The 72089-nt window shown below is 40.0% G+C and overlaps 1 long non-coding RNA gene across 1 annotated transcript; it reads left to right on the top strand.

Annotated features, from left to right (window-relative positions):
• The first annotated feature begins 28575 nt into the window (after positions 1-28575).
• Positions 28576-42150, top strand: LOC122679673. Its single transcript, XR_006336475.1, has 3 exons — positions 28576-28711; positions 32359-32363; positions 42137-42150. It is a non-coding gene; the product is annotated as an uncharacterized LOC122679673 (long non-coding RNA).
• The last annotated feature ends 29939 nt before the right edge of the window (positions 42151-72089 follow it).

Raw genomic sequence — 72089 nt, 5'->3', positions numbered from 1 at the left:
CTGGTCATAGACAAATGTTTCTGTGTACATCTTCTAAGGCCAATGTGCCATGCTGTATTAATTGCCTGTCTGTCTGTGTCTATGCTTAGTCGCTCAGTCATGTCCAACTCTTTGCAACCCCATGGACTGTAGCCTGCCAGGCTCCTCTGTCCACAGGATTTTTTTCCAGGCAAGAATACTGGAGTGGGTTGTCATTTCCTTCCCCAAGCAACGTTCCTGACCCAGGGATTGAAACTGCCTCTCTTGCATATCCCGCAGTGGCAGGCAGATTCTTTAATGCTGTGTCTTTGGGGAAGCCCCTGTAACTGGGGCAAAAAAAAGTTGCCACAAACTAGGTGGTATAGAACACCTTTATTCTCTTGCAGTTCTGGAAACCAGAAATCCTAAATCAAGGTGTGAGCTGGGCCACATCTCTCTAGAGGTTCTAGGAAGAGAATGCATTTCATGTTTCTCTCCTAACTTCTTCATGGCTTCTGGTAATCCCTGGTACTCTTTGGCATATAGCTGCATCACTCCAGTCTCTGCATCCATCTTCACATTGCTTCCTTCTCTGCGTCTTCTCCTTTGTATCTTCTAAGGACATGTGTATTAGGACTTAGGCTTACCTGGATAATCCAAGAGGATCATATCTCAAGATCCTTAATTATATCTTTGGAAATTATATCTTAATTATATATTTGGGAAATATATATAGATATTTATATATATAAATGGGAAATATATATATATATATGGGAAATTATATATATATATAGTAAGATATATAAATATATAAAGTTATATATTTTCCCAAATAAGGTCATGTTCACCCGCTCCAGGCATTTGGATATGGACATAACTTTTAGGGAGTCACCATGTAACCCACTACACATGCCATCTTCCTACCATGCTTGGAATTTTGAGATAAAGCCCATGTTCAGAAGAGGACAGAAAGGTAATTCTGGGATGACTGAACATTACTTAGCATTGCCAGAATAAGAGGATAAAGAAAATGGGAAGGATTGAAGATTCATGAGGCGAAACACTGTGTGTGTTATTCACTCTTATTCCACAGTGCCCGGCATACAGGAGATTTTTTATGGATGCTTATTAGTTCTAAGAATGAATAGATAACTCATGAACTGGTCTTTGTTGTAACTTGGTGTCCTGGAAGAATCCAATGTGGCCTCTCTTAATTACTGACATTTTGGTAAGGTCCCCAAGCAAACAGACTACAGCCAGAACACCTGAAGCTGAGTCCTGGAGTCCTAAGCGGCAGAACTGCTCCCGGGAACCCAAGTGGGTTGTGTTTGATCGGGACAGTGAATCTCGTGGTGAGAGGACAGCTGTAGGGGCCAGAAGACACATCAGGCTTCATTCTGGGTTCTGGGAAGATGCGTCTCCCTTTCCCAGTTGTCAGAAATACATCTCTCCCATGAGCTCCAGTAGTTCCTTTTCTTCCATGAGTTTCAGTAGTTCCTTTTATACTAAAGGTCGCAGTGGAGAATGAGAGATTATGTCCTTTTCGAAGCTTCTAATGACCATAACTTTAAAAACAACAACAACAAAACTAAACTAACAACAAAAACTAAGGGACTTTGAGGAGCATTCATTCTTCAAGCTCTGGTTCCCTGGGTTTGCCCAGAGACTCTGATTAGCAGGCTTTCATCAGGAGATATGAGCTACAGTGAAACCTAGTGAATGGGGTAAACAGGTAACAGTGGAAGAATTCTCTGAGTGACACTCTTTATGGCCTTACAAGAGACACTTGACCACTTTGCATTTCAGTTATTGGCAAATCGGGGTCAGTGGTAGCATTGCTTACTTACCCTACAGGGATGCTATAAGAGCCAATTAGCTGTGGGCAGTGTCACTGGAGATTGAAGGATGAGTGCCGTTATGTAGTTACAAAGCATTATTACTGCAGCGTGAGTGGAGAATGGAAAGTGGAGGGTTAGCAAGGAAATTCATGGTCTGCCTTGCGGCAGTTTCCTGATAAATTGCCAATAGAGTCTTCCTAATTTATCTCATTCTGCCTGCACGGTGACTTGTATCTAACAGTCTGCCAGAGAGGAAGAACAAGGAAGGCAAGTCAGGTACAAAACATTGACAACATGAAATCAGGCGCTGCCAAAGAGGTTCCTTCTGAAGCTAAACTGTCATCATCTTTTGGCATTATATCAAGAACGTGGATTGAGCAAAGTCTATAGGAGGAATCTGGCATGAAGCTGGAGAGGAAGGGATAAATTTGGAAGATGCCTTTCACCTACAATCACTTGGTAGTGACCTTTGGGGTTTAAACTGGTGTTCATCAACTTGATTTCAGATCCCCAATTTAAAAAAATGGGAAACACAGCCCTGAGCTTCGAGACCAAACAATGTAGGCTAATGGCTCTGTATGAGCATTTTAATAGCGTTTGAAGCCCTTTTGCGCTATACTGAAAGGTTACCTTAAGAACTGAAATAAAAATACCCAAGCAATGACAGAGCTGCAGGGTCAGTAGTTGAGTGAGAGGCCTGGGAAAATTAAAGACTATCATCAAATCCAAACCAGTATGCCAGACTCCACCAGGGAACCTTGGCCCGATGCCAGCACTGATGTGCTCCCCGGGGGTGGGCGGAAGAGAAAAAAAATCTACTTGCCTAAGAAAAGAAAGAGAGGTTCTCAAGCACTGAAAGAACTTAGACTACTGGGACAAAAAACACCTGCTCAGCAGAAATCGGATTCTGCCAGTTGCCCAAGGAGATTTAGGGATTTAGGAGAAAATCCAAAAATATGCAATAGCTCAGAGTTCTGGAAAATGTTGAAGATTACTGGAGATTGAAAAACCATTTGGGCAACGGAGAATAGGGATACAGGGTGTGAGAGGTGATAATCCTCACCGTTGTTCTGATATCATTCATTCCCTCTGCCTTTATAATTGTTACGGTTACTGAGCTCTTAGACACTGTGCTAAAAGGCTTAGATACATTATCATACTTTCGTGTTGCAACAGATCTATGTTAGAGACTAAAATTATTCCCATTTGAGACATGGGCAAGCTGAGGCTCAGAAGAGTTAGGAAATTTTCTGACAATCACAGAGTTAAGGGTGGTCAATCTGGTACTCAGACCCTGAGATTTTTACCCAAAAGTCCTTGTTTAAGTACTAATATTGTTCTCTTTCTTGAAGCACCTTTCTGGGCAAGAAAGCAATTTATGAAGCAAACAGAACTTAAACTCCTACCCAGACTTACTGCTCAGATTAAACAAGAGAATTGCCCTAAACACGCTCTTAAGAAGACACTATGGGATTTTATTGAAAGAAATGGTAAATTCTATTGGGATGAAGGAAATGGATGAGGCAAAACACAAGAGAGGAGAGGTTGCCTGGAGGAAGAGTGAACTTTCTTCTGGTCTTTTCAGCACAAAGTAATTGCCATCTCATAAGTGTCAGTAAAGTGGGACTTGTGCCATGTCTAGGGTTTCCACAGGAAGAAAAGGAAAGATATTTGAGGTGAGAGAGATAGTGAGCTTGAAGATGCAGAAGGGGGAAAGTGCAGAGTGTCTCTGGAAAACTATATAGTCTCTCTAATTTTGATGAAAGGGCTTACCTTGGGGGTGTCTCAGTGGTAAAGAATTCATTTGCTAATGCAGGAGATTCTGGTTCAATCCCTGGTCAGAAAGATCCCCGAGAGGAAGGCATGGCAACCCACTCCAGTATTCTTGCCTGGAGAATCCCACGGATAGAGGGGTCTGGTGGTTTACAGTCCATGGGGTCACAAAAGTGCTGGACATAACTTAGAAATTAATCAACAACAACAATTTAGATAAATGTGAAGGGTCAGAAGAGGCTGGAAAAGAAGGGCTTTTTTCATCTTTATTTTAATCTCTGTTCTGCATTTCTTGATTTCTTTGGGACCATTTGAATATTTTACTAGAATCTCATTTCAGTTTTTCTACTAGATTATTAGTTATGCCTCTTTGTAATTTTTAAAAAGTCGATACTCTGTGAATGCAATATACATCCTTAACTTTTCAGCATCTGAGTTACTATCGTCCCCTTCTTGTAAAATGTGAAAAGCTTAAAATTGTGTAGACCCATCACCCACTCCTGATAGCCCACCCTGATAGCTCAGCTGGTAAAGAATCTGCCTGCAACACAGGAGATCCGAGCTTGATTCCTGGGTCAGGAAGATCTGTTGGAGAAGGGACAGGCTACCTACTCCAGTATTCTTGGGCTTCCCTTGTGGCTCAGCTGGTAAAGAACCTGCCTGAAATGCAGGAGAGCTGGGTTTAATCCCTGGGTTGTGAAGATCCCCTGGAGAAGGGAAAGGCTACCCACTCCAGTATTCTGGCCTGGAGAATTTCATGGACTGCATAGTCCATGGGGTCACAAAGAGTCGGACATGACTGAGTGACTTTCACTTTCATCGCCCACTCCACTCTATTCTTTATGCTATAGATATCATCTGTATTACCTATGTTCCTATTCTCAAAACTGATAATAAAACTTTGCTTTCAATAATAAAATCTAATTTTAAAAATTTATTAAGAAAAAAATGTAGAATATTTATGCTTTTTGCTTGTTATAAAAGTTCTGAGTTTCCTCCAGGTATCATTTTCCTACAGCCTGGAGAATGTTTTTTCACATTCCCTGCAGTCTGTGTCTGCTGTCAGTGAATACTCTTAGTCTTATCTCATCCAAAAATGTCTTTATTTTGCCTTTATTTCTGAAGGTAGATTTCTGGATTGATGATTTTGTTTTTCTTTCAAGTTTTAAAGATGTCTTCCTCCTGTCTTCTTAGTTTCTGATGAAAATCCATTCTTTGACTTGCTGCTTTCCTGAACATTGTGAATTATTTTTTTTCTAGCTGTGTTTTTTAGATTTATTTCCATCTTTGGTTCTCAATAGTTTGAATATGATTCTCAGGTATGGTTTACTTCATAATTATTCTCCTAAGGGTTGATTGGACTTCTTGAATGATCATATTCAAGTTTTTGACAAAATTGGGAAAATGTCTACCATCTATTCTTCAAATTTATATCAAGGCAAAATTCACGTAATGCTAAATATTTTAAAGTGTACCCTTTGATGGCATTTAGTCTGTTCTCAGTGTTTTGCAGCCATCACCTCTATCTAGTTCCAAAATATTTTCATCACCCCAAAGGAGATCCTGTTCCCATTATGCAACCTGTCCCCAGACTTCCCTCTACCCAACCCCTGACAACCACTAACCTGGTTTCTGTCTCTATGGATTAGATTATTTATTCTGGATATGTCATAAATATGAAATTATACAACAACTGACCTTTTTGTTTGGATTCTTTCACTAAGCATAATATGCTTTTGAGGTTCATTCATATTGTAGCATGCATCAGTACTTTGTCATTTTTATGGCTAAATATTGCATTAGACAGCTATACCACATTTTGTTTATCCATGTATTCATTGGTGGACATTTAGTTTAATTCCACCATTTTCCTATTGTAACTAGGGCTTCTATGAGCATTCATGTACCAGAACTGGTTGGGATACCTCTTCCTTTAATATATTTTCACAGTAGCTGCACTATTAGACATTTCCATCAGCAATGTACTTGGGTTCCAATTTTTCCATATCCTCACCAACACGTATTTTCTATTTTTATAGCCATCCTCTTGGGTATGAAAGGTTATTATAATTTTGATTTGCAATTCTCTAATAACAAAATATATTGAACATCTTTCTATGTGCTTTTTGGCCATTTGTATATCTTCTTTTGTGGACTTTCCAGGTGGTACAGTTCCGCCTGCAATGCAGGAGACACAGGAGATGTGGGTTCAGTTCCTGGGTTGGGAAGATCCCCTGGAGGAGGAAATGGTAACCTACTCCAGTATTCTTGTCTGGAAAATTCCAGGGATATAGGAGCCTGGTGGGCTACAGTCCATGGGGTCACAAAGAGTTGGACATGACTGAGTGCACACACACACACACACACAAACACACACCTTCTTTGGAGAACTATTTAAGTTCTTTGTTCATTTTAAAATTGGGTTATTTGTCTTCCTGTTGTGAGTTATAAGAGTTATTTATATATTCTGGATATTAGACCCTTATCAAATATATGATTTGCGACCTATATATTTTCTCCCATCCTATAAGCTATCTCTTCACTTTCTTGACAGTTTCCTTTGATGTACAAGTTTTTAATTTTGATATAGTTTATTTTATCTTTTCGTTTGCTCTTTTGTGTCTTCAATTTTTTTTTGATTCCTTGTATCTTTCTTATCCTCTGCAATTCCAGTTATGCATGAATTAGACTTTTGGCATTGTCCCTCAGGCCTCAAGGCACTCTTTTTTGCAGACTGTTTCCTTTGTATTCTCCATTTTGTTGTGAAGCCTACACAGGATTTTAAAAATTTTCCTCTATATCATTATACATAGCTGATTTGCTGTCATATAGATACAGACTTCCTGAGATGAAACACACAGAGAGAGAGAGTGAGACAAACTTGATGGGATAGTTTAACTCCAGAATTTTATCTTGGTCACCAAGTTATGAGTAATGAATAAACATGAGAAAAGGGTTTGAGTAGGGTTTCTGACCTCACATCTGTAATACTGAACTCTCTATACCTAGCATAGTAGAGGCGCCTACAAAAGATAGATAGCAAATGCTTAGATGATCAATGAATCATTGATGATAGGTAGATTACACATTATTACTGAACAAGAGTGGGCACTGAGTGAGCATGGCATAGGCACCTAAGAATATCAAACGGGTCACTGACAGGGAAATCAAACTAACAAGCTTATCTTTCAGTATTGTTCAGAGCTGACCTAATCCTGATTGGGAACTGATTGGGAAACCAAATCACCTTTTTCACCTCTGCCAGCCTCTAGCCTGTGATGAAACAGACACTCAATGTTTATGGATAGCCTTGTTGTGAATTTGCTCACCTTCAATAGTGAAAACAAAGTGGTGATGTGTGTGTTTGTTTATGTTTTATTGCTGCTTCTAAATGTTCCATTTAGAGAAGAAAGCAATTTGCCAGTGTTTCTGCCCTCTTTCCTAGCACCTTCACCTTGGCATGTTTCACTCTCCCTGTCAGGCCCGTGAGAGGATGGTTGTTGCTGAGTGATGTGTTGTTCACAGTGTGGGAAGCCTCACGCACAGGGGTTGTCTTCAGTGGCACTTACAACACAGGGAGCATCAGAGCCAACTGAGCTTGTGAAAGCTCTTTTCTTACATCTTGCCAAGAACTCAATCTGTTTCTGGTTCCTGCAGACTAACAAAAGCTGTTGCTATGTTATCACTCTAAAAGATGAAGCCACATAGTCATACATAGGTTTCCCTTTAAATGGTAAAATGTCACCCACTGATAGACCAAGAACTTATAAAACTACATCTGAATGGTTAACATGTCTGTCAGCATCATGTTGACAATCTTCAGAACAGGTTGAATGTCTGATTGATCCCTAACCTATATCCTTCCACTGATATCAGCAAAAACTTTGTGGACATTTCAACTGCTTTGATCAATCCAAGACGCAGATCTAATATAGCAGAAAAATTTTAAGGGAAATAAAAATTGGGTTTAAATCGCAACTATAGTAGGATGAACAAATGCTTCTAATATAAAAGGAGCACATAAAAATTAGTAAGAACAATCCACTAAGGACTTAAGAAGAAGAGTATTTAAACAACTTGAAGATAAAAATTCTAGAAGAGGAAAAGAGAAATGGCATCTACATGAAAAATGTGCAACAAGCAAAGTAATAGAAATTAGGAGATACAATTTACTTACCCATCACATTAGTAAGGATGTGAAAATGTTATTGACAGGATTAGAGTGAGATAAACATTTTATTTAGGGCTTCCCAGGAGGCAACAGTGGTAAAGAATCCATCTGCCAATGCCGCAGACTCAAGAGACTGCTGATCTCTGGGTTGGGAAGATTCCCCCGGAGTAGGAAATGGCAACCCACTCCAGTATTTTTGCCTGGAAAATTCCATGGACAGAGAAGCCTGGCAGGCTACAGTCCATAGGGTTGCACAGTCGGACATGGCTGAGCACACTCGCACCACAAACATTTTATCATATTAGGTGTGTACTCAAATACATAACCTTTCTGGAAAAACATGGCAATGTTCTGTTTTCTGTATACTCATACACTAATTTGTTCCAGAAAAAAAAGTTCAAGTTGATTTAAAGAATATACAAATATAAAAGGGGGAGGAGAAGGAGAAGAAGGAGGAGGAAGAGGATGAAGAGGAAGAGGATGACAGGGAGGAAGAATAGGAAAGGAAGGGAGGAGAAGAAGAGGAAAAGGAGAAGATGGCAGTGACAGCATTGGGGATGATAAGCAGCTAAGAATAAATCTAAAAATGAATGCCCGGAAGAGCTTCACCAAGCACCAAGTGTTTAAACTTATCTACAAGTCAATGGGCAAGGGAAATCATTGTGAAGAACTGTTTTCTTTCCCAGCACAGTTCACTGGATCCCTTTCTTGAAATTGTATGCAGGTGCCTCAGCACAACCTGATGGAAATTACTGGCTTGCTTTTCAGAACTTCAGAGGTGAATACCGTGACCATCTCTCAGAGATGTACACAGTAACTGTTGGAACTTTGCATCTCCTCACTTTATTGAGAGGAGGGGAGCATCTTGTTTGTATAAAGAGAGAGTTGCATCTTCTTCCATGGAAGCATAAAGCTGTTTTATTATTGTACTGAAATCTAACTATGTACTCAAGGGTGTATACATAGATTGCAAATGGCTAAAGGGGCAGAGTTTGTTATTATTATTGGAGAGTGTTGATTAGTGAGAGCTGTCTCTCAGCTGCTCCTCTCTTCCCTGAGGCTGGACTTAGAACTGTAAGAGCCACAGGTCTCCTCTGCAGGCTGGATCTCCATCGTGCTCTCCACCTGGGGATGCCAGAGGGCAGACCCGCAGACAGGAAGAGGAAGCAGCACCTACTCCTTCCCGCGGTGTTTCCTGTTCCTGTCTCGTCCCTGCAGCAACGGCGCCTCAGTAACAGTCTGTGCAGCAGCATTGCTGCCAGGATGTGGTTCTCCCGGCTCCTAGAATCAGCTGAGCACATTTTTCAAGACTATAATGCAAATACAAGCCGAAACAGCATCCCCTTACAGATGTCTGCTCTTGGATTCATGAGGCCCTTCCTTCAAACTCTTTAGTTTAAATAATTCCAACTTTTTCCATTCTCCTCTAAGGTTAGCCTTAGAGGTACACTTACTGTGATAAATCAGTGTTACTTTTTTTGTCACTTGTATTAAAATTTCTGTTTCTCCATCAAAATAAGTAACTCTACTGACTGAATCCAGACTGAGATAATGGGGACAACAGTAATACTCGTAGAATTGTTTGTGTATGTGTGTAAAATACATATGCTCTAAATTTATATGCTCCAAACACTTCTCTATATAATTATGTTTTATATATATATCACCATATAAATATATTTTTATATAAAGTGCTTAGAATAGTATATGGCATATAGTATATGTTCAATAAATATTGGCTATTTTTATTAACAGTGATACTATTAATAGCACTGCTCAGAACTGGCATCTTGATGTAGAAAAGTTTTGGCTGACTATGGCTAACAAGTACATCCGAATTGCAAATTGCAAGGCACCAAAAAAGTGAGAGCTATATAAGGAAAGCTCTTATAAGCTCTATATAAGGAATTAAATCTACCTACATTTTCTGAAATGAGAAATATCAAAGACTTAAATTTTTTTTCAAAATAGTTTTTCATTGTTGTTTTGGGTTCACGTCACTCATTATTAGAGAAATGCAAATCAAAACCACGATGAGGTACCATTACACGCCAGTCAGGATGGCTGCTATCCAAAAGTCTACAAGCAATAAGTGCTGGAGAGGGTGTGGAGAAAAGGGAACCCTCTTACACTGTTGGTGGGAATGCAAGCTAGTACAGCCGCTATGGAAAACAGTGTGGAGATTTCTTAAAAAACTGGAAATAGAACTGCCATATGACCCAGCAATCCCACTTCTGGGCATACACACTGAGGAAACCAGATCTGAAAGAGACACGTGCACCCCAATGTTCATTGTAGCACTGTTTATAATAGCCAGGACATGGAAGCAACCTAGATGCCCATCAGCAGATGAATGGATAAGGAAACTGTGGTACATATACACCATGGAACATTACTCAGCCGTTAAAAAGAATTCATTTGAACCAGTCCTAATGAGATGGATGAAACTGGAGCCCATTATACAGAGTGAAGTAAGCCAGAAAGATAAAGAACATTACAGCATACTAACGCATATATATGGAATTTAGAAAGATGGTAACGATAACCCTAAATGCAAAACAGAAAAAGAGACACAGAAATACAGAACAGACTATTGAACTTTGTGGGAGAATGTGAGGGTGGGATATTTCAAAAGAACAGCATGTATACTATCTATGGTGAAACAGATCCCCAGCCCAGGTGGGATGCATGAGACAAGTGCTCGGGCCTGGTGCACTGGGAAGACCCAGAGGAATCGGGTGGAGAGGGAGGTGGGAGGGGGAATTGGGATGGGGAATACGTGTAAATCTATGGCTGATTCATATCAATGTATGACAAAACCCACTGAAATGTTGTGAAGTAATTAGCCTCCAACTAATAAAAAATTAAAAAAATAAATAAATTAAAAAAAAATAGTTTTTCAAAGACCTTTTTCAAACTGAACAATCATTCGTAATCATCCTCTTTAGACTGTATAGAATATGGAGGTCCAGGATCTTTATATGCCAGGAGAGAGAGGAAATCAAGAGACGAGAAACTACTATGTGTTGACTTCTTACCACATTATCAGGTAACTTCCAATGTTGCTCCATGCACCCCTACCATTGTCTAGGGAGTTAGGTATTATTATTCCCATTTTATAGATGGAAAAACAGAGACTCGGAGGTTAAACTGCTTATCTTGGATTACTTAAGTCAGCAAAGGCAGAGATAGAATGCAAAACAAGATTGTTTCCACAAAAATACAAACATCATTAGAAAGCAAACTGCAGGGTGCATATGTGTGTAGGAGATAGCAAGAAACATAAGGACTCAGGAGTTAAAGCTCACACTGTGTTAAGGACTTTACAGTTCAATAAGAAAATCTCTATGCAGCTCAAGGAAGAAAGAAACTGACCAAGGTCACATAGCAACACTGTGCTAGAATCAGTCCTATAACCTGCAACTGAGAAGTAGGCCACTGTTCTTCCCTCTAAGCCATGCTATATCCATCCATACCATTCACTTGAAAGAGTGACCCAACTCTAGTCATGAAATCCACTGACATATAAATTGTGAATTCCATAAGATTTTTAAAAATCACTTTCATCTACAAAAATAATGCAACACAAGATTTACTAAGGATGTTTGTGGCAAGTGGACACATAATGACTTTTTCAAACGAAGCAAGAAGAAAAAAGATTAAATTTTGGACAGCATGGAATGAAGCTGCCAGAGAGATATAGTCAGGAGGACTGTTAATGGTCTTTGTGTGCAACGAAAATATTACTGTCTGTTCCTAAAAGAAGGTTTACCCCCAAAGGTTTCTAATTCTAAGGATAATGTCATTGGGATTGGCATATATACACTACGTATAAAAGAGATGACTAATGAGAAACCACTGTTTAGCACAGGGAACTCCACTCAATGCTCTGTGGTAACCTAAGTGGGAAGGAAATTCAAAAAAGAGGGGATACATGTAAATATGTGGCTGATTCACTTTGCCACACAGCAGGAACTAACACAGTGTTGTAAAGAAACTCTACTCCAACACATAAAACAATACAAAACAAAGTAAAGAAGCTCTCTGCAGGCGAATGTTACCGGAAATATGCTATATAATGCTGATGGACTTGCTGGTGAGGTTGTCAGGGAAACATGCTGATGCTAAGTATGAGGAAATACTCCTGTGTGGGACCAGGTTGGGAGCCCATTAACACAGGCACTTCCCACTCTAGAGGTCCAGGGAAATATTTACTCTGTCTTAGATTTCGTGGAACACTGTATTAGGTTGTTAGGTTGTTCTGTGACAGCAGATAAACCTATGATTCCAGAAGCGAAGGACATCAAGCTTTTATTTCCGGCTCATGCAAAGTCTCCTCCAGATTTCTCAGTTTCCCAGGCATCTTAACCTCGTGGCACTGTCATAAGTATCTCTGCCCAGGAAAAGGCAGATGGGAAAGACTGGCAGCAGCAATTAAGTATTTCTCCCTAGAAGTGACACACATTATTTACACTCATATTTCACTGTCCATTTTCACATAACTGCTCCTAGTTTCAAGGGCCTGGGCAAGTGACAAATTTCCTTCTGCCTAGAAATAGAAAACCAGATAATAGTGGAGAGTAGCCATGCCTACCTGAAGCCTTCTACTTACAATTCTTATTTTAACTTTCCACCACTCTGTGAAGCAAGCACCATATCACTTTCATTTTACAAATAAAGAACTTCAGTCTTAGTCATTAAACAAATTTCCCAGTGATACATACCTACAAAAGTGGCAGAGCTAAGATTCAAACACAGGTCCCCAAACATATGCTTCTAATCACAACACCATTCTACCTCCTTAGATGTGCATAGGCATCTGAATGGATATCTCCATTCCTCCAAGACTGTGTCTCTCAGGAAATATTCCCCAAGAATAAAGACTCAGAAAAGTCTAAGGTAACTTTGAATTTCTAACTTTAGCATGCATGCTAAGTCGCTTCAATCAGGTCCGACTCTTTGCAATCCTATGGACTGTAGCCTTCCAGGCTCCTCTGTCCATGGGATTCCTCAGGCAAGAATACTGGAGTGGGATGCCATGTCCTCCTCCAGGGGATCTTCCTGACACAGAAATCAAATCCGGGCCTGCCTCCTTTGTCTCCTGCATTGCAGGCACATGCTTTACCACTGAGCCACCAGGGAAGCCCCTTAACTTTAGCATGGGAGAAGAACAACCAACCCATCAGAGATTGCACTAAAACATACACAACAGACTACTTAAGCTTTTTATTTTCTTCATATTTTGTTTTATATCCCCTGTATTCTCCAAAATAAGGACCTTTACAGGGAAAAGATACTACGAACCTATCTTTGGGTGCAACAAAGAGGATAATGTCATTGGGATTGTCTCATATACACTACTATGTATAAAATAGGCTGATGAGAACCAACTGTATAGCACAGGTAACTCCACTCAGTGCTCTGTGGTGCCCTGAATGGTAAGGAAACCCCCAAAAAAGAGGGGATACATGTATACATGTGACTGATTCACTTCGCTGTAGTAAAAACTAGCACATCATTGTAAAACAATTATACTCCAGCACATAAGACAACACAAAACAAAAACAGAGGATAATGTCTAGGGAGATGACCTCTTTCTTGTGAAATAAGAACCCCAAAGGATAAAATGCGTGGTGGGAGCATTAAAGAAAAGGGAGCAGATTGTGCTCCTTGTGTGCTGCGGGGAAGAGAAACAGCCCCTCCTGGACTGAGAAAAGTGAAAGTGTTAGTCACTCAGTTGTGTCCAACTCTTTGCAATCCCAAGGACTGTAGCCCACCAGGTTCCTCTGTCCATGGAATTCTCCAGGCAAGAATACTGGAGTGGGTAGCCATTCCCTTCTCCAGGGGATTTTTTCAACCCGGGGCTCAAACCTGGGACTTCTGCATTGCAGGCAGACTTTTACCATCTGAGTCACCAGGGAAAGCCCCCTGAACAAGAACAAGAACTTGCTGCCCTGGCCCATCACACATTAGGACTTGGCTTTGTTTTCTTGGCATTGACATGGGAGGGTGAGGTTACTTGCTGCTGTCCCACTGTCTGTGTGATTCAACTGCTGAACACAAACCAGGATCTTCAACATCGAGTCATTAGATACCAACTCTGCCTAAGGGTCAGCACTGGCTTTAAAGACTTTATAACCTAGTAAAGCAGATCAGATGGGAACACAAATAAGGACAGACCACCATTTCAAGAGAGGTCCAAGCAAAGTCAAAGAGAAGTTGATTTCAACATAGGAAAAAAAGACTTGTAAGAATTTATAGAAAGCATCTATACTTAAGGAGTGTTTGTAGACAAGGAGAGGAATCATACTGATAGAGATAATAAAGAAAAAACATATAAAATAGAGCAAAAGACATTAAAAATGGATATGAAAATCCTACGACAGATTTGAGAAAAAGTCAGTAATCCACTTTGGAACCATCCCATTCATAAAAGATTTACAAGATAAGGTTGGAAAGCTATGTTGAGACTAAGGCAGACAGATCTCTGAAAATTTTTCCCATTGAGAATCTAACTGATGCCTTGAGTGAGCACATTAAGTCCTAGATCCCTGCAGTGAAAATACACAAAATACTTGGTTGCCAAAGAAGATTAAGAAATTATGTTGTGGGGTCAGATAACCTGGGTTTGAATGATAAGTCTACCACTTAATCACTATATCACTGTGAGAAAATTATTTAAATTCTCTGCTCTTCATTTTCTCACATTTAAAATGGGGGTTATGTTAATTAGAGGTCATTGAGGATTCAGCTGTATAAGACATGCAAAGAGTTTGAAACAGTATCTAGTATAATGGAATCAAAATCAGTCAATTATGTAAAGCAATTATCCTCCAATTAAAAATAAATTTTAAAAAATCAGTCAATTAATGCTAATTATTATTAACTGCTTTTATGCTATGACACATACTACCTTCTTCTGTGTTAGGGATGTGGCAGTATCTGGCACAATATTAATTTTTCTACAGGAAGGGTTGGTATTCAGCAGAAACATTAAGTTCACCAACAATTCCCTAAATTATCATGCTGTCTCAAATCTGCCGAAGATATAGAAATCATCTAAAGGCTAGAAATGAGCAAAGCTGGTCAGCAAGAAATCAATATGAGGACTTGAAACACAACTCTGTTCACCGAAGCGCTGTATCTCTGAGTGATTTTATTCTTATTTCACAACGTCCTAACAGATAATGATAAACTGCTTCTACAGTGCTGGTGGCTGCCTGGAGCATCTTTGAGGTAGAATAAGGCATTAAATAATTATTGTTGTCACAGGTGTTTTGATTGGGTGAAAGGGCTGGCTTTAGATTTTGACACTCACGTGTGGACATGCACACATGCACACACACCGGCACATTCTCTCCTCCCCTTTCATTATAAGCCAGAGTCTAGGAATATCATCTTTTTTTCTGGGTTTATCTCATAATATACTTTTATAGATCCTCAGTGACCCCAGTTTAGGAGAAGGCATGAAAAGGTACTTAAATTATTTGAATGTAAATTTAGATGTTTTATTGTTGTTATTTAGAAAAAAAGATGGTTTGTTCAGTTTTCCTAAATGCTGCACCCTTAGCCAACGCTAATCTACTTGAAATGTAGCGACTTGGGCAATTTATTTAATTTCAATTTTGGCTCCAAAAAATTCAGTTGTCTAAAGGCTGAAAACTGTCTTAAATTTTTTTTTTTTTTTGATTATGAAATTTCACAGCAATGAGGGAAAAAAAAGTGGCTCAGGATAGAATAGAATAATAAGAGTAGTGGAAACCTGGAAGAATATCTAAAAGGAATTATTTAGTTAAAGGGGAGAAGGCTGAGAGACAACATAGTGATCATTCCTAGTATTTTTTTCTTTTTATGACAAAGTACCATTTTTTGGACTTTATAATAATATTTATTAAGTGGAAAATTCAGGAAGAAATTATCCACAGCTATAATTACAACTGCATAAAAACATATACACAGAGGCTAGAAAAGAATATGTAAATTGGAAATAGTTTTCAGATTGGCAGTAGGATGGGTAACACCCACTTCCCACCCCATTTCTAGAGTTTCTTACAGCTGTTATAGGAGAAGGGCCATAAGCCAAGTGAGAAAGTAACACTTATTGAGTTTCTAATATATTTTATGTACAGTAACCTGGGCGTTACATATATTCTTTCATGTTATCATCATAAGAACCATAGTTAACAAAAGAGGCGGGACTTCCTTGGTGGCCCAGTGGCTAAGGCTCCACATTCCCAATGCAGGGGGCCCAGATTCGATCCCTGGTCAGGGAACTAGATCCCACATGCCACAACTAAGAGTTCGCATGCCACAGCTAAAAAAAAAATCCCACATGCCACAACTAAAAGATTCTGCATGCCCTGCAACAAGGATCTAAGATCCTTCATGCTGCAACTAAGACCTGGCGAGGCCAAATGATAAATAAATAAATATCTTATATAAAACAAAAACAAAGGAAGGAATGGAGGTTTGGAGAAGTTAAATCACTTACCCGAATTAGTCACTTAGAAGATGGCAAATACAGAACTTGGTTGATTAAATGGGTTATCATAAGAGAAAATACATTTGATTAAAAAATGATACTACAAAAAATTGGTTGCTCCTTGTATTTATTTGTAAAAGTATCTAACATTTATAAAACCAAACAGAATGAAAAACTTCTTTTATCATGACATTTAAATTAACCATAAATATATCACGAGGTAACATGAAGTCTGGAAAATATTTTTAAAATATCATCTCATGATATAAAGCTATATTTGTGGGACAAGAATCTCAAGCCCTGAAATAACACAGGGGGCAAACAACTGTTATTAAGATTGTTCCCCACTTGATGCTTGAAGAGATATTTCCATTGAAATGTCAAAATCACTGTTGTCTGGGCCACCCTCTGTTTTGAATCTTTTCAATTCTATATTTACGAGGCAAACACATCACTTCAAACCAAAACAGTAAAAATCCATTCTCCATGTGTTTGTGAAATTTAATTTCTTCTGTTCCCACCACCACATTCCCTCCTCCAGGGGATCTTCCCGACCCAGGATTGAACCTACATCTCTTACATCTGCCTGCATTGGCAAGCAGGCTCTTTCACCACTAGTACCATTCGTATGGTCATTCTTTCTTATGTGTTTCTTAAGATTAGTTTTGAACTCTGACCAATAGTCACAACCATTGTTCACTTGTTCATCTGTCCTTCCTGGTCATGAAGGCAAACTCTGTCTTAGAAGCATTTCAATGTAACACACACTTGTAGAGAACCTTCTACATGCCAGGTGCTATGCTAGACACTGAGGACAGTGAGGAACAAGAAATAGACCTTCTGCTCAAAGAGCTTACAGTCTCTCAGTAGGAAAACAAATCATTATGGTACCTGGTGATATATGTAACAAGAGAAAGTAGTCTAGAAAGAGGAGAAAAGCTGGCATCTTGGGAGATGGATCTGGAGACTGAGGGATTTTTAAAAAAAGAAATCATATTATGGGATTAATAGCAGAGGAAGCAATTTGCTAATCTTAAGAAGAAAGGCTCAAATGTCCACCTTTAGGGAAGACTTAGCTTGTAAGGTCTGTAGAATCCTATTCTGGGAAAAATTTTAAACCTCCAAATGAGATTTATGACTAATTAAATCATAACTTGAGGCAGCAGCAACAGAAGACATATTTTAACTTATAAAATGTTTCTCTAGACATTGATTTGGTGAAAGTGTGAAAAATCAGACAGATTTTCAACTTATAAAAGGAACAGCCCTTTGTATGTGTTATTTTAATAGTGTGATTTGGCATGCATACCTGCGATACCAGATGGACCTTATAGAAGAGAGCAAGGCTCATGGAAACATTCTTCCCTTTCTTTTTCAAAAAAAAAAAAAAACAAAATCCCAGCTTCCAAATAAATATTAATACATTCTAAAAGGACCACCTGGCCATCAACAAGATCCTCCTTCTCTTGCCCTTGGCTGGAGGACCCTGTACCGAACTCATTCATTTTCTCCAGTTATAATTAAGCAGCTACATTTCTTTAGGAACTTCAGGTCCAGCTTTCTAATTATGTTTATGCCTCAAGATCTTCCTTTCAATGGGGTGGAGTTGGGCTGTCTTCTAAAGGAGGAAATCAGGAAGCAGAGGAGAACAAGGAGGAAATGTGATAGAAATGCTCTAAACCACGAAGTCACTCTGGGGTTGAGGTCAGCCTCAACTGGGAGTGAGGTTCCCTGAGTATGAATCCACCTTTATCATTTATTGCTTAGTTGATCATGTATCACTTCTCTCTCATCTGAGTGGTCCTAATTATAAGATAACACCTACCCTATGGGGCCTCCTAGGTGGCGCCTAGTGGTCAGGAAACTGCCCACCAATGCAGGAGATAGAAAAGATTCAGGTTCGATCCCTGGGTAAGGAAGATCCCCTGGAGTAGGAAATGGCAACCCACTCCGGTATTCTTGCCTGAGAAATCCCAAGGACAGAGGAGCCTGGCAGGCTGCAATCCATGGGCTTCAAAGAGTCAGACACGACTGAGCAGCTGAGCACACAGAACACACCTACCCTACAGAGGTGTCATGAAAAACAAATGAGAAAAACAGCACCATAAAACTTAGTGCAGGGCCTGGCATAAAGTAAATGCTAAGTGCTAATTTTTCTTTTCTTATTTCAAAATAGCCCAGTGTTCATACTAAATGTCTTTGGATGAATAAATCTCTCTCTTCAAAGCAGAAGGACTGGTGAAGTTTCTTCACACCTTTAGCATATGCAAGCTTCTTCCCCAACCTGCCAACATTCCTGTTTTCATCTCGTGTAATGGTTCATTCTTTAATGACTATTTTTTTATGTTTAATTTGGATTTATTTAGAAAACACATGTGCTCAGTTGCTCAGTCGTGTCCGACTCCTTGTGACCCCAAGGATTGTAGCCCACCAGGCTCCTCTGTCCATGGAATTTTCCAGGCAAAAATACTAGAATGGGCTGCCATTTCCTCCTCCAGGGGGTCTTCTCAACCCAGGGATCAAACCCATGACTCCTGTATCGCAGGCAGATTTTTCACCATGAAACCACCTGAGGAGCCTTTGGAAAACACAGGTTTTGTTAGAGAGGGGGGCACCATTTTTCTGAGATTAAAGTAGTGAAAATTGCCAAGGAAAAAAATTAAAAAAAAAACTATTCCTAGAGTCTTTGTAGATTGATGCAGGGCACTAGGCTATTTATCAAAGATACCGTTTACATATGTAAATCTGGAAAAGCAGAAATATTCCTAGCGCAGGATATATGGCTTAAGCAAAAGTGTCGAGGTGCAATTGTAGAATTTCAGGCTTTGAAGTAATCTTAAAGAGTACCAAGTCCAATGTCTTCATTTCTGAGTCCAGAAAGCTAAAATTCAGAAAGTTCAGTAACTCTTAAGGATACAAAGTCAGTTAATGGGCCACAGGACTCTCACACAAATCCTCTGATGTGCAGTGGAGGGGACCTTCTGCTGTCCCTTGAATGCACTAATAAAATTTCAAATAGTCCCAGCATCTTAGACAAAACAGAATCATAGAGGGATAAGGGAAGTGTTTCTGAGGCCCAGAAATAGAAACCTCTGAAACAATGGAGAGTTTGGGACTGGGCTACCATCCCCTCATTCCAAGTGGTGCTGGCTCAACTGTAATCTGAATGCATAGACTTGGAGATCCAAATCTGTTCACAGTGAACAGTCCAAGAACACAGGATCCATTAGGGACCAATTAAATTTGGGACAGACTGCCTCTCTTTCCTCAATAACATGAGCAACAGTGATGTCTGCCTGGGGGATTGCCTACGGAAAAATTTTCCTTCACACAGAGAGAGTCTCTCCATAGGAGAGAGAAAGAAGCCAACAGGCTTAAAGGGAAAAAATTAGTAAGCAGAGCTAGAAGATGGTAACACTATACCGACTGATGAAGTTTAACACCTGGATTTCACCGCACCGGAAGCCCATGTGACCTTGGACTTTCCAGCCCCTAAACTAATAAATTACCTTTCAACTTAAAATATGTCTGTGTGTGCTAAGTCACTTCAGTCATGTCCAACTCTGTGATACTATGGACTGTAGGGCCTGACAGGCTCCTCTATCCATGGGATTCTCCCAGCAAGAATACCAGAGAGGGTTGCCATGCCCTCCTCCAGTGGATCTCCCCAACCCAGGGATCAAACCTGCATCTCTTAGTCTCCTGCATTAGCAGGAAGGTTCTTTAACACTAGTACCACCTGGGAAGCCCAAATAGATCTAAAGTAGCTTATTTATATTTGCAAAAAAAAAAAAAAATGGTACCAATGTAAATACTTATGAGTCTGTTTCATCACTATTTTCTTAAATATCTGAATCCAACACTAAATTAATAGTGTCTTAACGTCAAAGCTACGAATTTTACATAGGAAAGGCTCATATTATAGGTAAATGAAACTGTAAGTAGATTTTTAAATCATTTAAAAGGAGAAATTATAAGATGATACATTTTATAAATGTAAAAAAACATATATTTGTTTTCCCATCTTTTGATGTAGAAGGCCTGATTTTTGAGGACAGGTTTAACTATTGGTCATTCTGCTTTCCCTGAACTTATGTGCAGCAATAGTATGCATTAAGTAAGAATTGCATTCAGCTGCCAGAAATGCAAAGACCAAAAATAACAGTGTTTAAACAAATTAAGTATTTATTCTCTCATATGACTTGAGGCCCCAGAGTTTAGCCCCAGGATATGCATAGTCATGCATGAAATTTCAGAAGCCAAGCCCTTCTTCTATTAATACTTTCTGCTTTATTATCCTAGAGCATACTTTCCAATTTCAAAGCTACCTCATGAATCAAGTCGGCTGCTAGAGCTCCAAGCATCAGAACCAAATTCCATATTGCAGGGAGGAGACAGGTGAATTAAATGGGCATATTTGCAAATGAGTTAGCTTTTCGAAACCTTATCTACCTTCATGCAACTTTTTTGTTTCCATGTCATGGTCACACTTAGCAAAAAAATGCATAGGCTGGGAAATGTTTTCTTTCAGCCAGAATCATTGACACTGAAATAAAACTTGGATTCTGTTACTAAGGAAAAGAAGCTAAAGGAATTTGAGGGCCCACCAACTCCTTTCTCACACAGAAAGATACTAGCTAAATTACATGAAACACCAAATTCTTCATAAGGATACCAGATTAACATAAATCAAGCCATTTAAAAATAAGTAAATGCTAATTTAGAGGAAAGGAAATTCAACAAGGAAGAATACTGCCCCTTAACATGATGCAGAGAATCAAGTGGGCACAGAATAATGAAAGATTCCGTAAAACCTCATTATCATCGTTATCACCTTATGCATTTTAGAAGTGTCTTCAGTTTCATACATGTTTCATGCAGAGCTTTCATGCATGTTTCAATTACAAATTTAAAGTTGAGAAGCAACCTTAGTCTGAAAGGCAAGGTACAAATAAAAGGTGTGGGATGATGACATGATGCCCACGTCATGATATGTTTCTCAAACATGACTGCAATGGCACCCCCACGATGTGTGAATTTCTGACCCTATTCATACTGCATATGGCCTGGAGAATAGAATTCCAAACCTTCTAAAAGAACTGGAGCTTTCAGGAGTAATAGGCTCTATGTTTGTCGCACTGTCTTCCTCCCTTTGACAGCTCTTCTCCTTGTTAATAAGTTTTTTTTTTTTAATTCTTAACCTCACAACAAGCTTGTTTCTCAGATCACTAATTATTACTCCCTCTCTGTGGTGACATGCTCAACAAACAGCTCCATCTCGGAACCTGAAAAACTTGAGAAAATGAAACAACACCAGATTTTCTCACTGACATCATCCCGCTTCTATGACAGATCTGAAATGCCTGTGCATGTTAAATTTGGTGTTAAAAAAACTTTAGTTGGTGTTCAAACTGTCAGAAATTCTGTGGAGGGCCCTGACTTGTAAGAAGATGTGGTTTCTTGTTTTGACAATTCTGGTTTTTCCTCCTTTTAAAACCTTCAGGGTTTTAAAAACTCGGATGATGTTAGGAGTAGAAGCTGTATTCATCCTGCCTTTGGATCCACAATTCCCACCTTCAGGGCAGTCTCCTCCTGCTTTATTCTGAGACACACCTTGACTTTCACCTTCTGAAGACCTTATATGGCAGGAATTTATTGTTTCAATTTCAATTAATTCTGTTTTGACAATCTCTTGACACTGCTTTATGGCTGAAGACACTCTGGAGCACGGCAAAACTGGGGCTGTGAATTATTCTCTATGTTCAAAGAAATTGGAGTTGTCCTTTTATGAGAAGACCCAGGTGCAAAGAATAGGTGGCATTTTGAGACGATGAATTCTCCACAAGACCCCAAATTGGTTATTAACTTCACTTGCATAAGTGGAAGAGAAAATTGTAGCCAATGAAGAGTGATGTAAAGGTCTGGAGAAACTCAGAATTCTTGGCTATTTCTCACTTTTAAAAGAATATTTTATTCCCTTTTTCATGATAAAAATGAAGAGAAGGAAGAAAACATGTCTCAAAATTTTAAACAGGGTTTGGTGGGGCATGGCAGGGAGATCTATAACATCTATTGAGTTGCCCAAAAAGTTCACTTGGAGTTTCTCATAAGAAAACCCAAATGAACCTTTTGGCAAACTCAATATAATCTCAATGGCTTCCCACATGTCTCAGTGGTAAAGAATCTGCCTGCCAATGCAGGAGCTGCAGGAGACACGGGTTCAATCCCTGGGTTGTAAAGATCCCCTGTAAAAGGAAATGGCAACCTACTCCAGTATTCTTGCTTAGAAAATTCCATGGACAGAGAAGCATGGAGGGCTACAATTCACAGAGTCACAAAGAGTCAGACAGGACTCAACAGCGGAGTATAAGCACAAGCACTCAACATAATCTCAAGGCTACAAAGTGCAGTAAAGAGAAGAGTTTTTAAAACTTCCTCTCATGACCCCCTAGGCAAGCATAATATGTTAGGGGCTTGAAAGGACAGGCTACCATGCTGATCTGAGCCAGAGAATACATACATATAGAGAGAGAGAGAAGAGAGAGAGAGAGATTTATATTTATGATATGTACAGGTATAGTCCATGGGGCTGCAAAGAGTCGGACACAACTGAGCAACTAACACTTTCACTTTCTCACACAGAAAGGACATAAAATTATGAGTTGAGAAACTTTGGTTTTACTACTCATTCTGCCGTTAACCAGCTCTATAATCACAGGCAAGTCAGTGTATGTGTGTCGAATGAGAAGGCTAGCTGATCACAATGTACCGTTGATTCCTGAATTCTATGCTTCAGTGACTCGTAGAGTTTTAGGTATCTCTAGAGAAGAGGACATGAACAGGCTTTTGAATTCCAAGACTTAAAATGATCTTGAACAAAAGCAGGCAATCCTTCACTATCAAATGCTTCTCTAAAATACAATTAAAGATCAAGTGAGTGGAGGCAGAAAACTAGGTTACATGAATTTTATTCTGCCTCTATCTTAAGAGAAAAATTCCTTCTTCAGACTTTGGGGGTAGATATGCTCTTTCCCGTTAGCTTTGTATAGAAAAGACATCATCATTTGTATGTCCCCAATAGGACATGGCTGGAGACAAGAATAGAAAGATCATCTGAGAGTTCTCTCAGTAAAATGTTCTGTGCCTCGAGACTCTGAGGGAGGTATGGTCAACATTTATGTCCAAGAGGCCCTGAAGCCAGGGCTGCAAGTGGAGGAAACGATTCTTTCAGTTCAGTCAGTTCAGTCGCTCAGTCGTGTCTGACTCTGCGACCCCATGAATCGCAGCACGCCAGGCCTCCCTGTCCATCACCAACTCCCAGAGTTTACTCAAACTCATGTCCATCAAGTCGGTGATGCCATCCAGCCATTTCATCCTCTGTCGTCCCCTTCTCCTCCTGCTCCCAATCCCTCCCAGAATCAGGGTCTTTTCCAAAGAGTCAACTCTTCGCATGAGGTGGCCAAAGTTTTAGAGTTTCAGCTTCAGCATCAGTCCTTCCAATGAACGCCCAGGACTGATCTCCTTTAGGATGGACTGGTTGGATCTCCTTGCAGTCCAAGGGACTCTCAAGAGTCTTCTCCAGCACCACAGTTCAAAACCATCAATTTTTCAGCACTCAGCTTTCTTCACAGTCCAACTCTCACATCCACACATGACCACTGGAAAAATCATAGCCTTGACCAGACGGACCTTTGTTGGCAAAGTAATGTCTCTGCTTTTTAATATGATATCTAGGTTGATCATAACTTTTTTGTGTTCTTTAGGGACCAATAACTCTCCACCATAATAATAATAATAATAATAATAAAATTAAGGTTGACCATTTCCCATTGACTGGACCCATGCAGTGTGCAGGCTAGACCAGTTACATTCCAGTAACTGCTAGAGCAGCTATGTTCATTTATTTTTCCATCAATTCATTACACCAATAATTATTGAGCATTTACTAAATGTCAGCCTCTGTGAGAGACACCATGGAAATACAAAGACAGAATCGTGCTGTATTCACACCTTACAGGTGAAGACGCGTGCACGAGCAGAATAACATGTCAAGTTCAGTGACGGGGATGTGCGTGGTTTGCTCTGCTTGCACAGAGGAAAGACCCATAATCCAGTTTGCAGGAAGTCATGGAAGCCTTCTTAAAAGAGTTGGTACTTAAAAAGAATCTCAAAATGAATAAAAATATTCTCATTGAAAGGGCCTGAGAAAACCTGGGGCAATATTAGCCTGGGAAGAGAAAAAGTGAACACGTGAGAAACTGCACAGTCAGGCATAAGCATAACGGAAGTAATGTTACTCATGAAAACCCTACCAACGATTAATCCTTTGCCTCACCCTCTGAGCCACGGTGAGGTTAAGATGGATTTGGTGAGTAAGAGTGGCTGCCCTGGAGGACTGTTTGCACCTGAGCTCATTTTTTTTTTTTTTCTTTATCAGAGAAGTGCAAACAGGTAGTCAAACACATTTCTGAGCCCTGTCAAAAGCTTTATCATTTCTTGTCCTACTTCTGACATGCTTTTGCTTAAATTGTAATTGTCTGGTCTTTCTGGTTTGACATAGAATGATGCTGGTCTCTGAAATCTGATTCTCTTCCCCCAAAACTCATCTGGCTAGATAAGAGCAGCAAATTAAACTAACCGAATCTATGCTTTATGCACATCTAAGGGATGGAAAATATATAACATTATGAACTTAAAATATTGGTAAGTGGGAAATTTTCGAAAAAATCCTATTTGGGGGAAGACCCAGGCACAGGTATTAAAGAGATCCAAAGAAAAAGGAGCAAGGACTATATGGAGAAAGAATCCAAATAACAATTGTCCTAAAAAATTCCCACCATGAAAGCCCTGTCAAGGATTGGTAAACGGTGAGAATACATTTAAAATCTGGTAGATCAGAGTGCTGATTACAAATAAATCAAAAGGAAGGGATTGAAATGTTAGCAGAACCCAAAGCAGCAGCGTTGGAAAACAAGGAGAATGGGCAACTTGAGAAGGAGACATGGCCCTTGGGGATTTGGTGGTGAAGAGAAAAGGAAACACACTTCTGTGTGTGTGTGTGCGTGCATGCACACATGCGCACGTCTACATGAGAGAGAGAATGAATGACAAATCAGAGCAAACATAAATCCTTCCCACTCAAAAACAGAAAAATCAATTAGAAAAAAGCATCTTACCATGGCAACATTCAAAATAAACAGAAAAAGTAGATGAATACACATACAAAGCTAAAAGAAACAAAATGGAAAAATTAAAATCTAACTATATCACTGTTGAAAAAGATCCTCAAAATGTCAACTGTGGAGTAGAATAGTGCAACATAATATTCTCACCTGAACTAGATACCTGAAGACAAAAACTTACAAATGTGAAATAAATACCTCAAATGAGAAATTAAAAACTCCTAACCAATATGAGCAAAAACCCTCAGAAAGAGGTAAAATGACTGAACTCAGGGAAGAAAGAATAGAAAAAGCCAAATTCACCTTAGAAGTGAAAACATTACAAATTGCCAGAGCAAGAAAACATTGAATTGAACTTTAACAAGGACAAGTAGACAAGCAAGAGAATAAATTAGCAGAGAATGAAAATGAAATAAAGCAGTAAATAGAATCAAGAAAAAGCATTGGTAGAGGGAAAGAAGAGGTAATATGCATATAATTGGAGTCTCTGAAGAAGAAAAATAAAACAATGCAACAGACCACCACTTAAACTATAATCCAATAATTATTCCAAAAGTAAAAGAAGGCCCATTTTCATATATTGAAAGGACTGTGTAGAGAAAACTGATCTGATCTAGATCAGTCATATCTGAGCCATATCCAATAAGGCTTTACAAAGATTCATGGCCTACAACTAAAAAACAAAATCACCAAGAAAAACTAATAAATAAGCAACAATATGTCATTTACAATGGAAAGACAATCAATTTGGCATAAGATTTACCTACAGTAATAGGCAAAGATAGACAACAGTAGAGTAACGTTTTCAAAAATCTCAAGGAAAGAAAGGATTTCATACATAGACAAGCAGTCCTTCAACTATCAAGGTTACAGAAATATGTTCTTAGACATGCAAGAATAAAGGGATACCAAATAGGTGCCCTTTGTAAAGAATTTTCTGGGGAACAAATTCATCCAACTAAGAAATAAAAGGGGAAACTTAAAAAGAAAAAGTCATAGAAGTGAAAAATTAGGTGGGGGTGAACATAGATCAGTTACAACTCAGAAACCTTTTTCATGCAGATATCATTTTCCCAATATCATTCATTGAAGAGACTATCATTTCTGTATTATGTATTCCCGGTGTCCTCAAAGATCAGTTGTGTGAATATGCATGGGTTTACTTCTGGGCTCTCTATGCCATTTTATCTGCATTTACAGATGATGAAAAGAGGCACAGATAAGTTAAATAAGTTCCCCAGGATCACCCAGCCAGTAAGTGGTAGAATTTGAATGCAAGGAATCTGATGCAACAGTGGACCGTCTTATCATCATTTTGCACTACCTTTCTCAGTGTGACAGCATGCCAGGAACTATTCTAGCCTCTTTGCATTCAAATAAGATCAAATAAGATCTATTGTCTTGTCAAATAAGATCTAGTATTTGCCTTTATGTTCATATCATTCTGTTTGACTACTATAGTTTTGCAATGTATTTTGAAATCAGTAATTGTAATGCCTCCAGCTTTGTTCACCTTTATCAAGATTGCTTGGGTTATTCTGGTCCTTCTGCTATTCTAAATATATAAGGAATTTCTACAATTTAATAGCAATAAATAAATAAATAATTTGATTAAAAAACAGAAAAGGACTTGAATGGACATTTTTTCAAAGAAAACTTTTTTCAAAGAAAAATAGGAAGTGCTGACAATGATGAGTATATTAAAAGGTGTTCAATATCATTAATCATAGAAAAATCCAATTCAAAATCACAATGAGATACCACCTCATATCAGTAATGTTGACTATTATCAAAAAGACAAAAGCTAGGAAGTGTTATAGAAAAGAAGTAACTATTGTACACTGTTGATAGATATGTAAATGACACAGCCACTATGAAAAACAATATGGAGATTGCTCAAAATATTAAAAATAGAGCTATCATATGAACCAAAAATACCACTCTTGGGTTTATATTCAAAAGACTTAAAATCAGGATTTCAAAGTGATATCTGCAGCATATTCACAACAGCCAAGACTTCTGGAAACAAATGAAATGCCCATAGACAGATGAATGGATTTTTTAAAATGTGGCATATCCATGCACAGAATGGAATATTATTCAGCCTTGAAAAAGAAGGAAATTCTGTCATTTCTGACAACACAAATGGACATTATGCTAAGGAAGTAAGCAAGTCACAGAAGGACAAATAATCCATCACTGCACTTATATGAGGTATCAAAAATAGTCAAACTGATAGAAGTAGAGAACAAAGTGATGGTTGCCAAGAGATGAAGGGAGGGGGAAATTGGGGAGTTATTATTCATTGGGTATAAAGTTATAGACAATGACTAAGTTCTGTTGAACTGTTGTACAACACAGTGAATATAGTTTTCAACACTGTACTGTGCATTTAAAAATTTGTTAAGAGAATAGATCTCATGTTAAGTGCTTTTACCACAAAAAGCAAGAGGACACAAAAAATATTTCAGAAGCAATGTCTATGTTTATTGCCTTGTGTGTAGTGATAGTATCACAGTTATATTGATGCGTTCAAATTCATCAAAATATATATATTAAGTATGTACAACTTTTTGCATAGTAAGTATATTCAATAAAACATTTTAAAACTAAAGAATGGAGGGAATATCCTATTTGTCTTTGAATGCAAAGAGGCTAGAATAGTTCCTGGCACATTGTCACACTAAAAATGGTAGTACAAAATGATGATAAGACAGTTCACTGCTGCATCAAATTCCTTGCATTCAAATTCTACCACTTACTAGCTGGGTGATCTTGCGAAACTTATTTAATTTCTGTGCCTCTTTTCATAATCTGTAAATACAGATAAAATACTACCTGTCCTAAAGGTTGCTATAAGACAACAATCAATATCCATAAAGCTATTCAAACAGTACACGGTACATACCAGAGATTCACTAAATATCAAACAGTTTGCACTGGAAATATTTGGTAACTCACTTTCCTCCCCCTCTTACCCTTTGCATCTTCTCTAGACTATGTTCTCCTTGAGGTCAAGCTTTCCACCTAAAACTGTTCTATATGAGATATCATAGAAGGACATGGAATACTACTGATTTGAATGTGAATCTCAATTTTGTTACTTATTAGAAGTTACTTGGGGTTTCCCAGGTCACGCAGTGGGGTAAAGAATCCAACTGCCAATGCAGGAAATGCAAGAGACACAGTGATCTCTGAGTCGAGAAGATATCCTAGAGTAGGAAATGGCAACCCACTCCAGTATTCTTGCCTGGGAAATTCCAAGGACAGAGGAGCCTGGTGGGCTACAGCCCATGGGGTCTCAGTCAGACGTGATTGAGTGCACACATATACACACACAGAGAAGTTACTTAATTTCTCTTAACCTTAGTCTCTGCATTCACTTATTCACTCATCAAAAACATTTATTTCTCCTACTAGAGTATAAGGTCTATAAAGGCAGGACCATATCCACTTGGCACTTCATCCCTGGGGGCCAATTTAGTGCCTGGTTTATGGTGAACTAGTGATTTTTTTTTAATAAATGCATGTATAAATAAACAAGCACCTACTATAAGGGCTTCCCTGGTGGCTCAGATGGTAAAGAATCTGCCTGCAGTGCAAGGGACCTGGGTTCGATCCCTGGGTTGGGAAGATCCCCTGGAGAAGGGAACAGCCAACCATTCCGGTATTCTTGCCTGGAGAAATCCACGGACAGAGGAGGCTGGCAGGCTACAGTCCACAGGGTGGCAAAGAGTCGGACAGGACTGAGCGTCTTTCACTTTCACATTTGCCAGGCACTAGGTGTAGTCATCTAGGACAGAATGGGGAACAGGGCAACGATCTTACCCTCGCCAGAACTTCTAATAAGGAAACAAGGAATAATGAAGACTTCTCACAAGATTATTGTAGAAATCAAGAGGCTCCTTAAAGAACAGTTGAGCAGAGAACTGGGTACTTAATGATTGTGGTTAGGATATTTATCAGCAATGACTCAATAAAAAGCACATATATTTCATATTTTCAAAAGCCACATTGCTAGTATAATGAAAAACAAAGATGTAAGAGGCAGAAATGCATCATTTAGTTTGTATACCCAGTTTTAGGCAAAATGATAAATTGGGTAATATGTGAATAATGTAAGAAGTGAAAGGTTCTGGAGTTGTTTCATGGTGAACTCTGATCAAAAGAGTAAATGAGTGTGTAAAAGGTGAATGAAAAAATGAATGAAGGTATGAATAAGTGAATGGATGCAAAGTTGCAATGGCTGAACACAGCAGCCAAAAAAAGAGCTGGTGTTGCAGGTTCAGCAATGCTTTCTCAGCTAAAGCTAAATCATTTTCATGATTTGCACAGCCTGTACCTCAGCCAGAAACAAGTTTCCCTGGAGGGCTCACAGCCTCTGAGAGCAGATATTCTCAAAGGAACGAAGATGATTCATGAGATGACTCTTGGGGAGACTGTCAGAAATAAAACCTCTCAGGGAAAAAAAAACAGAGAGACCAACAGAGAGGGATCAAAGTGATTCATCAGATTTATTTGCTGTTGATCTTTCATCTGGTGCTATTTCTAGGCAATATATAGTCTAAAGAGAGGTAAATTGATGTTGGATGCAAAGTTCACAAAGTTGGTTAGCTGAGCACACTGAACTTGAATTTGTCTCGAGATGATACACGGGAAGTTCATTTGGTTTCGATAATCCTTGAGGGTTTGAGTTTGGGCCCTTCTAGCATCTTCCTCTTGGCAAATTGCTGTAGCTGCACTATTGAAAGAGTTCTGTGTCATCTCCTTTTGAATCACCCAATAGATTCTTTTTAACAGCATCAACATTGTAGTCCTGAATGGTTAAGATGGCCCTTTCTTATCCAGGTGTGAATCACAGAAACTAACAACATGCTATCTGATTGAAAGAATCACAGAATCGCAGAATTTCAGAGTTTAAAGAGTTCTAGAGGTCATGTAGTCCTTGTTCCGCTTTGAGCATGGTAGAGAATGAGGAATGTTATGTGTTTCTGAACCTGTGAGACTCTTATGGCATCCCAGAAGAATAGATTTAGGCTGATAGAGATGATTACTAGCCAGGTGGAAAATTGATTAAATATTAAGACTATAATCATGAGTGAACTACTGGGTGACTTTAGCAGCAGGTATTTTAGAAAATGCATAAGTTATCTACTAAACTTAGTGGCACTTTCACTGCAAATTTGTTTTTCAAATTCCAAGCAGAAGCCTTTACCTAAGAGTGGATCCAATATCCTGTCTTTGCTTCTTGGGCCAGCATTTTTCAAAATATGTCAGCAATGTTAAAACTTTCATTCTAGGGTGGAACACAGATCTCTTCCCACCCATGCAAAGCCCGGAGAACAAATAGAGTTGGCCAGGCACTGAGTGTGAAGGCTTGTCTGTGTGCTTCTGACTTCTGTACCACAGTCACTGCTCCAGCAGTTTAGAGCTCCAGAAATCTCACTTTGTAATAAGCCACTGTTAGACTCAGGTGAGGTCAAGGGTAATGTGGAGAGGGTATGCATCATTCAGTCAGGATTTATTGAATAACTATCATGGGTTAGCCCCTGTAGTATAGATATGAATAACAATATCATCGGTAGTACAGAAGCACGAACAATGGTGTCACAGCAAGGAGGGTGACTGAGGCCACCTGTAGGGAAAGCAGAGCAAAACCATTTCTAAGAGCAAAAGGAAGATTTCCTGGTCGAGCGATAGGGAAAGGTATTCCAATATTTCAAGCATATTTATATTGTTATCACTAACAGCTAACATTTATCAACTAACATTTTCTAAAGCCGCATGCTGTACTCAGGGCTTTATGTGCATTTGCTTAATTCATCCTCATAAGCTGGATACTGTGTTTACTCTTTTTTTTTAATACATGATGGAATTGAAAACTCAAAAGTCATCATTTCCAGTGATGACTCATTGGAAAAGTCCTGATGCTGGGCAAGATTGAGGGCAGATGGAGAAGAGGGCATCAGAGGATGAGATGGCATCAGGAATGCAATAGACATGAGCTTGGGCAAACTTTGGGAGATGGTGAGGGACAGGGAGGCCTGGCATGCTGCAGTCCAGGGGGTCACAAAGAGCTGGACATGACTGGGCAACTGAACGACAACAACAAACCCATGTCAGCATTTGCCTACCCTAGATTTCTCATGACATGAGAAAAAATAAAGTTTTATTTAAAAAAGAATCCATGAAATTCATGAACATTATACAAAAGTCCGTAAGAAAGATAATCTTTCCTTAGAACTCCTTAGTCTAGTTTATATTTCCATACTTTTGTCTTTAAGTTAACATTGAAACATATTGAAGAGACCAATATATATGTATTTTAAAAATTTAGAAAAGTTTAAGTCCTCAGCGAAGGAAATCGTCAACAAAATGAAAAGACAACCCACCAAATGGGAGAAAATATTGGAAATGATGTGACTGACAAGGGATTAATCTCTAAAATATACAAATAGCTCATGCAGCTTTACATCAGAAAACAAACAATCTAATCAAAAAATGGACAGAAGATCTAAATAGACAGTTCTCTGAAGAAGACATACAGATGGCCAAAAAGAACATGAAATGGTGTTGAAAATCACAAATTATCAAAAAATGAAAATCAAAGCTACAATGAGGTATCACCTCACACAAGTCAGAATGGCCATCACCAAAAAAATCTACAAACAATAAATGCTGAAGAGGATGTGGAGAAAAGGGAATTCTACAGTGCTGGTGGGACTGTAAACGGGTACAGTCATAGAGCCACTGTGGAGAACAATATGAAAGTTCCTTTAAAAACTTAAAATAGAACTACCATATGATCTAGCAATCCCACTCCTGGGCATATACCTGTAGAAAACCATAGTCCAAAATGATATATGCACCCCAATGTTCATTACAACACTATTTATAATAGCCAAGACACGGAATCAACCTAAATGTCCATCAATAGAGGAATGGATACAGAAGATGTGGTACATACAGACAAAGGAACATTACTCAGTCATAAAAAGAGAATGAAATAATGCCATTTGTAGCAACATGGGTGGACCTAGAGAATATGGTACTAAGTAAAGTTTAAGTCAGACACAAAAGACAAGTATCATATGATATCACTCATATGTGGAACCTAATCTTTTAAAAAAAGATACAAATGAACTTATTTACAAAACAGAAGCAGACTTATAGATATGAAAAGCAAACTTATGGTTACCAAAGCGGAAATGTCATTGGGGGGGTAAACCAGGAACTTTGCATGAACACGGGCACACTAATACACATAAAATAGGTAACCAACAAAGAGCTATTATAGAGTACAGGGAACTGTACCCAATATTCCGTGATAATCCATATGAAAAAAGAATCTAAAAAAGAATGAATATATGTATATGTTTAACCAAATCACTTTGCTATACACCTGAAACTAACAGTGTTGAAAATCAACTATAAGGCAATAGTATTAAAACATCTTTTTAATTTATGTCCTATATTCAAGTTGATATAGCTAATGAGTGGCAGTTTGAATTGGAATTCTGGTCCTCTTGACCCCAAATGAAACATCTCCCAAAACAATACTATTTTCTGTTTTAATATGATGTTTACTCAACAGTCCCGTGATAGCTCTTCTAAGTTTATTACCATTTGGACAAGGTTGTCTCTGAATGTGATATCCAGTATCCTAGTCACTACCTGGGTATTAAAATTTTAAAATATGCATCTATTTATCAGGCTAAACTGCAATTCTGCCCTATGAAACTGAGTAGCAGAGGCTGGACAGGGATTCAGTTGATTATGAGGTTTAGGGCAACTCCATGGGCTTCCCAGGTGGCACTAGTGGTGGAGAACCCGCCTGTCAATGCAGGAGACAAAAGAGATGTGGGTTCGATCCTTGGCTCTGGAAGATCCCTTGGAGGAGGACATGGCAACCCACTCCAGTATTCCTGCCTGGAAAATCCCATGGAGAGAGGAGTTGGGCTGGCAACAGTCCATAGGGTCGCAAACAGTCAGACTGAAGTGACTCAGCACACACACACTCATTGAAGACTTCCGCTGTTGCTGTTCTGTCGCTGAGTTGTGTCCAGCTTTTTGCGACCCCATGGACTGGAGCACACCAGGCTTCCCTGTCCTTCACTATCTATGAGGACGTCTCTGGAATTTCAAAGGCAATGATGAGGCAACATGGTCTGGAGCCAGTTTCTAAATCAAGTCAAAGCAAGAACTGAGGAGGAAATCAATAAAGAAGCTAAAATGACCATTTTCAAGCAAGAAATGTCAACAGTGGTGTGAATGGATTTAAAAAGCAAGGCACAGAAGAACACACTCACCCTCTTAGCATGCAACTCAGTCTTGTAATCCATCCTTAGGGCCAAAGACAATGATGTCACCTGCTAACGGACAGCATTACCTCAGCACTTACCCAGAGAAAGAAATAAAATGTTGGTACCATATTACTGAAAGGCAGCTATTTTGCTAAGCTTCTGAATTTTTGTCTGTACATTTGGTAATATTATTATTGGTCTGATTGCTCCATATCTTGTCATGTTTACACAGAAGAATATGCAGTAGAGGATAAAGTCTGTTCTGCATTCTGTGCAGTAGACGGTGATACTAGCCCTGGCCCACTGATGCTATCAAGTCTTCACGGTCTCTAAGTGATCTGATAATTTCTGGAAAGCCATACATAGGTATTAGGCAGAAAACAATTATTCCTTTTGTTTATTTAATGGCTTTCATTCATTCATTCAGCAATTATATCTGGAGTGTCTGCTACGTGCCTAAAGTAAAGTGAAAGTCCACTTATTCGTGTCTGACTCTTTGCGACTCATGGACTATACAGTCCATGGACTTTTCCAGGTCAGAATACTGGAGTGGGTAGACTTCCTCTTCTCCAGGGGATCTTCCCAACCCAGGAATCAAACCCAGGTATCCCACATTGCAGGCAGATTCTGGACCAGCTGAGCCACAAGGGAAGCCCAAGAATACTGCAGCAGGTAGCCTATCCCTTCTCCAGTGGATCTTCCCAACCCAGGAATGGAACCAGGGTCTCCTGCATTGCAGGCAGATTCTTCACCCACTGAGCTATCGGGGAAGCCCTCTGTGCCTGGTGCAATTCAAAACAAAGGACGCAATGGTAAATTACTTAGACATAGTGCCTGTCCTCAAGGTGTTTGTGTTCTAGTGAGGAAACCAAACAAGCAGCTTATAAATCAGTACAGAATAGCTCTATGAAGGACAAGACCCAGGTAGTGGAGCCTATCAGAGAAGAAGGGTGGTAGGTGCTCCTTTAGATGATGTAGTAAGAGACTCTCTCTGGGAGATGGTCCTTGAGCAGATCCCTGAAGGATAAAAAGGAGCCCACCGAGCAAAGGGAAAGGAAAAGACCGTTCCTGACAGAGGTAAACAGTAGAGCAAGACTCTGGAGTGGGAGCAAGTTTGGTGCTCAAAGGACAAATACTTGGGCTTGATTAGGGAAGGCTGCGATGCCCATGGAGCTCCTTAGGGGATTTCACCCTATAAGGCAGCAAGTGCTTATCAGGATGTCCAGAAGGTGCTGAGACTTTGGATAAGTAGCTTTCTAGGCAGCTATGCTCTTGAAAGCTAACAGTGCAGCAGTCACAGATGACTGCTGAGTGAAGTTCTGCCTCCCACTTGAAGGTCAAAATGCTCATTTTTGTATTTTCTGTTTGATGTGCTCCAAAGACGCAACAGTGTTTAACAGATGGCATATGGAGGAAACAACAGTTAAGATGACATCTAGTCCAATTCTCTATCAGGTATGGGATGTATCATCTTGGACAATCTGCTTAACTTACACCAGTCTTCCTTTTCCTCTTCTTCCTATTTATTCCAGATTCCTCAGCATGCTGTCTCACATTCTCCTGACCTCACTTCTGACCTCAACTATGATTATAGCAAATAGTTCTTTTTAAAAAATAATAATTTGTGGTTGCGCTGGGTCTTCGTTGCTGAGCAGGCTTTTCTCTAGATGCATCAGGTGGGGGGTACTCTCGAGCTGTGGTGTTCAGGCTTCTCACTGTAGTGGTCTTTCTTGCTAGGGACCTGTAGGGCACCCAGGCTTCAGTAATTGTGGCTCCTGGGCTCTAGAGCACAGGCTCAATGAGCTGTTTCAGTTTCTCTGAGGCCTGTGGGATCTTCTCCCAGACCAGGGACTGAACCTGTTTCTCTTGCATTGGCAGGCAGATGCTTTACCACTGAGCCACCAGAGAAGCCCGCAAAGAGTTCTTAATGGTTTTTAACTCACTAGCACCATCTTACCATAAATGCTTACCAACCATTTTTCATCTGCTGTCCCCGGTCAGCAAAGAAACAGACAACAATGACTTTGGTAGTGGGTATGAGGCTACTGATCTTACAAATGTGTTCTTCTCTAATTCTATCAGGAAGGACAATCAAAGGCAGTTACCTTGTATGTGGGAAGGACAACATTATACATTCACTTTCTTTTCCCAGGGCTCTATTAAATCTCCTGCTCTCTGTCACAACATAGTCAGCAGATTCTTTGATCATATTGACCTTCCTCAAGAATCATATTGGACCACAATACTGATCATATCATGCAAATAAGACTTGGTGAACAGAAAGGATTAAGTATCCCAAGCAAGATAAATACATGTCAGAAGGTTGGAGATGAATCTCATGAAGAATTAACTGCCTACTACATCAGTGATGTTTTTAGGGGTCCAATGGTCTAAGACATGCTGGAACAGCCCTTCCAAGGATGAAGACATGTTTTATATTTTATACCATCTCCTGTTAAGGAGGAGATGTAGCATTTAGTGTGCCTCTTTGGGTCCTGGACTTCTGACTGCATTTGGGAATAGTTCTCCAATGCATTTATGTGGTGACTTGAAAGACTGACAGTTTTGAATGGAGCCCAGAGCAAGAGAAAGCTCTGTAATAGGTCTATGCTGCAGTGGTCGCTGACCTGCTACTTGAGCTATATAACCTGGCAGAACCAATGGTCCTAAAACCATCTGTGAGAAATAAGGATGCTGTCTGGAACCTCAGTCAAACCCCAATAGGAGAGACATGAAACAGACTCTTTCCACGGCAGACAACTACTTGCCATTGGAAAAGTACCTCCTAGAGTGCTGCTGAGTCCTAGTAAAGACTGAGCATCTAACAGTAGTCGCCAGGTTAAGTGCAGCTGTCAAATATGAGCTGGATGTTATCATATTCTTCAAATCCTAATACTGGGTGGGCACAGCAATGATCTACTAGACATTGAACAATACAAACTGTATACTCAAGATCAAGCTCAGATGTGGGACTTCCCTTGTGGGAAGGCTAAGACCTCGAACTCCCAGTGCAGGGGGCCCAGGTTCCATCCCTGATCAGGGAACTAGATCCCATATGCTACAACTAAAGATCCCACATGCTGCAACTAAGGCCTGGTGCAGCCAAATAAATACATTTCCAAAAAAGTTGAAAAAAAAGATCAAGCCTAAACAGGTCTAGAGACATATGTAACTTACATGAAGATGTCCCTTAACATAGTAGTCAGGCTTCTCCCACAGTTTATGGGTACAATCTCACATCATGGGGAGGTGCCTATGACTAAATGATGGAGGTATTAAAAAAAAAAAACCCTGTAACTGGGTTCACAGTGTCTTTATTCTCCCACTATGTTGGTTTGAGCTGAAAATAGACTGCTACGTCAGCACAGTCCCATTCAGCATGACTCTAAAGGACATTGGTAAGGCAAATCCTCCAAATGGACAGAGGTGTGTAGCAGTATGGGCCTCCACATGATCATCCACTCTGTATGAATTAAGAAGTGACCCAAAGTAAGACTATATACAATTCTTTGAGTGGTGGTGAAAGGCTTATCTACTTAGTCAGAGATCTTGAGAAAGCGAGGTTAGATCAGAGAGCAGGGGATCTGAGAAAAAAACATATAGATGCACCAATGAAAAATGAAAGTGAAAGTGAACTCGCTCAGTCCTGTCTGACTCTTTGTGACCCTGTGGACGGTAGCCTACCAGGCTCCTCCATTCATAGGATTCTCCAGGCAAGAATTCCTGGAGTGGGTTGCCATTTCCTTCTCTAGGGGATCTTCCTGACCCAGGGATTGAATCCAGGTCTCCCACATTGCAGGCAGATGCTTTATCCTCTGAGCCACCAGGGAAGCCAGATGCACCAATGAAAGTGGCCAAAAACCAAGAAGACCTTTTTATTTCCTGTTCCTGTTCACCAGAGATCCTTCACTGCTTAACTGGGCACACAAGATGATGTATCCTCCAGTGGCTGTCAGCCAGCCTCTATCCTTGGTCACCCCTGGGATTGCACAAGGGGCCCATGAACTCAGTAGTCATGTTGGCAGACATAGAGGCCATGGGTGCACCCGAAGTTTGTCCTCTGATCTAGGCTGACCTAGCTTTTGAAACTGTCGAATGCCCAAACTGCCATCAAAAGACCAACACTTCATTCCTTGATATGGCACCGTCTTCCCCAAATATCTGCCAGCCATGTTGTAGAACTTGATTGTATCAGACCTCTTTCATCATCCAGGGCATATCATTTCATCCTTAAATGCATGGACATTTATTCCAGATATGTCTTACTTAGCCCCCCTAGCCAGCTGTACTTCCTCTAGTGCCACCACCCAAGAACTTGTAGAATGCCTGATTTACAGACATGGGATCCCAGACAGCTTTGTCTATTAAAAAAGTACAGCATAGGAGTTACAGCAGTGGGCCGCTGACCATAAAATCTATGAAACCTTGCCATATTCATCTCACCCAGACTAATGTACTAATCTATTAAAGTCTCAGCTAAGTTACCAGTTGCGGACAATACTTAGTCCTTGAGAAAGAGGTAAATGCTTTAAACTGACAGCTGCTTTATCCCTTCTCTCCACAAATGAAAACACAGCACTAGTGACCCTGCTTGCCTGTGTGGCAAATATTCTTTAGCCATGAGGTGGTGCCCAGCACAAAGAACCTGGACTTTGAAGTACTTTAGGGGTATTTAATGAGTATTAGATGATCTAGCTGCACTATCTCAAATCCTAAAAGATGATGATGTTAAAGTGCTGTACTCAGTATGCCAGCAATTTGCAACACTCAGTGGTGGCCACAGGACTGAAAAGGTCAGTTTTCATTCCAATCCCAAAGAAGGGCAATGCCAAAGAATATTCAAACTACCCCACAATTGCATTCATTGCACATGCGAGCAAGGCAATGCTCAAAATCCTTCAAGCTAGGCTTCAATAGTATGTGAACCAAGAACTTCCAGATGTTCAAGCTGGATTTAGAAAAGGCAGAGGAACCAGAGATTAAATTGCCAACATCTGCTGGACCATAGAAAAAGCAAGAGAATTCCAGAAAAACATCCACTTCTGCCTCTGACTATGCTAAAGACTGACTGTGTGGCTCACAAAAAACTGTGGAAAATTCTTCAAGAGATGGGAATACCAGACCACCTTACTTAACTCCTGAGAAACCTGTATGCAGGTCAAGAAGCAACAGTTAGAACCAGACATAGAACAACGGACTGATTCCAAATTGGGAAAGGAGTACGTCAAGGCTGTATATTGTCACCCTGCTTATTTAACTTATATGCAGAGTACATCATGTGAAATGCTGGTGGGATGAAGCTCAAGCTGGAATCAAGACTGTGGGGAGAAATATCAATAACCTCAGATATGCAGATGACACCACCCTTATGGCCAAAAGTGAAGAAGAAATAAAAAGCCTCTTGATGAAGGTGAAAGAGGAGAGAAAAAGCTGGCTTAAAAAACTCAACATTCAGAAAACTAAGATAGAGGCATCCAGTCCCATCACTTCATGGCAAATAGATGGGGCAACAATGGAAACAGTGAGAGACTTTATTTTTGGGAGCTCCAAAATTACTGCAGATGGTGACTGTAGCCATGAAATTAAAAGACACTTGCTCCTTGGAAGAAAAGCTAAGACAAATCTACAGAGCATAGTAAAAAGCAGAGACATTATTTTGTCAACAAAGGTCCGTACAGTCAAAGCTATGGTTTTCCCAGGAGTCATGTATGGATGTGAGAGCTGGACAATAAAAAAGACTGAGTGCTGAAGAACTGATGCCTTTGAACTGTGGTGCTGGAGAAGACTCTTGAGAGTCCCTGGGACAGCAAGGAGATCAAAGAAGTCAATCCTAAAGGAAAATGAACCTGCATAGTGATTGGAATGACTGATGCTGAAGTTGAAGCTCCAATACTTTGGCCACCAGATGCAAAGAGCTCACTGGGAAAGATTGAAGGCAGGAAGAGAAGGGGATGACAGAGGACGAGGTAGTTGGATAGCATCACCAATTCAATGGAGATGAGTTTGAACAAAGTCCAAAAGATGGTGAAGGACAGGGAAGCCTGGTGTGCAGCAGTTCATGGGATCACAAACAGTCAGAAGTGACTTAGCCGACTGAACAATAACAACAAAAGATGATCCACCAGGGCAGTGACTTTATCTGTTTTCTGTCTATTTTGTCTATTCCCTGCTGAATCCTTGGTGTCAAGAAGAGTGTTTGGCAATTAGAAGCTTGAGAAAAATGCTGCAAGTGCAATATAGATGAAACATTTAATATTGTTGCTGCTTAGTTGCTAAATTGCAACCCCGCGAACTGTAACCCACCAGGTTCCTCTGTGCACCGGGTTTCCCAGGCAAAAACACTGGAGTGGGTTGCCATTCCTTTCTCCAGGGGATCTTCCTTACCCAGGGATTGAACCTGGGTCTCCTGCACTGCAGCAGATTATTTACCACCTGAGCCTCCAGGGAGGCCTTAAAGCTGCAAATATATGGAATTTACCATATTCAATACTTTTTAAAAGGCTATCACTGTGAATACTGTTTATGCACACTCCATGCCATATGTGAAGACTTCCTTAGTCAGACAGTCACTGTTCTAATCTGGGCTGTCACCACAGAAGCCTCCTCATTCTTCTCTTACTTTTGCTCGGGTGAATTAGCCTAGGCAGGATGGCTAGCTGTTCCACTGCTGCTGCCGCTGCTCTTCCCACCCCCTCATAGCGGCACTATTCAGTGTGGAATTGGCCTTTAACATGTTATGGGGCCTCTGCCACCCCATCCTGCTGGGAGCCTCAGCATTCCCATTCAGCTTTCAGCCCTTGCCTGGGCACCCTGCTGCCATCCAACCTCGAGAAAATCCTTAATGTGCTGGAACACCATAATTACGCAGACTTAGACTTCTCCCTTCTGAGATAATTACAGGAATAAACCGAGTTTCTCAAACAAATCAGACTGTACAGTTTTGGGGGAGGGTATCTCGGTAGACATAAGGGATTGCAGACTTATTCTGGAGTCGTGCCCAACATCAGTGATACAGACACTCTCTGCCTGAGCAGAGAGAAGCTACTGTCAGAATCCTTATGGGAAATTTGTACAAGGCAATTGCTACCCTCATAAACAGGAACCCTGCTGGCAATTTGTTCTGTAAGGAAAACAGAAAAAGTGCTGATATAGCGTCATCAAGACCTCTATCCTGGGCTGCATCAAGAAAAGGAATAATTGAAATAATGCCTGCTCTGTGGCCTGAAGGGGTCTGCAGTTTTCTCCATCCATCTCACACAGAAGTTCTGAGTTCAGAAAATGTAAGGAAAATAAGTCTAATGGATAAGATACTGAAGGAATATTGAAGTGATTCTAGAAACCAGGTACAAAGAGAAAAGTACTTCCTTAGCTCATTTGGGTTCAAGGGGCAGGATTCAACTCATAAACATCTTTGAGTAATGAATCTTATGACTCTACCCCCATACTTTGAGATTCTCAGTTAATTTGCAGCTCAATCTGGAGAATTAGCATTGTCACAGACAAGGTGAGGTGAGGTGCATGCTGAGTCACTGATACATCTTTTGTGGGGACGTGAGAAGCCAGATGTCAGGAGCGTCAGTGTCACCAGGATAACAGGACGGTGAGGGTGAGCGCAGCTCAGACACAGGAACTCTGAGGGACACTGAGGATGAGATGAATCCGTTTTCAGTGCCCATGTGGCATGTAGGAATGCAGATCGCAGCAGCGTGTGACACCTGGCAGAGGTGAAGAGCAGTTGGACCAAAGTTTGTCTATGCAAATGTATTGTATTCAGGTAGAAATATGAGGGGAATAGAATTCAGCTCTGAGAAAGAAGCCTTCCAAGAACCAGGCAAGATGCTGGCTGGAATTCAGAGAAATAACCAAAGCTGAAGTGGGTACTAAACAAGAAAACTAAGAAGCCATGAATGATAAAATAAAAATAAAGAACCCATGACTAGGACCCATAAAATAGAGAAAGAGTATAGGGCTCTGCAGATGCTCAGAGCTCATTCCTGGTACATGGGATCTTGTATCAAGTTGGCATTAAGGTGACCCGGGGGGCATGTGACATCCAGTCATTGCTCAGACACCAATACGTGGTCTGAGAAATGAGACTTAGTTCCCAGGGCCACTGTATAGAGGGGGAGAGGGCAAAGCTTCTCATCTACCTCTTTCCCTCATCAGTTACTTCAGGGTATGATATGAACCTGGGTTTAGCAAATGGCATTTAGCAGTTCCTAGTGCTAGACTAAATATGGGTTCCTCAGGTGGCACTAGTGGTAAAAACCTGCCTACCAAAGCAGGAGATGTAAGAGACACAGGCTTGATCACTGGGTTGGGAAGAGCCCCTGGAAGAGGGCACAGCAACCCACTCCAGTATGCTTGCCTGGAGAATCCCATGGAAGAGGAGCCTGGCTAGCTATGGTCCATAGGGTTGCAAAGAGTCAGACATGACTGAAGTGACTTAGCATGCATGTACACAGACTAAATACATCTATTACCTCATTTTTTCCCAAGAAATACAAGTGGCATTTCTGGTAGTCATGATTTGGAAAGTTACCTACTAAGAAGCTATTATATGTGTAAGGGGCTACTAGAGCAGGACAATGTTCAGTTTATTAACAAAACAGAAATTTTGTCTGTGTAATCACACAGAGCACATATTTTTTCTGAATCAAACAGAATAGAGAACAGTGGCATCACAATTACAGCAAGGCCCTTTATGTTGGTTCAGGCAGTAAAGAATCCACCTGTAATATGGGACACTTGGGTTCGATCCCTGGGTTGGGAAGATCCCCTGGAGAAGGGAACAGCTAGCCACTCCAGTATTCTGGCCTGGAAAATTCCAAGGACAGAGGAACCTGGCAGGCTATAGTCCGTGGGGTTGCAAAGAATCAGACACGACTGAGCAACTTTCACTTTCTTTATAAGGGACAGACAGTGTAATTGTGTGGTATTTCATGTATCCACTCTACCTGAATGACCAATAAAACTATCTTAGAGAAGAATGATTTCTTTTCTGATCATGATATTTCTCTGGGATCTCGTTTTGCTCCCAAACATGCTACCTGTGATTTTCAGTTAAACTTGACACACTGGCTTTGCTGGTACTTTAAATCTACTAAATTTTTTCATCTCCCCTTTTCCGTGTGTCTTCCATCTCTTTTACCCTCTATAGTACAACAAAGGACTATTTTCAAGAAAAAAGAGGGCACACAATTTTTTGGAGATAGGTCTCCATAGTATTATAGAGTGAATCACCTTCCATGGTAATAGCCTCAAGTGTAGGTCATAGATTTGCCAGAGACGGTTCAACCAAACAAGAATGCTGGTATGGCCTCAAAAATATAAGGGCATTCCTCTTACACTGGGTTTGATGTTCTGCTTTGGGATTTTATTGATATGGTTTTGATGTAAAAGTAGAAAAGGATGTAAAAGTAGAAAAGAATGTTTCTGTGAAAGAGCAGAAGCCAGGCTCCTTGGTACCATTTTTCATGACAGCTGTGGTCAGGCTGGGAGAATGAGATGCGTTCTGGGAGCTACAACAGCAGGGGGCCCTTTCCCCCTAAGTGCGTGTATCACGTATCTTCTGATGGGCCCCAGTATAAGCTTCTAGTCTCAGTCTCTGAGCCAAAAATTGCTCAGGTTCTCTGATATGACTGTGGTATCCTGACAAATGAATATATATGGTGTAAAGACTGAAAAACTAGGATTCTGCTGCTGAAATTTAAGATCTAAATATCCTAAAGGATGTCCCAAGCAATCTAAATGGCTAAGTCTCTAAAAGAGGAGAGTTTTATTCTGTGACAATTAGTGGAATTTTTCAGAGCATATGCCTCAAATTTTTGACCCAGAAGATAAATGCTTGATTCTAGGCCATCTGTATGTGTGCTTGGATGCAGAAGGCAGAGGCAGAAATGCTGATGTAAGTATTGACTATACGCTGCCTCTTGTTTTATTGGGACTATGTATTACTGAATGATACTGCCTTTACCATTGAATCATGGTTCCATGGAGAGAGACATCAAAGAGTGTAACATTCATGACTTCTTGCACATCTTCCCTAATTAACCCTCATAAGAAAAAGATTAAATTATCTGAATTATAAGCTTAGGAGAAGAAACTGGGCATGTATGACTGAGTTCCCTCCCTTCTCCTCCTCTTCTTTGGATCTACCTGATTTCAGAAACACACACTTTACTCTCTTCTTGGTCATTGAATGAGTTTCAGAGTAGCAGCCCTGACATTTTGTGTGGAAGGCCTATGTTTGACCAGTACAACCTGACATTGCGTGACTAAGCCTGTATTAACAGGGTTAAGTGTTAGGAAGCTTATTGTTGCCTTATGCTTAAGCCTCATTTTCTAAAATCTCCATCAGTAATGAACCAGGCACTTTAAGCTCCATCTGCCTGATTCCTTTTCTCTTTGAGCACAGAACTAGGCAAGAACCAAAATAACATATGTTGAGCTGCCTAAAACCCCAACATATGCCATCAATAATTTTTACATTGTATAGATTTGCCAAGTTCTGTCCATCGTGAAGCCAAAGAGCATCGTAAATACTGCTTTAAAGGGAGATACAGGTTTTCCCCACCATCCAAAAGTAGAGCATTCCTATGAAAGCTTTTGTAAGGTTTACTGAAATGGTAAAAGCAAAGAAGCAATTACCTTAGGACACATCTTGCTAACGAATGCACAAATTGAGATAAAGCACAGATGCTCACAGGCACAGTTCAAAGCTATGGTGGCTTGATGCTGAGATGCTGAGCGTAGTCCCTGGGGAAGAAGCTCAGCGGGGCAACTCTCACCGCTCTGGGTGCTCACCGCCTCTGTAGTGGCTCACACTAAATGGTATTTTCACTTTTTGCCTTTTTCTGTAAAAGTGAAAAACCTCTTCAGATTTCTTTAGGCTTGCAAAAACAGATACTAATGTAGGTCTTTCATAAAAGGAGTGTAAAGTGAACTTTTAAAAGGTGGGGGATACCTATATTTATGTATCTAATAACACAGTCCTATTATGGTCTCACCCCTTATAATATCACCTTAATTTTTTTAAGTTATAAGGCATCCCTTGTCTCGGAGTATTAGTGATAGACACCTTTAAGGCATGTTTGATGAATGACCAGAGAGTAACTAAGATAATCAGATAATTTGGCCAAATTTATAGAAAATAATCAAAGAGTATTTATCTTTACAAGATAAAATGCAGATTTTTAAAGCTGTGAGAATTTAAAAAATGAAAGATAAAACCTTATGTATCAATTTAGTATCTATTCCAGAAACTAGAAGACTTAGGGCAAGGGTAGAGGGGGAAGCTGAAATAGAAGAAAGCATTCTGGAGTGAAAATCATCCCATACCTTAATTTGATGAGACTAGAAAATGCAGATATTTGGTTGGCATCTAAAAGCAACATCAGTAGGCTTTAATCCAGCTTTGAAGGAGATAAAGCAGCAAATACAGTTGCTCGTTGAACAACATGGGTTTGAACTGCAGGGATGTACTTATATGTGGATTTTTTTTTTTTCAATATATACGTACAGTACTACTACACCCAGGTAGCTCAGTGGTGAAGAATCTGCCTGCCAATGCAGGAGGCACAGGAGACACAGGTTTGATCCCTAGGTCGGGAACATCCCCCTAAAAGGGGAAATGGTACCCCATTCCAGTATTCATGCCTGGAAAATCCCATGGACAGAGGAGGCTGGCAGGCTACAGTCCATGGGAATCCACGGGTAGAGAGGGCTGACCATGGTACTTCAGCATCTGTGGATTTTGGTATCTGCAAGGGGGCCCTGGAACTAATTTGTTCCCCCCACCACCACCCCCACCTGGCTTATTGACGGCCAGCTGCAGTACAGGAATCCAAATGTTGATTACTAGGTTTTCAGAGATGTGGTTTTGCTGAGGAATATTTTGAATGGCTCTTTCTTACGAAGAAACATAAGTTATATAACCAAAATGATATTGGTTTTAACCGTCTATGTCAAAGAAAGCTTTCAACTCTATATGTTTAGACTCAAGAAGTATCATTAAAATTTACACTAAACGTGTCCCCATAGGACAGAAATCAAACAACGTTTATGAGTGAATTATTAAGGGGGTTTTCTCAAATACAATGCAATTTTTTAAACAAACTGATCATTAAATTAATAGTCTTCCCTGTTTGAATCCAGGATATCCTTAAAAATATTTCAAGATATAAAAAGTCAAATGCCAAAGTGTTACCATTGGTTGTTACATCAATGGGATGAGGCTGGAGCAAAATGAAGGGGAGACGATAAAAAACTTTTGTCTCAGTTAATATTACACAGAAACATATTTTCCAAAAGTTCACATACTGGGTTATGTTTTGAAAGCAACTGAAAGTTTCTCAAGAAATTTTAATGTGCTTTTGTTGTAGGATGGATAGGAGATATCAGTATTAATCCTCATATTGTCATTTCATACTTCTGAGTAATACAGGTGCACAATCCCTGATCCAAAATTCTTGAGCAACTGTGTTTCAGAATGTGGAAATTTGGGGCTTTTAGACTAGGAACATGGTACGTAGACAGAAGAACATCAAAAAACTCCACTATTTACTGGTCGACAGACTGACCAATACTGTCTCTGAGGCCTTTAGTCAGACACAAGGCCATGGAAGGAGGAGGGAAATGCAGGGTCTATTTATGCTCAGTGGCCAGTCTGCCTCTGTCTCTCTGTGTAGTTCAACTGTCTCCCAAGGCTGGAGGAACTCTAGATCACAAAATGAGAACCAGGTATATTTATTTAAATAGGTACAGTCTGAATAATAAGTGCCCAATTACTTTGTGTTTAAAAATTAAAGTGCTTCAATGTATAAGCATGTAAAAACCATATGCTGCTTAGAAACAGATACTGCTGAGTGTCATTTTGTCTCCTGGAACAAGACATATGTATCTATTCAACCTCCTTCAAGAACAGGGATGATTCATAGTGCAGGGCTCGGGAGAGGCCTCTTTAGGGAGTCCATTGGCCCATTCTAAATGTCTGGAGTATGCAACTGAACAGTTTGATCTGCCAAGACCTCTTTCTAACTCACAGATAATCTTGCTTCTAATTTCCATACCCTCTAAATCCATTTCACATACCACTTCTGAATTAATTCCCCCCGAAACACACTTTTGATCATGTCATCTCCTTCTGGAAAATATTCCCCATTGCTTTTCATTTGCTGATAAATCAATTACATGGTCACCATCCAAAAACCAATGTCTTCCATGAGGCATTCCAACTTGTCTGATCTTCACTCCAAGTAGTTCCCTACCCTGTATTCCAGACAAGCTAACTGATGCTCTGTACCAGACTCAGCTTACACGCCACCCCAAATCTGCCCACTTGCTCTCTGACTGGAATGGCCATAGGGACATTTTGCACTGTCCCCAGGGTCATGGAACCAGGTCACTGTTTCTGCAACTATGGCACCACTACAGATTAAGAAGCCCTGACTGGCAAGGAGAGACAGGCATGCAGTTACCCTGACCAGACTGAACACACGAGGCTTATACTTTCCGAGTGGCTAAGAGGGCAGCTGGCACAATTCAGCAGTGCAGGGATTTTAATTTCCCAAAGTGTGAAATGTCAGTGGTACAAATGTCAATGGTACAATGGTACCATGGATAAATTCTTCCTTTATTCTTCTCTCTACCCTATCACATGGATGGTTCAGAGACATGAAGACTCATCCAGTCTCTAGGAAGTCGCCCTACATCCAGCCCCTACCGCAATCCACTTGTTACACAGCTGTGGCCAAATTGGGAGATGCTGCTGTCATATCTACTCATTCCCTTTATCCCTGCTTTCTACTTCTCTGAAACTGCACTACTGAATAAAGCAACAGCACAAAGCTTTGGCCTCAGAGTCTGTTTTCTATGGAATCTGGGCTCAGGAACATCCCAAACTTCTGAACATTACTTTTTGCTTGTATCTCTTTATGCTGTTTTCTCTGCCTGCATTCAGCTGCCACACCACCCCTCACCCCCAGAAAAATTATAGCTGTCCTTTGAGGCACGCTTTAACATAAACTAATCTTCTGATTTTTCCAATCACATGTGATTTCTCCTTGCTAAAAAGAGTTCCTATTGTATCTTATTTGGACTTTTCTAGAGTACATAGCTCATTCTGTCTTGTGATTTATTTAAGTCTTATATATCCTACTGGAGATTAAGTTTCATGAGGGCAGAGATTGTGTGCTATTAATATTGGGTATCTTATAATGCAGAGTGTTTGCATATGAAGTTCTCAATTTGAGGCCCTTCTGCATATGATCTAGATTCCACTGGCCCCTCCAGCCTCAATCCCCCATTGTTAGCCACCCACCTCAACCTATGCTTCACCCAGAACAAACAGTGGGTAGAATCGTAAAATTCACAAACTATGTCACAGTACTAGCTTTGTCATGGCTGTTCCCAAACTACCACTCTTGTGCCTTCACACCCAGAAGCTCCTTTATGTCTTTCAAAACTGATATCAAATGTCACAGATCAATTCTTTGAAGCTTTCACTAACATCCTTGGTTCCTCTCCTATAACTTCAGTTCAGTTCAGTTCAGTCGTTTAGTCATGTCCAACTCTTTGTGACCCTATGGTCACAGCACGCCAGGCCTCCCTGTCCACAGCCAACTCCCAGAGTTTACTCAAACTCATGTCCATTAAGTCAGTGATGCTATCCAGTCATCCCATCCTCTGTCATCCCCTTCTCCTCTTGCCTTCAATCTTTCCCAGCATCAGGGTCTTTTCCAATGAGTCAGTTCTTCACATCAGGTAGCCAAAGTATTGGGGCTTCAGGTTCAGCATCAGTCCTTCCAATGAATATTCAGGACTGATCTCCTTTAGGATGGACTGGTTGGATCTCCTTGCAGTCCAAGGGACTCTCAAGAGTCTTCTCCAAGGCCACAGTTCAAAAGCATCAATTATTCAGCACTCAACTTTCTTTATAGTCCAACTCTCACATCCATACATGACTACTGGAAAAATCATAGCTTTGACTAGATGGACTGAACTCCAGTACAGCTTCATTATACCAACTGCATTTATCCAGCAGTCAGCAAACAATAAGTTACAGAATAACTTTAAAGAGCAAGATAATAAACATGTTTTACTCTCTCAGGCTATGCATACCCTGTTGTGATTATTCAGCATTGCCATCATAACACAAAAGGAGCCATGGACAATACATAAATAAATGAGCCAATATACTTTACAAAAACAGGCCATGGGTGAATTTGGTCCAAAGATCACAGTTTGCCCACCCTTGAATTAATTCACAATGATTCCTTAAATACCAATGAGCTCTTCATTCTAAGAATTGAGTTCAGAACTTAACACTTAAAAGGTGTTCAGTAAGAATTCACTGCATGAGTGAATTAAATAACAAATATCTGTGTGTGCATGGTAAGTCATTTCAATTGTATTCAACTCTGTATGACCCTATGGACTGTAGACTGCTGGGCTACCCTGTCCACGGGATCCTCCAGGCAAGAATACTGCCGTGGGTTGCCATGCTCCCCTTCAGGGGATCTTCCTGACCCAGGGATCAAACCCGCCTCTCTTCATCTCCTCCACTGGCAGTCAGTTTCTTTACCACTAGCACCACCTGGGAAGCCCAAATAACAAATATAATAAGTGTTTAAATCGTGACTCTCAGATTTCCCTCTCTCTGTTCCAGCACAAATGCTCCCTCCTGTGTAAGCAGTAGTTTCTTGCCTCTCTTTCTAAGCATGGAATTAGCCTGGCAAAATAGATTAGACAGAGAGAGCCGAGAAAGTGGTGGAGTTTCACGCCAAGCTCAAGAAACGGTTATTGCTTTTGCCAGACTATTTTCTGCCAAAATCTGGAATCAATCTTTTCATTAAAGGAGCCATAGGAGCTATTGGAATCGCAGTATTCATCTGAATGCATCTGTACTGAAATTGTCAGTAAACAATTTCATTCCTGACTCACTTTCCCTCTGTCTAATAAAATTTTCTGGCTGTGAAAGCTGTTGTTAAATTCCTAAGAATTACTGAAAGTACTAGGAATTTAGAGGCTGGAGAAGTGTATCGCTTCTTCTTTAAATTCTGAATTCTTACTCTTCTCTGTTAATGATTTTTCATTCTGGCAGTGACTTTCATCTTTGCCAACTGTTTCACCATCATCTCTCTCTTTTTTTCCCCATCAGCTCTTCTGAACTTTTCCATCACTAGCAATACTTCTTTTCCATTCCTGGCTTCTTATCCTCAGCCCCTTTCTTTCTATGGTGTCTTTGATGCTTTCATTTCTACTATGTTGAGAATGCCAAAAACCCAAAGGTATCCTAGCTTCAGATTTTCCTTTCCTCCCCTTTTTCCTTTTAAAATTCTCTAGCCCCTGCTGCCTCTTTTCATACCCACCAACCTCCAGGCTCTACAATTTCCACATTAAATATTAATTTTCCATAAGTACAGATTTCAAAAGGCAAGTTGGCAAGTTCTGGTGACAGTAAAACAGAAAAATATTATCAGATCAAATGTATCAACAAATCTAGTGGCAAATGGAGTATTTGTGTTTGTAGTTTAAAGACATATGTACTTGATTTATTAGGGCATATTAATATGCCAAAGAATTTTTAACTTTAAAAGCTGTGTTGATACCGAGAAGGGAAAAAAAAAAACATATGGTAATCTGTGAAATACAGACTATGCTAAAAATAGCATTCACATGAAATGCAATAGAAACTGATGGAGAACAAAATTCACATGGGGACAGGAGCATGAAACTGGAGCCAGCTTTCATTATCTGACAGTATTTTTTTCAGCTACAGGAAATTCTGATTTCATGTTGATCAAAGATGCTAGTAATCAAGGTTCTAGTAGATTGCCAAGGAAACCAGTTAATTAAAATCTCCCTAAACCCCTCTCATTGCAAAATGTTCTAAACTCATCTACAGGATTCTAGGGGCCCCTAGTTGGAACTGTGATGAAATATTTTCATGAGGAGATATGAGAAAAATCAATGACTCCTGAAACTTCTTTCAAAATATCTCGATGGCAGAAGACACACAAACCCATCTAAGAGAGAAGACTGGAAATAGCACATCTCCTTGACCCATCCCTCAATGCCTGGGGGAGTTCTGAGTGCTTCCAGTAGACCATCTAGATAAAGCTTGGAGAATGACTGGCTGCAAATGCCCAGGGTCTTAAAATGTGCTTAGGGTGTGCAAGAAATAAAAAGTATGAGGAGTAAGTGACACCAAGATTACACTATTAAAGATTCACTAAAGAAATTACCTGGGTAATTGCTAAATTCAAACAAACCTACTACCATAGTACATATTATAAAGAATCATCCTTTATGGGACTCCAAAGGGAGAGCTCAGCCCTGGAAAGGAAGATAGAGCAAAGGCTTCCTGGAGGAGATGTTTGACCTGGATTTGGAGACCTGGGAATTAGGCTGCAGGAAAGAAAGTGGTTGGGCTTCCCTCAGAGCTCAGTTGGTAAATCATCTGCCTGCAGTGCAGGAGGTCCGGGTTTGATATCTGGGTTGGGAAGATCCCCTGGAGAAGGAAATGGCAACCCACTCCAATATTCTTGCCTGGAGAGTCTCCTGGACAGAGGAGCCTGGCAGGCTACAGTCCACAGGATCGCAAGAGTTGGACACGACTTAGCGAATAAACCACCACCATCACCACCAAGGAAAGAGGTGAGAGGGCAGATAGGATTAGTGAAAGGACCACAATTTCTAGAGCTGGAACTCTGAATATAGGAAGCCTGGGAACTGAAAAGGAAAGTGAAGTGATATTTACCTGTGCACAGTAAAACTGCAAGTCATGGTGTATTTTTTTTTGACAAAAGACATCCTGAGAATCTACTGTGTATGACACCAATGGTACGTGCGTGCATGTGGCATGCATGCCAAGTCACTTCAGTCATGTCCAACTCTGTGATCATATGAACTATAGCCCACCAGGCTCCTCTGTCCATGGGATTCTCCAGGCAAGAATACTGGAGTGGGCTGCCATGTCCTCCTCCAGGGGATCTTCTTGACCTAGTGATCAAACCTGAGTCTTCTGAATTTGCAGGAAGATTCTTTACCACTAGCGCCACTTGGGAAGCCCAAGGTACTATGAATTAAAAGACAAATGAGATAGTCTTGCTCTCAAAGGTTTCACAGTATAATAAGACAAACTGAAATATGAATGAAAATATACAATGTGACTGAAGCTGTGGCATACTTATAATAAAAGGTTTAAAAGTGGACATGTAGGACTAAAGATTCCAAGTCTCTCTCAGGGAAAGGGGGCAAGCTTATAGACTGCAAACATTTAGTACATACATTTGTACAAAATCTTTTTGAAAAGCAATTTGACCATGGGAAGTTTCTTCATATCCTTTGATTCAGTAATTCCACTGTTGTCATTTTTTCATTAGAAATTATTAAAGACATAGACAAAGAATTCTATATTAGATTTATCATGATTATATTCATAATGTTTAGCACAGGTTCCTGAGACATTCTAACCTGGGTTAAAATTCTGGCTTTATCACTAACTGTGATGTTGGATGAGGAACCTAACCTCTATAGTCATCAGTTTTCTCATCCAAAAAGAGGGTATAATAGAAGTGCCTCCCACTTAAGGCTGTTACGGATCCTTTAAGTGTTGCTAAATATAAAAGACTCAACACAGTACCTGACCTGTAGTGAGTGCTCAATAATTCTTAGTTCATTCATTTGTAGCAGTGAATTACTACCTAGTAGTTCTAGTAGGTGATTGAAGAGATTATGAAACATCTCGTGCAGTGTACTATTATGTAGCCATAAAAACCTTTTTATTGACCATTAAGTGGAGAAAATGATGATGATATACAGTTGACCCTTGAACAATGCCAGTTTTAGAGGCACCAACCCTCTGTGCAATAGAAAATGTGTGTATAACTTCACAGTTGGCCCCCATTTCTGTGGTTCAACCAACCATGAGTGGTATAGTACTGTAGTATATATTTATTGAAAATAAACGGTGGACTCATGCAGCTCAAACCCATGCTGTCCAAGGGTCAACTTTAATATTAACTGCAAAGAGTAAGAATCAAAACTGTATTTGCTGAACTTTTTGGACTGTCTTAAAACTAAAAAATAAATATACAGATGCATAACCTTGGGAAAAAGCAGAATTTAATATGCTCAGAAGTTATCTCCAGGTGACAGAATTAGAAATTACTTTTATTTTCCCTGTGTACCTTCAAAAATTCTACAATGAACATATTTTATTTTGTTATGAGGAAAGGAAATTATTTTAAATAGTGCATTTTTCAAAATGTCAAAGTCACTTGCAGGATACTGTACTAATTTTTGACAGATTATTATCTGTCCTTTACACACATTTCCATATGGAAGATATTACACTTAATGCCTTCTCAACCCAATTGTCATTGACTCACGTAATAAGTCACTGGATTCCATTAGGTTCTCTGTAGTACAGTGGATGTTATGTAGGAGACAGGAAAATGAAGGTCATGGCCTTTATTGTCAGACCATCTTGGAGAAGAGTGAGATGTATGAGTTATTTATACACCAGGATAAGGTAAGTAATATAGGAATGAAAAGAAAAGAGGGCATTTGGGGCCGGAATAGTTGAAGCAGGCTGCAAGGAGAGGAGGGGATTGAACTAGATGCTGGGGATGGGTAGGATTCGAATAATTCAAGTTCATGGGGCAGTATACGCTAGAAAGGGATAATAAAAATGAAGCAAAGGCACAAGCTAAGTGATATTTATAAACCATAAACCACCATCTGCAGGGAACCATGAGTGACTGGCCTCGAGACAGCCAAAACTTCACATTAAAGATAAAAAATAGGTTTCATCACACTTGCTAATTTGATTTTTTATAGAACAATGTTGAGAAAGATCCTGGGGTTGTACTGGTAATTGTGAAGATTCATCTGAGAAGATAATAGTATCATAGAGTATTCTTATCTGTCAACACAAAGTAGAATTGGTTTTTGCTATCACAGAGAGGTAGTCCTGGGTGAACCATAATGGAAGACAGAATTCTAGAACTTATCCAGAATACTGATGGGTTTTCAGAATTGGCATGACAAATTTTAAAAGAGGAAGGCACAGGGAAAAAGCCAAGGATGACTCATAGATTTCTAACCTGGAACATGACGAGGAAAACAGCCCACAAAACAGAGGTGAACTGAGGGCACACACCACCAATGGTCAGTTTGGGGGTGGGGATCACTAAATTCTTCACACCTACTATTGCATTTAAAATAGGATGTTTAAAATAAAAAATGTTTCTAACTTTAATGATCTGTGATTCTAAGATTCCTAACATGTTTAATGTAAAACCAAGTAATTATAATTCAAATTGTCTTCTTCTATGGACCACAATTTTAATTGGCTGTTTACCTCTGTCTTAGTCTGTTTGGGCTGCTGTACAAAATATCACAGTCTGTTTGGTCTTCTATAACAAAATATAGCTTATAAACAAGAGAAATTTACTTCTCACAATTCATAGGCTGGAAAGTTCAAGATCAAGGTGCCAGCATGGCTGTGTTTCTGGTTCAGAGCCAGCAGTTTCTCCTTATGGTGGAAGGCCTAGGGAACTGTCTGAGCCTCTTGTATAAGGGTGTGTGTGTGTGCATGTGTGCACACTTGTGCTCAATTGTTTCTGATTCTTTGCCACCCGGTAGACTGTAGCGTGCCTGGCTTTTCTGTCCATGGACTTTCCTAGGCAAGAATACTGGAGTGGTTTGCCATTTCCTCCTCCAGGGGGTCTTCCTGACCCAGGGGTTGAACCCATGTTTCCAGAGTCTCCTGCAATGGCAATGGATTCTTTACCACTTTAATCCCATTTGTGAGGGTGCCACCCTCAGGACCTAAGAATCTCCCAAAGGCCTTCCTTCCTAATACCATCATCTTTGGGGGTTAGAATTTCAACATATGAATTTGGAGGGGGTGGTGTTTAAACATTCAAATAGCAATCAACTTTCAGAAGCTTTAGAGTAATTAGAAAAATCTTGAATATCAAATACATAATTAATCACCTTTATTAATGAATACTGGAAATAAATAAAATATGTACCAACAGAGAAATGGGGCCAAAAAGAGAATGGATAAATAATATAAATTAAATATGGTCTATTTGGATGATAGAATACCATACATTAAATAAAAGCAAAAAATTGGACCTGTGTATCAGTATGCTGCTGCTGCTGCTGCTAAGTCACTTCAGTCATGTCCAACTCTGTGCGACCCCATAGACGGCAGCCCACCAGGCTCCTCCGTCCCTGGGATTCTCCAGGCAAGAACACTGGAGCAGGTTGCCATTTCCTTCTCCAATGCAAGAAAGTGAAAACTGAAAATGAAGTTGCTCAGTCATGTCCGACTCTTAGCAACCCCATGGACTGCAGCCTACTAGGCTCCTCTGTCCATGGGATTTTCCAGGCAAGAGTACTGCAGTGGGGTGCCATTGCCTTCTCCAGTGTATCAGTATGGATTTATCATAAAAATATAATGTTGGGTGAATAAGAGCTAACTGAAGAATGACAGGTATAGTATGATCTAATCCATGCAATAAAGCAAAACTGACAAGCAATACCCTATGTTTTCTAAGAAAAACACAAACAAACATACATGTGTACATATTAAAGGGCATGGATACTCAACTCATAAGAGTGACTATTTCTGAGGACAAGAGTAAATAACTAACATTCATAATGCATGAATTTTATCTATAATGTAATGTTTTAAAAAATAATAAACACATGTATTACCTGGGTAATTCAAAAATTTAGAAAGAAGAGGGAAGGATCAACTAGAAAAGCAAGCATAAATGAAGAATATAACAGTGGAGTTAGAGTCTTAGACTGAAACTCCTAGTGACTCAGATGGTAAAGAATCTGCCTGCAATGCAGAAGAACTGCGTTTGATTCCTGAGTTGGGAAGATCCCTTGGAGAAGGGAATGGCAACCCACTTGCCAGGAGAATTCCATGGACAGAGGAGCCTGGTGGGCTACAGTCCATGGGGTCGCAAAGAGTTCCAAATTGAGTAACTGACCCTTTCTTTCAACAAGAGTCAGAAGACTGAAGTCCAGGCATGATTCTGTCCATAAGTAACCATTAACTATGATAATTCACTGGGCACTCTCTCTGGGCACCTGTATTAGCTAACATACAATCGGCCAACAAAGATGATGAAAGTTCTAAGTTCTAAGACATTGAGATGTTTTTGAATTGTTGATATTTCATAGAACAATGAGCAAATAACAAATGATATTTAACACAAATGTCAGAATTTCTGTGAGTTAAAAAGCACAGTGACCTGAATTGCCAGGACACTTCACTGCTGTTTAGTGATTTGGAAAGGTTAAGCTAGCTGTGTAACATATTTGATCAGAATGCTTGAGGGGAGCTGCCTACCTGGGTTTTTTTTTTTCCTCTCGGAAAAACTGAATTTGGTCTCTAACAGGTGCCATCTAACTACTCAAAGTATCTATGTATGATAACATCCATAAGATTTTCTCAAAAAAGATTTGTTGAGAATGACTAAATCTATTCTCCAAGATGAAAACCATCCACAGTTTAATCCATAAATGATACACAGTGGGTTCTGGCATCAGTCTCTGGTTTCTTCACCTCAGAAGGTTTATAACCACTCTTCACCACAGTGACTAAGGCAAAAGCCTGAAGGCTGGTCTTCTCTGGAGCCTCCTTTCTGTTCTGAACAACGTGGAGCCTCCACATTTTCTCCTATCACAAGATCTGCTCTGGGATGCCAACTTGTTGGTGTACAAGCTTTTCACTGAGACTTTACATGAATTCTGCTTGATCTGAAAGCTTAGATCAATGCTTTGAAGTTATCGTCTGGTTTGAACATGCTATACTCCCACTATCTCTGCAGTAATGCTGATTCTGGGATGAATTCCTGTTGCTCCAGTGCCCATGAGAGAAGTTTTTAAAGCTGGTTTTTCTTTTTCTTTTTTTTTCCTACTTGTAATTCAAGTTGAAATCAATCCTTTCTTTGCACAATGTGATGCCACTTCCTATGTGTAGAAGGAAGTAACAATTTCATTATCTCCCTTTTGCTTTAGCATTAATAATAGAATCCTCAAATGTTAACTGGGCACATGGCTGCCAAAATAAAGACTGCTTTTGCTGTCCTCCCTTACACTTATATGTATCGTGTGACTAATTTCAGACCAATAGCACATGAATATTATGATGCATGCAACTTTCAAGCTGTGACCCTAAAGAAAAGGTGTGTGTTCTTTACTTTCTGTTTCTTCATCTCCGGAACGAAAATTTGATGATGACTCTCCTCCATCCATGTGAAAGAAAACAATGCCTGGGAATAGCAGAGGAACAAGGGAAAACTCTGCATGACTAATCCATGGAGCAGCCATAACAGCCCTGGTATGCTTCTCATGCAACTTAGGTAAAACAGAAACAAGTTCTATCTTGTTTAAGTCACAGTTATTTTACGTCTTGTCCAAGCTACGAAGCAATGTACTTATGAATACAGAATTTGGTACCTAGGAATAGGATAATGATATAACACAATTGAATACATATTACATTCGCTTAATGTGAGAGTTGAACCATAAAGAAGGCTGAGTGCCAAAGAATGGATGCTGTTGAATTGTGGTGTCAGAGAAGACTCTTGAGAGTCCCTTGGGCAGTTAGGAGATCAAACCCGTCAAACCTAAAGGAACTCCATCTTGAATATTCATTGGAAGGACTGATGCTGAAGCTGAAGCTCCAATACTTTGGCCACCTGATGTGAAGGACTGACTCATTGGAGAAGACCCTGATGCTAGGAAAGATTGAGGGCAGGAAGAAAAGGTGGTGATAGAGGATGAGGTGGTTGAATGGCATCACAGACTCAATGGACATGAATCTGAGCAAACTCCAGGAGATAGTGAAGGACAGGGAAGCCTGGCATGCTGCAGTCCATTGGGTGGCAAAGTCGGACATGACTTAGTGACTGAACAACACTGCTTAACAAAAATGGTTAAGCAGTGGGTAGCAAGAACATAAAAACTTGAGGCTAGAAACCTAATAGTAAAACATTTTGTAAAAAAGCTTAATTGATAGGGAGTTGGGAGGAAGGGTCAAGAGGGAAGGGATGTATGTATATATATGGCTGGTTTACATTATTGTGCAGCAGAAACAAAATTGTGAAGCAATTATATTCCAATAAAACTTTTATATACATTTAAAAAATGCTTAATTTTCCCTATGGCTGCTGTATAAAATCATCACATATTTAATGGCTTAAACCAATACAAATTTATTATTACACAGTTCTGGAGGTCAGAAATCTGAAATGGGACTTGCTGGGCTAAAATCAAGGGATAGGTATGGTTGTGTTTTGTTCTCTAGACTCGGAGGGACTCCATTTCCCTGAATTTTCCAGTTTCTAGAGGCTGCTTGCATGCCTTTGCTCACAGTCCCTTCCTCCATTTTTGAAGCCAGGATCAGCAGGTCAAGTCCTTCTTACATCAAATCTCTCTGACCCTCCTCTTGCCACTTTCATCTACATTTAAGAGCTCTTGTGGTCCAGGATGAACTTCCTCTCTTAAGATCAGCTAATTATTGACCTTAATTCTATCTGCTACCTTAATTCCTCTTTGCCACATAAGGTAACATACTCAAGGTTCTAGGGATTCGGACATAGACGTCTTTGAGGAGCCACTCTTCTGCCTATCACAATGTCTCCTGTGAGAACTTGGAAATCGAAACCCATGCTAACTGAGCCTACCATAGGGAAGTGTTAAACTTTTTCAGAATATTACTGTATGTTGTCTACTTTTTGCCATTTTCAACAAAGCCCTACAAGAGTAAGGTGAGCTCTAGAAAGAGTCAGCCTACTTGAAAGTAGAGACGGAAGGGAATTCAGCTCTATTTAGGAAGACACTTTTAATTTTTTTTTTCCTTTTTTGTTGGCTTGGGGCAGGGTCCAGATATGTGGAGCCTCACAGGGTTGTAAAGGCAATAGCACCGCTACTCTGGTGATTCTGAAGAAGCAACCTTAGCAGGAGATAAGCCCATGACCCAAGATTGTCTCAAGTACTTCCCAGTAAGTGCCCTCTGCCAGGTAATGGGAGGGGACACTGTGGCACAAACTTGACTAAGAATATTTCCTTCCCACCCAAGTCTGTTTTCTAATGGCCTCAGGTACCTTTCAGAAAAAGACCAGTGTGGAGGTGGACAGAGCACAGGGGACAGAAAATAAAAGACTAAAATTTTCGTGTTTAAAACTTTTACATGAGACTATTGGCTACTACCTTATAGGACTGAAAGCAAAAAGAATTGAAATTTGACAAGATTTTTTGAGGGAATTATGCTACCAAAGGATAAACAACATGGCTGGCCAGGCCTTAGGCTGTTCTACACTAGAACACCTGTAGATCTTTGAACCTGCACCAGCAGACGGTGGTTTAGCTGCAAAGAAAGAGAATCTATCTTACCAGTGCCCACTCTGAATGCAGTGAAGAAGGACAATGAACAAGGTAAAATTCCCTGAAGAAAAAGTGAAGGGTTGGGGGAAGTGGGAGAAGAATGAGAGTGAAGCACTGACCTCAAGTACAAAACACTTAAGATGCTGCAAAATTTAAAAAAAGTGAGTAATCAAGATAAGTAATATTTTAATGCAAATGATTTGGACAATCAAAATTAGTGCAAAAAAATCCTTGATGAATAAAATATCAAAGTTTTTAATGACAGGATCTGTTAACAGTGCTGTAGGAAGCAATATAGGAGCCCGAGGCAAAAGGAAAATTCAGTAATATTGACCCTATCTTTATTAAAAATTGATACTTTATCATGTATTTTTTCTGTTACTTTTATGTGTTCAAAGTTTTATTGAAACATTTTAACCTTGATTACTGTGATTTTTATGCCCTCCTTATATTATGTGTCTGAGACAAGTGCTCCCCCTCCTCCCTCACCTCATTCTAATCTGGGCCCTGGGGGAGACTCAGACATTAGTCCAGAAAGTTTGCCCTGAGAGCAGAACCAGGTCTTCCAGATGAACTAAAGAAGGAGTTAACTCCACTGATGAGGAAAGGAATCACACACTGAATTGTGTCCCCACAAAATTTACATGTTGAAGTCCAACTCCCAGAACCTCAGAACGTGACTCTGTTTGGAGTTACAGCTATTAAAAAGGTGATTAGAAGCCTCACAGAAAATGAGGCCCATAAAGCAGGCTCTAATTCAATCTGACCAGTATCCTTATTAAGAAGAGGAAATTTGGACACATCAAGTGACACCAGGGAGGCACATGCATGAGGAAAGAACACAGCAAGAAGGAAATCATGTGCAAACCAAGGAGAGAGGCTTCAGAAGAAACCAAACATACTGACACCTCTATCTTGGACATCCAGCCTCCAGAACTGTGACAAAATTAATTTATCTTGCATTTGGCTATGGTAGCTCAGGCAAATTAATACAGGAATCTCTGGTATTCCTTCACAGCAGTATTTGATAAGTGTTATAAAGTGATTAGATCATCAAGAAACTGGATGATCAAGAAACTGATTGGGTGATCGAGCTTGGATCACTGAGAAAGCAAGAGAGTTCCAAAAAAACATCTACTTCTGCTTTACTGACTATGCCAAAGCCTTTGACTGTATGGATCCCAACAAACTGTGGAAAATTCTTCAAGAGATGGGAATACCAGACCACCTTGCCTGCCTCTTGAGAAATCTGTATGCAAGTCAGGAAGCAACAGTTAGAACTGGACACAGATAAGACACAGATGTAAAGAACAGACTTTTTGGACCCTGTGCGAGAAGGTGAGGGTGGGATGATTTGAGAGAATAGCATTGAAACATATATATTATCACATGTGAAAGAGATCACCAGTCCAGGTTCAATGCATGAGACAGGGTGCTCAGGGCTGGTGCGCTGGGATGACCCTGAGGAATGGGATGGGAAGGGAGATGGGTGGGAGGTTCAGGATGGGGAACACATGTACACCTGTGGCTGATTCATGTGATGTATGGCAAAAAACACTACAATACTGTAAAGTAATTAGCCTCTAGTTAAATAAATTAAAAAAGAAAGCTGAGCACTAAAGAATTGATGCTTTTGAACTGTGGTGTTGGAAAAGACTCTTGAGAGTCCCTTGGACTGCAAGGAGATCCAACCAGTCCATCCTAAAAGATATCAGTCCTGGGTGTTCATTGGAAGGACTGACATTGAAGCTGAAACTCCAATAGTTTGGCCACCTAATTCGAAGAGCTGACTCATTAGAAAAGACCCTGATGCTGGGAAAGATTGAGGGCAGAAGGGGACAACAGAGGATGAGATGGTTGGATGGCATTACAGATTCGATGGACATGAGTTTGAGCCTGTTCTGGGAGTTGGTGATGGACAGGGAAGCCTGGTGTCCATGGGGTCACAAAGAGTCAGACACGACTGAGCGACTGAACTGAACTGAACTGAACTGATAAAGTGATTGGACTTCCCAGGTGGCATTAGCGGTAAAGAACCTGCCTGCCAATGATGGAGACATAAGGAATACAGGTTCGATCTGGGGTCAGGAAGATCCCCTGGAGGAAGGCATGGCCATCCACTCCAGTATTCTTTCCTGGAGAATCCCATGGACAGTGGAGCCTGGTGGGCTACAGTCCATGGGGTCACAAAAGCTTCAGTAGAATACAACTGAAGCAACTTAGCATGCATGCAAGCATAAAGTGATTACTGTATCATTCCTTTTTCTAAATGGGAGATTTGGAGGGGGATGTTTAATTGCAGTTACACAGCTGCCAATTTGCTATTTTGCATTGGTGAGGGGGTCAAATAAGTGGTCTTTTAGGTTACAGTTCACTGGGCCAGGAGCAGTGCACCAAGTCATGGTGGAAAAGACTATGCTTTACCTGCAAGTCCTGGGCTTGGAGCTGGTGGTGGGAAGGGAGGGGTGTGTGTGTTCTCAGAGCAGAAGAAGGATGCACTAAAGTGTTAGAGTGGACAGAGAAACAGTCTGGGTCAGAATCACTATCATCTCCCAACTTCTACTACCTCTTTCCTCCTTTAGCAACAGAATTCCCAAATCTCAGCTGCATACATGGCCAACCAGACTAGAAATCTCCTTATAGATCAATAAGACCACATATTCATTTCTGAGTAATGGGATATGAATGGAAGAGATGTGTGCAAGTCCTAAAAAGGAAGTGGTACATCCTCCCATTTCTTATTCAGGGTGCTCCAAATGTCAACATTGTGACGAGCCATTTTTACCTGCGCAGATAAAGGTGACACCTACCACTCCACTGAAACTACAGTAATCTTGGTCATCCAGTTCACCCCAGCAAATATAGACAAGAGCATACAATCAGGAAAGATTGATGGCTATCTACCTTAGCCTGTGACAAAATAAGCTAGATTCCCCTGTTCTCTGGACTTATTGGGCAATTTGAGTAGTTCAAATTATGTTGGATATGAAATGATGAAAGAGTTTGGAAGTTTAGCTAGGATATCAGTTCAATTACTACAGGATCCCAAATAACAGTGGTCTCAACAAAATAGGACTTCTATGGCGGTTTAGTGGTTAGGGACACACCTGCCAACGCAGGGGACAGGTTTGATCACTGATCAGGGAAGATTCCACATGCCATGGGGAACTGAGTCTGTGCGTCACAACTACTGAAGCCCACGTGCCCAGAGCCTTTGTTCTGCATCGAGAGAAGCCACCACAATGAGAAGCCCACACATCACAACTGGAGAGAACAGTCTCTACTCACTAAAGAAAAAGCCTACCTGTAACAATGAAGACCCAGCACAGCCGAAAATAAATAAAGAAAATTTTATTAAAAAACAAACAAGAAAAACTAAAATAGAACCATTCTAACCTGCCACATAACATCTCAAGTAATAAGCAGTTGGGGTTGATTCAGTGGCACCATAATACCTAAGCCAAAAATCTTTTCTATTTTGCAGCTTTGCCACCCCAAATTTGAATTTCTAGCCCTGACCTGTCTCCTGAGCTTCAGACTGGCTTATCTAGTTGCTTAATCAACAGTTCCATTCAGATATCTGAAAGGGATCTCAGACTTAAATCTCTAAAATAGAACCCTTGTTTTTCTCTCCTAAGTCATGTCTCCCCTGGTCTTCCCCATGTCAGTAAATGGCACCATCAACCAGTTGTTCAGACTTAATGATTCAGACCAAAATTCTGGGAATAATTCAAGACAAGTTCTGCCCCTTTGGAAATATATCCCAAATCTGATCACTTCCCACCAGCTCCACCATCATCATTCTAATCTATGCTATTGTTTTCCCAGATTATAAAATCATAATAGCAACCTAATTGGACTCCTAATTTCCACACTTAGATTGTACAGTTCATTACCCCTTAGAGAGAATAAGAGTGTATTGATATTCTATCATTACTGTGACAAATTACCACAAACATAGTGATTTGATAAATGCAGATGTATCTTGTTATTCTTCAGTAAGTCAGAAATCTAATCTAAGTCTCGCTGGGCTAAAATCAAGGTGTGGGATAGCTGCATTCCCTTTTGGGGGCACTAGTGAAGAATCCACTTCCTTCTTTCCAATTTTCACAGGCTGCTCTTACTCAGGGGCTTGTGACCTCAGTCCCTCATTTTCAAAGCCAGGATTGATGATTTGAGTCCTCCTCACATCTCCCCACTCAGACCTTGTCTACCGTCTTCTTCCATCTTCAAGGACCACCGAGAAAAAAAAAAAAAACAAGATAATCTCCCTATTTTGAGATCTGCTGATAGGCAACTTTAATTCCATCTGCAATTTTAATTTCCCTTTTCTATGTAAGGTAACATTATTCTGCCTGCCACACAGTATGATCTTTAAACATGTAAATCAGATTGCATTTCCCTCTTTTTATGTCCTCCATTGCCTTCTTATTCACACTTAGAAACCCAAAATCTTACCCCAGCAAACACGCTTCTCCTGAACTGCGTGCTCATGTCTACTTCCTTATTCTATCCCCCCATCACCCTCTCCCACTAAATTTTATGCAGTCTCACCGATCTTCCTGCTGTCCCTAAAGTGCCAAGATTATTCCCACCTCAGAGCCTCTAAATGTTCTTTTTGCTGCTAGAACCTTTTCCCTATATATCAGCATGGTCCCCCCCCCCGCCGCTATTCCATTCATGTCTCTGCCCCAAAGGCACTTCCTCAGAAAAGCCATTCCTGACCATTATTTGTCACTGCCATCAAAATATCTGGCACCAGACAGTACTTTGGTCACCTAATGTAAAGAGCCAACTCACTGGAAAACACCCCAATGCTGGGATAAGATTGAAGGCAAGAAGAGAAGTAGACAGCAGAGAATGATATGGTTAAATAGTATTACTGACTCAATGGACATAAATTTTAACAAAGTCCGGGAGATAGTGAAAGCCAGGGAAGCCTGGCATGCTGTAGTCCATGGGATCAGAAAGAGCTGGACATGACTCAGAAACTGAACAACAGCGACAGCATATCAGCATCACTCTGAGTTGCTATTATTCATTGCTGACATTATGTGATATGTTTATTTGTTCATTTCCACCAGAATATAAGCTCCATGAGGAAAGGGGGTTTCTTTTATTCTCTGCTTCATCTGTAGCACATAATGGGTGTCAAATAGGTATTTGGCAAATGAATGGTTGAAATGTAAGAATAAATTAGCTGATACGCTTGGTGTTTCTACCTAGTTTCAAACAACAAAAAAAACCTCAGGCCTCTCCTGCAAGCAATGAACCATTTCTATTCAGAATAATTCAGGCAGGCTCCTACACTTAAACCTCACTCAGTCCTATTTGCAATGCAATTGAAAGCAAGGGATTTGTTCCATTTCCTTCCTTGTGTGTCTTGGTTTTCAAATGGGGTGTTTAATTCCAGCAAGCATGCTAAGCAAGTACAGACTCTGTGTTGAGCAGCCCCCCAATTCTACCTTGGGAATTCTCACACAAAGCAGGACAGAGCTACTAATCCACTCTCTCCAGATGCTGCAGTCACATCTTGCAGACTGTCAAAAAGGAGTGACAGATGTGCGGTGCCCAGCAGCCCTGAACGTTGCTCTACAGGGTTCTGGACTAATGGCTTTCCAAAAAGTCATTATTGATCAAGTAAAGTTTCCAACTCAGGGAAAGTGATAGCTTAAGGCAAACAACAGTGTTTCGTAACAGAAATGGCTTGACCCGATTTGCTCTTAACAATCTGAACCTAATCACCTCAGTTTGAAAAAACAAAAAAATGTCTACAAGAGAATCTGCCAGGGCCTATGGGTCTAGGCCAGGGACCAAAACATTCAAAGGAGAAGGAAGCACCATTTTTGCTCTCTGAACTCTTGCACTGAATGCAGTAAAACAATGATTTACCCTAAAGTCCATGAATGTGTCAAAGATATGTTTATTTGAAACAGGAAAATGACTGTCTTTGGATGACAATTTAAAATATCACAGGTGATATTTGATATTTGCTGTATAAAACAAACAAACAAACATAGCAACTCTTAGGAGCTACTATCTATTCTTTTGTATCATGATTATGGAGTAGGTTTGAATTCCCTCATCAGGTGAGCAACAAAGGTAGTAATGGCAAGGATGGTTATTGATGTACCTAGATTAAAACAGCTTCCAGTTTATACTAGCTTCAGACTCTGTACTCTGGGTGCTAGATCTTAGGTATCTAAAACTCACCTTATTCCAATATGACCTCTTCTTCTGATTTATCTGCTTCTCTATCCTTTAATACACCTTTCTACTCTTCACCACTTTTAGGTTACTGGTCACTTGTAACTGGTCACAATTCCAAACCTTGAAGACAAGAAGCTTCTTAAAACACTCAGTTGTCAGACCGGAGGCATATCTCCTGCCTTTCAACCCAAATCCTGCTTAAAGAACCCTACTACACAACTGCCAGAATTGCAGAATAACAGTGACAGAGACAGTGAGGTGGACTGGGGCACACCTGGAGATTGGCCTGGCTTTGAATTCCTTCCTGGACAGCTTTGCATTTTCTGAGTAATTAAATTGGAGTTCTGAGAATAGGAACCATTTTATTTGGATCTCTTCAAAAGAAATCATAGGCAAGAGCACATGGTAGGAACTCATTTCATTAAATCAAATTTAATTAAGATACCCTGAAAGATAACAAATGACTAGAGTAATTGGCTTACTTTTCACTCCAAAAACCTATCCGTGAGCTTTCTACTCAGGTCCAGATCAATAAAACAATATTTTATATTAGTATGAAGTACAGGCATAGCTAGGGATAGGTAGATAGCAGATAGATAGATGATACATAGATGGATGGATGGTTAGATAAAAATAATACAAACTGAGTAGCCAAAGGAAGGCTAGAAGAAGCCAAGACTATCAGCCAAGAATGTTAGTATCCAGTCCTCCTAAGAGACTACTCAGGCCTGTCTGAAGGAACTGAGAGTGGAACACTAAGAAGATCTTTTAGAAGCATATCTGATCCCCTGCACAAGCCTTCTGAGAATAACAAGAGAGTCAAGTCCAAGTTCAGTAAAAAGATGCTGAGTTAGACATAATCACATTAGTGCTTGCTTCAGGGACTTCCAAATAGATGCATATACAACTGATGACAGTCTCAAGATTTTTCCTCTTAAATACACATTGCTTAAAAATAGCTACCTAAACCCATTGCAATTAATGATTAGTTTATGTTTTTCTCTTAACCACTTGCATCTCTAAGTTCTCCCAGTGAAGGGAGTGTGGTAGCCCTAAACCAAATGTGCTTTAAATCTTGTGTGTGTATGGAGAAGGTGGAGATGGACAGAAGGAACTAGTTTTTACCAAATTTTTCCTATGTACCAATGTTTTGCAATGTATGGCCTATGGCGGATTGCAGGAGACAGACAGACATGTAGAATACTGCCACAGAAGGAAATTTAGTGATAAATGAGTTCAGGATCTTTATCTCAAAGTTTAGGAAACCAAAGTTCTAATGAGAAAGCTTCTTGCCCAAGGTCATACTTGATTTTTGACAATTCGTCAGCATCAGAGCTAAACTTAGACCTCCATAAATCTTGATTCTCAGTTCAAAGCTCTTTTCATTAATCCATTCAATCTTCTCAAGAAGGAATTCTCAGACAAGGGGTTAGCATTCACTTTCTGGGGAGGCCCAAAGCAACTGCAGATGAAAAGACATGAATCTGGAACCTTAGACTACTCAGAAATCCTAACATCTCTACAAAAGCAACTCTTTCTTATTACAGTAATCCAAACTGCAGCAACCAAGGGCTTCCCTGGGACTCCAGTTCAATTCCAGGGTCTGGAAGATCCTCTGGAGAAGGGATAGGCCAGAATTCTTGGGCTTCCCTGGTAGCTAAGATGGTAAAGAATCCGCCTTCAATGCAGGACACCTGGGTTCAATCCCTGGGTTGGGAAGATCCCCTGGAAGAGGAAATGGCAACCCACTCCAGTATTCTTGCCTGGAGAATTCTGTGGACAGGGGAGCCTGGCGGACTATAGTCCATGGGATAGCAAAGAGTCAGACATGACTGAGTGACTAAGCACAAAAAAGGGGGAAACAGATTCACTCTTAATCCCCATTTTATCCACTCCTTTGCATAAGGAGCATGGATTAGGGGAGAATATTTACTTGCTGTGTTGCCTTAAAGTCACTGAACTTCTCCAAGCTGCATTTTAATCATCTATAGAGTGAAGACAGTGATAATACAGAAGTTCCTCATTATCTAAATTTTACTATCTGAATCTGCACAATAATGATACTTCATAGGAAAGCAAAAGCCATCAAAACATGAACATTTTCTCTAATGTGCTGATCATTTATTAAATTAGTCTGTTCTCCACATCCCTTCTCTTAAGATACGTATCTATCTCTAACCATTAAATCAATGTCTTTGATCATTAGTCTGTAAGTATAATGCAAATCCTTTGCCAAGCAAAACTATACATCTCAGAAAAGTTTCAGAATTTCAAGTGATGAATGAGACCAGTGCTGCAAAACAGGGCAAACCGCACACAAAGCCACCGACATGTAAGGATCTCGGTCTAGTTGGGCAGCTCAAAACTGGAAGAGAACAAAGGTGAGGCTGACCACATGGCAGCATAGGAGAAAGACTCCAGTATCAACATAAGAATAAAAGTCCTTGGAAAAACTGATAAGTCCAAGAATATTTCTCAAAAGTGACCTTCTTTTTGATAATGCTTTGAAAGAAAGTTAATTAAACATGAAAGGATCTTGCACTGTGTTCTCAGAGCTTTGCCAGAATCATGTTTTAAAAAACAAACAAAAAAAAAACTTGCTATTTTCAATAATTAGCCTTAGTTGTCATTATAACTAAAATTATTTTATGAGAAAGATACCATTTTCACTACTTTAGCTCCATTTTTTCAAGATAAAGTCTCAATTGAAACCTTTTTCTTTTAAATACTATGAAATTTTTGTTGCAGCTTTAAGTGGATTCTCTTGTAGTGAATAATTATCCTTGCATAATAAAGCTCTCTTTTATCTATACCACTTCATATTGTTATAGGGAACAAATGAGATAAAACTTACAAATGCATTTTGGCAATTCTCAGGTGCTGTGTTAATGTTAGAATTTACTTGGTTTCCCTCCCCCAAAAAACTGTTTACTGTGTGCAGGTTGCTTCCAAATACATGATTTATGTTATTTCCAATAACAACAATTGAAGGTAAGTATATACCATCTCCAAACCATAAATTAGAAAAGTGAAAAAACCTGCTCAAGGTCACATAGCTATTAGGTGGCTTGGTTACAGCAAGAGCCTGAACTTACTGCCCCCAAGTCCAAGGCATTCCCTCTAGACACTGGAAACATACAAAGCCACTGTTTTGTAGTTCAGTAATGGTTGAACATTCACATCCCATATGGTTCTTCCTAACACACTCATTCAAAAGGATTTATCGATCATCTTCTCCCATTAGACATTACCTTAATTCTGGGGAGACAGTGGTGATGATGCAAGCAGTCCCTGCTTTCTCGCAGGTTGCGTTCCAGTGGAGTACCTCATATTGACAAACAATTAAGCAAATATTTTAAACAAACAGGGCAAATGTCTTACTGTTAACAACCTCTAGGAAGTGTTTTCTAGGGACTAGATGACTCAGCACTTTGTATAGATCAACTCATTTGACTCCCACAACTCTATAAAGCAGAGCATACCGTTATCCTCATTGTTCAGATGAGAATACTGAGGCATACGTGTGTTAGTCGCTCAGTCGTGTTTGACCCTTTGGGACCCCATAGACAGTAGTCCTCCAGGCTCCTCCGTCTATGGGATTCCCCAGGCAAGAATACTGGAGTGGGGTGCCATTTCCTCCTCCAGGGGATCTTCCCAACCCAGGGACTGAACCCCGGTATCCTGCAATGCAGGCAGATTCTTTACCATCTGAGCCACCAGGGAAGCCCTACTGAGGCAGAGAGATGTTAAGTTACTTGTCCTGAGTTATACTCCAATAGTGGAGGGGCTAAACTTTAAGCCTAGGCAACCCAGCCCTCAGACACACTCTTAAGGACTATTCTATAATGGGTTGATGTGATAGAAAGTAATTGGACAGCTGATCAATATGACTAGAAACGTTTCCCATCATTATGCTCTTTATCAGTAATAGTATCATGTTCAGGGTCTTCTTACACATATCAGAAATACAGTGGATTGTCTCAAATAACCAGCTCTTCCTTTTAATTCTTTGGCTAAACAGAGAGAATTTTGTAGGAATTGGAACATATCAGCCAAGAACAATTTCACCCAAAATCTCCACAGCTGCTTAGGTTCTCAAAATCTCCAAATGGCCCCTTGCAAGATTCTGTTAACGCGCCCAAAGTACTCATAGTCTTTAGGACAACAGTTTACCACTCAGTATTGGAACTGCACCCGGCAGTCCTGCTTCCAGGAAAGTGTGTAATTGGGAAGCAGTGCTGGATGAACTGGTAATAGCTGACTTCAGGGTGATTTCATCTCTCTCTAGTTGCCTCTTTACTTACTGTTCAGCTGTGATCCTTGCTCATCCCCAGATCCGAAGATCAGAGGAAATGATGATCGTATTTCCAATTAGCACAAATAGTAGCTATCTTGAGCTGTATCATTAATCCTTTCAGGGACATTTGTATTGTGTTACTTATTCTGTAGCCTAATGAGGCATAAAAGAAGAATCTCTTTCCTTTTCCTGTCTCTAAATTCAGGTCCAAATAATTGCTCCTGCTGCTACAGACGAAGGTTAATTTGAAGTAAAGACTCAGCTGGGGAAATTTTCACTTGTCTAAGCAATGGAATCAAATGTGTATAACCACTGTCATGAAACTGTCACCTTGTGACTTTGCTTTTTGCTGTCTGAGCCTCAGTTTTATAATGCCTTCACTTGGGATGTACTTGCTATTTATGAATGTATGCGAAGAACATCTCATCCTTGGGCACCAGTTTTTTTTCATTAAAAGTATTTAACACAGAAATTTTAGTATTTATTAAGCTATTCGCTTACTCAATAACAAAGGTACCAAACACTTTGTTAGGGCTGGAGATACAAATATGACTAGAGAACTATCTCCACCCTTAAAGAGTTTAGCAAGTAATTGGGGCAGCAAAGGAGGGATGCTAAATTTAAATAGTAACACTTCAGAATACACATCATGAAAAATAAAACATATGGAGGATAATTCTCCTTCCTAGTGTCCAGTGTTTTTTAAAGCTCTTTCTAATATTAATTTTATTCAATAGCAGCTGACATCTTGGTTTACCCAGCAAAGCACCTGAGGGATATGACATACCCAATGAATGATAGTGGTTTGCTTAGGCATGGGGGGATGTGTTTCAATATCTTGATTTGAGGGATAATCTATTTGGAAGACATACCCAAGAGACTCCCATGAATCCTTCACTCTTAAAGTAAATTAAAATTTTACCTTATAAGAATTGTCTGGAATGTTTATTAAACACAAAAAATTCCTGGACCCTTTCACCAAAGGTTAGATTCAGGTGGTCTGGGGTCAGCCCACAAATCTGTATATTTATTGTAATAAACTTCCAGGTGATTCTTAGCATCAGGCTAATGAAAGTGAAAGTGTTAGTTGCTCAGTCATGTCCGACTCGATGCAACCCCATGGACTATAGCCCGCCAGGCTTCTCTGTCCGTGGGATTCTCCAGGCAAGAATACTGGAGTGGGTTGCCATGCCCTCCTCCTCCCCAGGATCATCAAGACCCAGGGATTGAATGGAGTCTCCTGCAGCTTTGGCATTGCAGATGTATTCTTTACCATTGAGCCACCTGGGAAGCCCCCATCATGCTAATAGAGCTTTAGAAAAACTTTTAAATCTAGTCTTGAATTTTAGGCATTTGTGCTACTTATTTCTTAGTTGCCAGTATGGGACTCTTTTAACTACCTATCAACATTTGATAGAAAATACTAGATTTTGTTCTAGAATTCCACTGATAGTTAAAAGTTACCAAAGCTGTTTCTTTTTTAAAATCTAATCTCTGTATATATTAAAAAAACAGGATACAACTAACCAACTGGAAAGATGAAAACTGCTCCCAGAATGTAATCAATTTACTGACCTTTTTCTCCAATCAAAAGGAAACACTTTTCCCCATTCTGTTTAGGACAGGATTAGACAAGGATCCTCTCATCAGTATTCCCAGACACAGAGAGTATTTTCTGGGCATTTGCTACGTACTCTGGGAAATTACTCTGCCAATCTCCTTATGAACCCTCTCAGATGGCTTACTATGTCTGTATCCAAATTACTGATTTTGGATCAAACTGTTAAATGTGCAGACAAAAGAAAGTGTTTATCAAAAGTACTGAGTAAAAATATAACCCAGATTTATGTTTGAAAAATTTCTATTTTCAGAAGCAAAGGCACTAGAGTTAAGTCTACTCCAAAAAACAAGCTACTAAGTTAGATGAAGGCAGCTTTCAGCCAAACTGTATGGTAGAAGAAATTTGCCATAGCACTCCTGACTGCTTCCTTAACTCACTTCTTACTCAAGATATCCTTTTCTTTCAAGAGTTCAGAGTTCTTATAGTCTGCTCACCTGTTTCCTGATAAAAACCTGTTCTTAGAAAAAGATCATATAATTTATTTACCTTAAAGATACCTGGGTCTGAAAATCACTTGTACATACAAGAAATAACTTTAGTTGTAGTTATAGAAATATCAAGAATCATAAAAAATGTTATGGAAATTTTTTTTTATCCCCTAATGGTAAGACATTCTAATATGATGAGATCACACAATTTATATCAGGAATGTAATTATTAATACAACTAGATAAGTAATCATATTTCTTATGGAGATGTTAGGAGTTTATGATTATTAATATATTTATCAAATTATAGAGCTATGGATAACTGTATGCAAGTGGAAATTAACAACCCTTTAATAATAGAGGTATGGGTTTAGTCGCTAAGTTGTGTCCAAATCTTGCAA

Source organism: Cervus elaphus, chromosome 21, assembly GCF_910594005.1.
Source record: "Cervus elaphus chromosome 21, mCerEla1.1, whole genome shotgun sequence".
NCBI classification, from domain to species: domain Eukaryota; kingdom Metazoa; phylum Chordata; class Mammalia; order Artiodactyla; family Cervidae; genus Cervus; species Cervus elaphus.
The sequence above is the reverse complement of the archived record's forward strand: the minus strand, read 5'-3'. Positions and strand labels throughout refer to the sequence as shown.